This window comes from Athene cunicularia, assembly GCF_003259725.1.
Source record: "Athene cunicularia isolate RWA chromosome 3 unlocalized genomic scaffold, athCun1 chr3_part1, whole genome shotgun sequence".
In the NCBI taxonomy this organism is placed as follows: Eukaryota; Metazoa; Chordata; class Aves; order Strigiformes; family Strigidae; genus Athene; species Athene cunicularia.
Window position 1 is genome coordinate 92,401,845 of NW_020799097.1, and position 66,263 is coordinate 92,468,107.

The 66,263-nt window shown below is 39.7% G+C and overlaps 1 protein-coding gene across 1 annotated transcript; it reads right to left on the reverse strand.

Annotated features, from left to right (window-relative positions):
- Positions 1 to 30,315: 30,315 nt before the first annotated feature.
- KCNK5 (potassium two pore domain channel subfamily K member 5) lies at positions 30,316 to 39,858 on the reverse strand. Its single transcript, XM_026844610.1, has 5 exons — positions 39,794 to 39,858; positions 39,158 to 39,312; positions 37,640 to 37,806; positions 36,348 to 36,516; positions 30,316 to 35,526 (listed from the first exon to the last, which is right to left on the reverse strand). Exons 1-5 carry the CDS (start codon positions 39,856 to 39,858, stop codon positions 34,706 to 34,708), a joined length of 1,377 nt encoding a protein of 458 aa, XP_026700411.1. The 3' UTR covers positions 30,316 to 34,705.
- Positions 39,859 to 66,263: the final 26,405 nt, after the last annotated feature.

A 66,263-nucleotide genomic window follows, 5' to 3' on the forward strand; every position in this document is an offset into this window, starting at 1 on the left:
GTTTAAAAACTCTTCCCTCTGGGAATTTGCTGTGGTCAGAAGTCTTCATCACAAACTCACTGTACTACATGTGCTGTAAAAACAAGAAGTTAGTGTCTTCTCCATTTCCTTTTCAAGAACCATGGTTTATGATGTTTTAATTAATTTCCTCTTACAATATAAGAAGTAATTTGAATATGCTTTCACTGCTTTATTACCACAACTTCAAAGCCATGGTCATGGGTACAGGAGCCAGGGTGCTCATTAAATATCCTTAGGTGGGTTCATTTCTGGATGTATCATGCAGCATCCTTTTGTCTTCCTTCAGATGGTCCCTTAAGACATAGATATTTAAAATTTTAAAAGCATGAAAAGACCAGAGACTGCACTATCCTCATCATAACATCCTGGGAGCTCCAAGTAAAACAAAGGCAACTTGAGCTGTACCATGAAATAAAAGCCAATTGTTTCAAAACCAAAGTTGAGACAGCTTTGATATTTTCAAGGGATGATTTATAGCAACATTTACAGTGGTAACAAGGATGTAAGAATGCCCAGCATAGGCAAAGCTCAAGAACAGATGAGAAAGAGAATTCAGTGTTTCAGATAAGAGTGAGAAACAAAAAAAACAATTAATCCAACTGTACAATCTGGTAGCAGAATTACCAAAGGGCTAGAGAAAGCCTATCACTTTTTTATTCTCCCAAGAATCAGAAGTATTTGGCAGACACTTGAGACAGGAAACAAATAAGTTTTATTTGAGGCCTCAAACATTATTTATAAAAATTTCAAATCATAGTAATCTTCCATGAAAACCTCATACTATCATGGCTGTAAAATGTATATTTTAAGAGATGACTTTAGACTATCAGAGTTGCCTGAACCATCTACATCTCTCATATATATATGTGTGTGTGTGTAGGTATATATGTATCTATAAAGCAATTTGTTGGCCTTTAAAATATATTACTTGTAAGTCAAAACACCCTCCTGATTGCACTAAATTGTTTGGTTAAACATTGATCTCCAGGGCACTGATAAACAGTATTTTTGTGGGTTTGGGAAAGCTGCAAATATTTGTACTTTAAAAATCCCATATTGGAAAAAAACAACATTTCAGCCATCAAGAACATGGCCCGTTCTCTGAGCATGATTCACTGTAGCTAAGCCCCCAAAGAAACAGAGCCAGTGGGCGATCGCCAGTAGTAGTGTATTCTAGAAAGGTAAAGAACAAGCCCTGAAAACATAAATAGGTGCTGTTTAAAACAAGTTGTGCACAAGTACCATCCACAGACCAGCATTCAGTGTTACACCATCGTCCAGACATAGATTAAGTTTCCTCCTGGTAAACAGGAGTGCTCCCCTTAGATGTTCTCAGCCAAAGCAACCAAAACCAAATCAGAGCCTGATATCAAAAGTGGTCTGTCCTTGTCTAAATTTAATCTCTTCTGGGGACCACATCCTGAGAGCGCCCTGCCCTGTTTGCTCCCTCTAGCCATGGAGGGGGCAGCAGACCCCCACCTTCGAGGGGATGTGCAGCCAGCCGCAGGATGAAGCTTCTCCATTAACATTTGCCACTTTTGTCCCTCCCTGACAAGGGAGGGATTTTTGTCAGCAGTTTTGCAGACTGTATGAGGGCTGGCTAATCAAATGCTTCAGCATTGGAATGGCTACTTCCTTTTCGTCCAGACTCAGTGCAGCTCAGTGCAACCTCAGCAATAGCGTTTGATATACAGCAATGCAAGAACACAGCACCTGAAACTTTTTACCGTAAGCCGTATACCAAGAAACACACTACAGACATTTAGGAGCCATATAAGGAACAACCCTGGCACTGATCTGCTGTTCTCGTTTATGTTTCCCTCACCTCACTGATGCAGCATAGCTTCTGCCTGTACAGACTCCCACAGACTTTTGGGTTGCACAACCCTGTGTCTGAAAGCAGGAGTAGATGAACCCAGTAACTCAATGACCAATTCTACAGCCTGCAACAAAACAAAACAACAAAACAGAACAAGCCTCCACATCTGTGCTTAGTTCTCATCCCTGGTGCATTTTTGCCAGACACCCCTAAAGCCAGAGGGTTCATGTCAAGGGCTTCTCTGCAGTCCTCAAATGGAGTAACTCCATTGCTCCCCGGACCTCACTGGGGCTTCCCCCAGGAGCAGCTGTGGCACTAGTACTCCTACACCCCCAGATCTCCTTGTCATAGCTGTACAGATCAAAATTGAGACCAACCTGAGCTGAAGCTGGCTTTGTGCAACTCCTCCTGTTCCAACCTGCCCAGACAAACAGGTCCTGAAGAGCTTGTTCCTCTGCTCGTTTTTTATACTAGAGAAGAGTTAGTTTTGCAAAACAGACTCAACCAGGATGAATGCTGCACAACATCTGTAGGAAAGCATGGTTTATAGATTGTTACTTCCAAGGAAATATTGCTATTTTTCATTCCTCAAGGTCCAGACAGGGAGAGAGGGACTGACACAGCAAAGGGCAGCAGAAGTTCCTGCCATGTTTGTAGGGACTCTTACATCTGTTTTTTTGAAAGGGGAAAAGTCCTTGTGAGCTCTGACATCTTGTGTCCAGTCCCTCCTGGAAATGACCAAACCAGCAATGACAGCACATCTATAAAGGAGAGCCCAGGAATGTTGCTCAGTAGAGGACAATAGTGGTAATTATATCAGCCTCAAATAGAGACTTTTCAGGCTATTTTTGTTGTGACTGACACTGTGTATCACCCAGGGAAAATAAAGTTGTCCTCAGGAACACTTCATGATTAGATGAACCTCTATGATATTCTCAGGGTGATTATTGCTGAGAAGGACACCAGTGAATGAATCTGGGGCGTGAACTAAAGAATATAATAAAATAATGTTTCTGTCTATATCAGAGGAAAGGCATATTTGCAACTCTACTTACATTTTTAAACAAGCAGCCAAGGGGTCTTTATCTCCCATATGAGAGGCAAACAAGGAAGAACTTGTTTATTTAAACGACAAAATTTTATAGATGGTCTGAAGTTGGGGAAGCATTTTAACCAGCTGAAGCTTGAGCTACTTTAGGGCTGGGAAAATACTTTATCTTCCATGTTTGATCCGGGTGGCTGTATAAAAGGACAGGAAGGTCTCATTTTGCAACGCATCCAGGCAATATTGTTTGTGAGTGTCCCAGCACCATGAAACAATTTTAATCCCCCAATTTATCCTTCCCATTGACCAGTTTCCATACTCATCTATTTATAAGCCTAGTTGCCCATTTTTCTCTCCAAAGTCAGATTTGGTCTGACTATGGTAGAACTACTCTACATGTTTGTGTGCCCCTTTCTGATTCCAGCCTATCTCACCTGGCCACATGCATGCTTTATCCTGTTCTAGATCTGTCAAAGTCACAGAGTGCATGTGAGCTAACCTACGTCTTATCTTATGAAGTGTCTGCTCCTATGACCTTATGACCTGAGGTTCTTCATAAGTTTGTATTGTCTCAATGAACTATTGCCAGCAGTATCTCTGAGATTGTTTTGATTCTGGCTCCATCATATTTACACACTTTTCTTTCCAGCCTCCTTGTCTTCTCAAACTTGACAGCCATAAACACAGTCCCAGCATGCAACATCATTAATAAAGTAAATCATCAGATGAAAGAACACCTCACAAATATTATTTATTTCCATCAGGAAACGAAGCAACATGTGGCTTTCTTTTACATTACTGTCAGTGCCTAATAATGCTAAATATCTTCAGCAGCTCTAGAGAAATGTACCATGTCTTTCTTTGGATTTGTCAGTAAACATTAACAAACAAATGCAGGTCACCTGTACACAGGTGAAGTGATTTTTTTAAATCTCCATTCATGTTTTCATCTTTGTCTCTTCTTATTTTCTGTGTCCTACAATCCAAAAAAACCCTGGAGGTCTTCTCTGTCTCTGCGAAGACTTGACACACGAATGATTGAGACATGTATTTAAAATAATTCAGTTGTCTCTATCGGTTCCTTTATTTCTATCTACTGGAAATAAATGTGACTACCAACTAGCAGTCTTCTCTCCTGTGTGTTAGCTATGGAAGAGATCTGACAAATCGTATGACACTTGGACCGATATAGCTTTACCAGGTGAAAAGAAAACCTGAGAGGAAAAAGCTCCTCACAGCCTTTTATTGCAGGTTCCTTTGTGCATTTGTGTTCCCTTTGAAACGGGCAAAACCATGGCAGAGAAGGCTTTTGGCAAAGCCCTCACTGTCTCACCTTCAGGTCTCATCCATTTCAAAATAGCTAATCCTGAGGTCACATAGCTTCCCCCTGCATGCACTGGGAGACAGGGAGATGATAAGAAGAGTTAAACTGCTGGGAAACGCCTCCTGTTGAAGGAAACACATGGATAGCTGGGCATGGATGTGGTAAAACTTAAAAGAAGATTTTCAATTCTTGGAGCTACCAGAAAAGTTTGGGCCAGAAGATGATACTCTGAATTCATATAAAGGAATACAAAGACACCAAAAATGTTTCGATAAACCTACTGATACACTTTTTGGGGTCCATTATTCTTTTTGTTACCTTTACTTCTAACAGCAACTCTGGTTCCTGCCCACTCGTATTAAACCTGTGTGTGTGGTGCAGTTGTTTAAACTCTCCACAAGTGATACTTACAGCTTCCAGATTAGCCACTTCTACCTAGCCCACACAACTTACAAAACAGATTGCAACTTACCCTAAAACCTTCCCCAAAACCCCACACCTACTCATCCAGGTAAAAACTGACACCCACAGGTCTTTAAATTAGTACTCCTGCCCTGTCCACACCATGACGGTAGAACTTATGATTCAATCTGTATTCAAGTATAAATTTATTCATTAAGCCTCTTCAGAACAACTTTTAAGAAAATGTAGTGCTGATGAGAGATGCCAGATCCATTTACCCTGGACACAGAAGGCCTCTGCAGAATCTGAGGCACCACAGGGCTATCTGCTATTGTGGATTGTCCTCAGGAGGTAAAAGTATGGAGCACTGAAACATCTTACAAGTAGTTTTGTAAGATTGCAAGACTGATAGTACGGAAAGGAAAGCACAAGCTTTTTCCCACCTTATCACCATGTCTTTAAGGTGTCATAAGAATGGACTGCTTCCTATCATGCACTAAATGCCATTAAAAGTCTGGTAATATTTTTTCCCAGCTTACGTTTTTTTTTGTCTGGTTGTGTTTTGAAAATTCAGCTAGGTTCTTTTTCTAGCTCAATACAACAAAATGCACACAATCCTTTAGTAACAATTACCTGTGCCCCAGTATACAGAAGAAATGGTCCACAGAAACTGAAGAAGTAGCTTTCTCCCTGCCTCTCCCTCCTTTTACTTCCACCATACCCACACACTTACAAAAAGCATAGTTTTGACCTTTTTTTAATTATTGTTTACTGTCCTGTGGTTGGTTGGTGCCATTTCCAAAGCTGTAAGCTGACCTGGCTTATTACCAACATTCCTAATGCTGCTGCTGCATTGGGAAAAAAAATTCCCCATAAACCACCTACACACACAAAAATTCCCTTTGGAGAAGAGGCAAAGCACCCAGTTGGGAAAGGATAAAGGTCAAATCCGTAGTACATAATTGCTCAGGCAAAACCATTTGAGGTTTTGTGGTGTAAAAGTGACATGACTTTTTTATCATACAATGGTGCACTGATGCTGTCATAGCTTTAGAGATTATTCCACTTCTTGACTCAGCACTGGCAAGTGACCCAAAAACAACTTTTAAAGGAATAAGCAAGTTCAGTGATAACTTAGCAGTGGATGAAAACTATTTGAGCAATATGAGACACACAGTGTCCCAACCACAAGACTGCCACCAAATGTAATTTCTTGTCACCCCATGACTCACTTAAGAGGCAGCTTTGAAAACCATGAATCTCTTTTATTCCTCTTCTTCCCCATGAAGCTTGGATCTATTTACTGGGAACTTGGATGACAGAGGAGCTAATACTGAGTGGTTTATAGCATCAAACTGCTTAGGAAATATAAACTAATGCTACCTTCCTCTGTTCAAAGCCTTTGTGATAAAAGTTTCAACTTGAGCCTCATTAAAGCTAGAATTGCTCCATCAAGTAAAAGACTGAGCACACCAGCCCTTTCAAGCTTGCTGCATGTGGGATTTACAACGTTAGTGTCCAGTTTCCAAAATGTACTGTATTTCACATCTTGTACTTCTGCAAAGCAGGGAGGATTTTTTTCTTTCTGAAATGAAGCTGTCAGTATTTCTACAGATGACAAAGCCCCTGCAGAAATGTGGGGATGTACACAATATCAGGAAATAATATTTGGACAGTTGAATTCACAGGGGTGGACGTGCTGCTAGATGCTAAATCACCTCATCCAGAGGGACACTGGTCTTACCAAAAGCTTGTACATGGAGAGTAACTTGCATCACTGTAAGAGAACTTGTTCTGGGAGGTAATGAAATCAGATAAAACCCTCTGCAAACAAAAACAGTTGCAAACACTGGCTACGATGAGAGAACAGGGCAGGGAACACATGGACTGGGGGCTTTACGTTCTCTTTTTCAAGTCCTGCAAATTGCAGTGAAATGTGCATGAGAAGGGCAGGTAAACACCAGATGAAAGAAATGTTCTTTATGTCTGGTCCAGTCAAGAGCTGAGGCCAAAGTCAACACAAACTTTAGTCATAAAACCCCTCAGTCTGTCTCAATGGCTTCGTTTCTTTTCCTCCTTCCTCAGTAATGTTGTTGTTATGTGCAACAAAGAAAGATTTCAAGCAGTTTGCTTAAATATTAACTACTTGTGATTTGAGGAGAAAATGCTAACCACAGGCTTTGCATAAATATTCTACTGTTATATGCCAGTGAATGACACATACACCCTCATCTGAAAGGACGTCATGATTATCCCTTCTCAGTAGTATGCAGAAAGTTGCAACTACTTGGTTGGTAGGAAGAATTGGTTTATACTTTTATTAAGGGAAAAACCAGAAAATGATGGTAACGTGATACACTAAAATATATATAAATGCCAAAATGAATGAAAAAGAAAATGCAATACCTGGACCAAGAGTGTTTGAAGTCTCTGTGGGCAAAAAATGTTTGCAGACTGTATGCAGTGTACATTAAAAACAATGAAGCCTTCATGGAAAGGAGATGGATCCCATCTAAACCACCTTGGGAAAGAAAAACTAATACATTTCAAATCTTTACTGAAAGTCAGAAGGAGACATCTGAAACAATGAGAAATATTTGTGCTACTCTATGATTTCAAACTGAAGTAAGGACATTTCCTTTGGGGCGTTTATCCATTCCTATGCTTGCCAAACATGAAAGTGCATAATTGAAATGGCCTCTTTTTTATATTACCCAATTTGGAATTGCTTGAGTGTCACTTAAGGCACTGATTTAGGGTCCTTTTCTCTCTGTCCAAATCCAGCTCTGGTGATGCAGACTGTGGAGGCTGCAACAAAAATGGAGTATTCGCTCAGCCCAGGACCAGAGCAGCTGCCACCCACCTTCCTCAGCATTTACTCTTTCACCCCAGATATGGAGGCAGGACAAGAGCATGTGCAACATTTGTGTTACCAACATTTAATACTGACGAGCCATATGGAAATTAAAACAACTCACCCAGAGTTCCCGTAATTTATGCAAGAATGAGTGGGCGAGTGGGTCCACAGGGAGCCAAGACTGTAGGTAGCGCAAAACAATTTTGTTGCTCTTTCGTTGGGCTGCATCTTTTGTGGAGCATAAAGCTGCCTGAACCTGAAGTATCATATTACAGCTTAAAGACTACCACATTATAGTGGCTAATCATAGCTATATAAAAGCAATTAATGAATGATATTTAACTGCTGCATTCATCATGACTGTATTAAGATAACCACATTATTACATGGTTGGATTTTCACTTACGTCCTTGTTGTTTCAATATCGTGACTCAGCGGAGGACAATTCTTAGCTTATTTTCTGACTTCTTTGTGGTCTCTCTCATTGATGCATGTAGTGTAAGACAGGGAAAAGACAGCAGTGAACGAGCACAGACCCTGCCACTGTATGTAGACCTGAAAGCCAAATCTTTGGTCATTTTTGCATCCAGAATCGCTCACTGATGGGAACCTATGTGCTATCTATTTGACCCTGGTCTCATTCATCAGAGCTGTACTACCAGCTCTGTGAGCTATCAGGACTGAAGCCACCTAAATCTTTCTCTCCCAGCCCTTGTACAGACACCGGCAATAGCATTTCTGAAATAAGAGCAATATGAGAGCAGGATATGATGCACTCTTCCTCACACAGGATTTGACTCAGACTCCCTTACCCAACCAATCCCGTGAGCAAGCACTACTTCTCCTGAGTCAAGTCCCTAATAATAAGCCCACCTTCTGGACCATGGTGCTCATTGGATGCTGTTGCTTTTCCCTCCGTTTACACCAGCTTGTGGCGAGTGTTTGCAGTGTTCACAGGTCTGGGCTGGGAGGACGAGGGGCAGGGCGCACACAGCTCAGCACAGGCACAGGCTTTACTGTCTATAGAAGACAGTCACTTGGATGCCCCAGAAGTTGAGAACAGCAGATGTAAATCATTCCTGGATGTCTGATTTTTATTTTAAGATTTAATCATGCAATTTGGCATATGCTATTACAAGATTTCCCCAGTGGTGAGCTTCTGGAATCAGGTCAATGCACCATATAATCCCACATCTTCACAGCTATCCTCTGGATCACTGAGTCTTCTCCACAAATATGTGTTTTTGAGAATATGTGTGCGTGTGTGTGCATGAGATGACTATGAAGCTCTACAGTTCTGGGAGTCATTGCTGACCAGGGGAAACAGACCTCAGCTCTCCAGATGTTCTGAGAAGTGATGCCTGTTCTTTTTGGTGTGATTTACACTAATTTGACAAACAAGGCAATTAAAGACAGAATGGCCATTGCTCCCTCCTGTCAGATTTCATCAACCTTTCCATAGTGCTAGACAGCTACCTTGTCTTCAGTAAATTTAACGCTTCTATCACCCCTCCCCCCCAATCCTTCAGGTATTAAAGTCACTCAGAGACTCTGCCTCAGTTTTGGGGACTGAGAGATAATTTATTGCAACAATGTTCTTTGTGGGTTTTAAAAACTATAACCTTGGTTTTAGGTCATTTACTGGGAGCACATTTCAGATATGTTGTTTCTTCCAACTATGATGGCTCGACTGAATAATAGTCGTCTACTAAGTAACAGGTGCTCCAAGTGGAGCCCAGGAGGGAGAGCAGCTGCCGTAGGTGCTGGTGTTGAGCCACCATACAGCTGCACATCTCGGTGGCCTCTGTAGCCTTCAGCCTGAGAGGTAGTAGTCACAAGGTACCTAAACTAATTTCCTGACTATGTAAAAATCTCACAGCTTTATTTTCTGTGCTTCTCTCATGCCAAGACAGCATGAATGTAATAAGCAAGCATTTAAAATAGCCTTTTTTAATTATTGGGGGGGGAGGGGGTTGGAAAAAAAAAAAAGTCAGAAAATAGAAACACTGAAACTTCAGGAAAGTATCTTGAAATAGTTTAAATCTATAAGGACCTCAAGATATACAGCTTGTTTGATCCAGATAAGAACAGCTGGACATAGATGTTCCCTGGTATATATGTCAGCTGTTTTAAAAAACTCTGATATTGAAGTTTCCAAAATGGGCTATGTAGCTTACTCCTGAACTTAGAAAGCTCTTCCAGTCCTGCAGATGAGTGCTAATCTCTTCACTTTTTATTTCCTGCTTATACTGGACATGGAGAGCAATTGATCCCTATCATCTTTGCAACAGCTTTTTTATATGTTTGAAATCTGTTATCAGAAAACCTGATGTCTTTCACCCAGACTAAATACACTCCTTCAAAGTTCCTCCACCTTCCACATAGCTCTTATCCTCCTTCTTGATCATTGCAATTTGTGATCTCTGTTGTGAACTGTGGTGCCTTTGTCAAAAGATTTTTAAGGCCTATGTGACTGGGGATGCACTTTTACATTGTCTTCATTTTATACAAATTTGAGATTTTGAAATGTCGGGAGGGTCTGTTCAAAGACCAGAACTATTTCCTCTCTAACTGAAGATTTGAGCTCCTTTATAACAATATAGTTACTTGCATTACTTCAGGTTTAAATTACTTTTCTTCCTAACAAGAGAGATAGCTATTTCTGCTGATAGGCTCATGTAATACTTCTGTGCAGAAACATGTTAATTCATTGAACTTCTCTTCAATTCTCTTTGCTCAACACAACAAAAGTCATTGAAGATAATATCACAGATTAATGTTTCAATCATTTAAGGTGTCTTAAGTTGCACATAAGCCTGGGTGCTTATGTGATGTTTATTTGTGGTTGTGTTATTGAATTGTTGTCCACAGTAGGGACAATTCCTTGATTTGCATACCGCTAACTAACAGTAAACTAACACAGTAAATCGAGACTAATAGTACAGTCACGTTGCAAAGATTTGCTAATGATTATGAGTATTTTTTCATCTTGTTCTTACAGAGCATTTGGGCATCTGTCAGTTGAATATGTTGTGCAAGTGTTTGGCAACACTGTGTTAACCGTCCTCTCATGCAGTGAGAGCTATTGGCATTCTCTGCTGTAGACTTTTGTTTGTTTAATGTAGTGATCAAAAGGCACATTGTATTGCCACCAAACCCTGAGTCACCCTCCCAAAGGAACAATCACCCTTTCTTTCCATTTGGGTGGAGATAGTATATTTCTTACTAAGGGAGCGGTGATCTCAGTCCAAAATTTCTTGATAATATTTAGTAAGTTGAAGAGGGCAATTTTATATTGAGGAGGCAGAGAAAATAAGGGTTACTGTGTACATGCCAGTAAATGTTTGTCATTACACTACTAAGATCACAGAAGCAGCTTAGTGTCTCTTTTTTCCTAGTGCAGTTACAGAGGGAGAGGGAAGGAACGTCAGCATAGGTGGTGCTGTGAAATTTGCAAAAACATCTGGCAGATACTGGCTGTAGCAAAGAAATAGAAACATCTCTTGTTTTTTGTTTTGTTTGTTTGGTTTTTTTTCCAGACATGCTGCCTGTGCACTGTCTCATTTTCTAACTGAGGCATTATTCTGTGGATCCATTGGGTTTGATATTTTTTTGATTAGAAAGATGCAGTAACATCAGGATACAGCAACAGTCACTCTGATGGTGACTGCCTGCTGTGGGCAACAGCACACGGTAGTGGAAGGAAATGGTAGGAGGCGGAGTGTGATGAAGCTACCTGTCATGTGCTAGGGGACAGTATTAGAGCCTGAGGATTGGTTTATCCTGCCCTAGGGAAGGTCAAGAAGAGGACTTTGCAGCTGGATGCCACTTCCTTATGCCTCAAAATGAAAAACTGGAGGGAGGAAGGAAGGGGAGGAAGGGCAGGGTTCAGAGCCAAGTTGTGGCAAAACCAACCCCCAGGTAGTGCCCCATTTCTCTCCCACTATCTCCTATAACCCTCCCAGGTTTATAGCAGTCTGGTCAGAGGAAAGAGGGAAGAGAAGAGCAACTAAAGGAAAGCACGAGGGACCTAGGGTGGCACATTAGAAATTTGCTGGAATTGGTCAGTTGGGCTGGAACGTGGTGGGGCTCTGGAGAGTTACTCATAATACAAAGTTTCGAAATATGTACAACTCACGCTCAAAAAATGGCTTGTGTCTGAGGGTGGGGAATGTTTTCCTCAGCCCCTGCTTGCAAGAGAAATAGGAAAATGGGGGGAAATTACTGCAGTAAACTGTTTAAATAAAGATAATTGCACTGAAGTTTGCTCAGGTAGTGCTTATTCTTGCCACCCACTTCCTAGAGACTGTCCAGGGCAGGTACCTGATAGCACAGCTGGGTCCTAGTGGGGCACGGGCACAGAAGTGGGAAGGGCATGTGCCTGGAAGCTTGATTCTGGGCTTAGTAAGGCCTTTGGGGATTTTAAGTAGGCTTTCTTATGAATCAGGAGAAGTGATACTGAGTGCCTAGAGCTTTTTTAAAGACTGTCTGCAGTCAGAAAGATCATTTATTTATTTTAGCCACATGGAGACACTAGCTGGTAGGTGATAGTGCCTTTAGCATATTAGTTTTTCTTATGTGAATTTTTGCTCATTTCCAAAATGTGTAAAAGTATGAACCTCCTTATACATAGCCATACTTCTGTACTGTCTATGTCAAAAAATCATTACTTAGATCAATGGCAGTAAATTCTTCTGATGTGCATTTTAAAAATTATTGGATCTTATGGCTGGTCAAAATTTGTGCCTCCGATAAACTGGGCACCAGTGCCTGTGCTTTACCATCACTGTCCTGGAGTGACCCTCTCAAAGGCATTTCTGAGTAGCTACCTCCTGAGTGCTTCAAATAATTCAATTGCTACAATCCTTGCATGATTGTGGTGTGACTGACAATGACCGGTTACTTGGATTTCTTATAGTTGCAGGAGACAAAATGACAGAACCATGTTTGAGCCTGATGGGAGGAAAGCTTCTTGTCAACCTGTCTGACTTGAAAAAGATCTTTGTTTGCCTCAGCTATGTATCAAGTCACTCTGACCTGCTACAGTTAGATTTCCATAAATACAATCTAGAAAAGGAAATACTTGCTCTAGCAAATGCTGAGAGAAATTACAGGTCAATTCATTTATCATACTCATAAGTATAATATAACACTGGGTGCACACACTATTCTTTTGATTATTCAGAGCATTGTTCTAAATCACTTAGTGCTCAGGACATGTTCCTGCAGATGGCAAGAACCAGCAAGTTCAGGCTAAATCGGGGAGTTGTAATTTACTTTCTCTGTCAGTTATGCTGACAACTAGATGGAAGCCTAAACTGTGGTACAACAGGCTGTAGTGCTCTCATCAGTGTAAAATTAACCTCTGCATAAAGTCCAGATTAGTTGTACTCCAGAAGCCAGTGAAAAATAATCTCATCTGAAGTGGAAATGCAAACTGATGGGTGTTTTCCCTCACTTTGTCTCTGGCTCTCCCCCTTCCATTTCTTTCAGTCTTCATCGGAAAACGCTGATAAGATATGTGGTACCTGCCTTGCCTTTTCTGTAGCTGCCACTCTGGGGACACGGGGACAAGAAGGAACCTGAAATTAGCAATATATATGAGGAATTTGCCTACGTAGTAGAGTGATAATATTGCTCTTTGCTTTGAAGCTCTTTTGATCTTGCAGATTTCAATGCACTTCATGGCAGGGTGAAATTGGAGGGCTTTATTCCTTATTCAGCTGGGACAACTGAAGCACAGATATGTTCTAATTTACCTGGTGAGACACGCAGAACTTCTGAGCCAGTACTCAGTGCACCCGACACTGCAAAGAGCATTTGCTTTTTCTATTAATTAAAATAATATAGAGTGAGTAACTCAGGCCTCGAGATGCATTCAAGGAAGCAAACCTATTATTCGCAAGGGTCATGTATGCAGCAGAAAGGACTCTCTATGAGCTGGCATCTCGTTTCAAGATCCATTAGACTCTCCCAATATTTCTGCCTGTTGCACCCTCTTCCTGTAGATTTTTTGAAATGTATTCAAAAATGCCTGATGAGTGTCTTCATGGTGGATGTTCAGCAGTTCTTTAACAAGACTCAAAGCTGAACCCTTGCTTCTGAAAGTCTGTTTCAGATCTGAAATTCTGTGTAGGAGTAAGAAGCTGTCAAAGACATCTACCTCCAGGAGAGAAGAAAGATATGCTAGACTGATCCACTGGCATATCATCAACACTCAGATTACTTTTATACCATGTATTTCTATGAATCTGCTCTTCCAGAAGCAGAGGAAGCCTCTAAGTGTCACTTGAAGGTATTGGGAGTTTGGAAGAACAGCAGATTCCCTTACGCGGCTTATTCCATGATGCTGGTGTCCCCTTCTCCCCAGAGCACTTCTGAGCATTTTAATTTGTTTTGTGCATTAGGGGCAAAAAAAATGTTGAATAATAGCATAGCCAGACACATCTTTAAATACTTCTTTTGTTTGCAAAGGTTTACAGAGTGAACATTTTCATGATTTTAGAATTTTTCACTGTAGATCAAGTTTCCTTATAGTACACGTACTGGGTGAGGTTAAAAAATAAAACAAAATAAAAAACCAAAAAAAGAGTAGGTTTCACCTATTTTCCAGTGAAATTCAATTTTTGTTTCTCACACTGAGGCCTCAGAGAGTTGTAGCTCTTGTCACATGCAGCTCTTTACGACAGGAAAATGATGTTCCATAACCAAAAGTCTTCAGTACGAAGATCCTGGCAGTGCAGTCACACTGGATATTTACTTAGATCAACTATTCTTTAGTAAATTAGACCCACTTGTGACAGCAAGGTGTTTAGATTTGGGGCCATATCAAATTGAAAGAGAGAAAATTCATCTGCTGTTCAGTAAGGTTTATTTATTTACTGAACTAAGCATACATTGGAGAAAGCTGGTAAAACAATATTTCTATGCATAAGTGCAATTTGGTTTATAAGACCTCCACACTTTCAAAGTTTCACTGTGCTGCAAAACTATGTTGAAAACATGTGACAGTATTGCAGAATCATTAAAAGGAGATAGAGCTGGAATGAGGACAGCTGCTTACTTAAGCAGCTGTGAATGAATGAGGCAGTGTGGGATGGGGATGATAAACAAGTTAGTTTGTTCTTCCTAAAATCCACCAATATTTCATTTTCATCAGAAAGCAGTAACACTCATATACCTGTTAAAGTGAGCACAGCTTAGAGTGCTGTTTTCAGGTAGTAAATACTGATGCATCATCTTGTGTTCAGGTTTCCTTGCATTCACAGTGGTTGGAAACTAGCTTCTTAATAAAAGAAGGGTAATTTTTGAACGGATTTTGCACCAAGGGTGAGTGCCATATTTCAGGGTCACACAAGTCATGCAGCATGCACAGGTCTGATATGAGAAGCCTGGCTAATTCTTCTCCAGGTTTTTGGAGATCACAGCCCTCCCCCATGAGAAGGGTGAGCTCAGTGTCTGGGAGGAGAGATGGCAGTAGACCTCGGCAGAGTGTCCAGACATTGGTGTCACAAGGTACTGCATGGAAAGCGGTTTATAAGGGTGTCTTCAGAGCCTCAAGAGAGACATTTTAGATGTGCAGAAACTTTCTGGGCCTGCCTTTAGTGCTCAGCCTGTGTCCCCAGTTTCCTCTGTAGTTCCAAGTCGTGTTACACTGGTTTAGGGCTTTTCTCCAGACTTGGGGTGTTGTTAGCAACTTGCACCCACTAGAGAAAGCAGAACACTGCAATTCTTTGCTACTATAGCTCCAGTCGGTCCCCCACGCAGTGTAAACTATAACAGAAATAAAGATGCTTCTTTGCTATTACTTTGTCTGCATCAAGCTTTTTGCAGCTGTGGTTACTGTGGTTTTTCCTCCTGCATTTCTAGCTGAGAAACTAAACAATTTTTTTGCGGAGGAAATCAAGTCTTGCTTTCAATCTCTCTTCTGCATCTTGTGGGGCTGTTCTCTGGAATACACAGCGTTTGAGTTTGTTCCCCTAGAGAAGCTCGGGAAAGTTCAGCTAGACTCTGTGTTCAAACTGACCTAAAATGTGATGTCAGCTCTCATAAACTGAAATGTGTTAAAAATACAGTGTGAATCATTAAGAAGCAAGTGACTCTGGTTCCAGAATAATGCTTCCAGCTGGAAAAAATGAGAGCCAATAAACCAGGGCCTCAAATGATACTTCAGACAATGCATTTTCAGCGTACCTTGAAAAGGGAGAGGAAAGAACTAAATGCATTAGTTGATTATAGTACAAACAGGAGTTATGATATAGTTTATTGCTATTGATAAAATAGCGATAGTATCAACAGCAATAGTACCAAGAGTTTGCGCCTATGTAGTTTTCCTTCTTGAATTTCTTGGGAGTGAAAGAAGAGTCTCTAGCTGATGAGCTTTATTCTGTACAAATAACTGACTACTCCTGTGCATACTGGAGTGGGACAGAGAAACTCAAATATGCTAGTTAAGAGAAAGATAAAGGACATCAGCTTGTTTAGACTAGCAAAATAAGGACAGATTAGTGGAGTGGGGATACAATTACTGTAAGTAAACACACCAAGACATAACATTAGAAAAGGAAAAGAATACTTAAGCTAAAGGACAATGTTAGCTTACTAAAAATAGGTGAGAACTGGTCAAGAATAAATCTGTGCTGGGAATCAGGTTTCCAAACCCCAGAGGAATAAGAATTTGGAACAGCCACCTTCTAGGGTGAAAATCCCTCACACTTTTTTAAAGGAAGCTGGATATATTTGTGAAAATGCTACCTGTGATGCCCATGGAATATGCCTGATTGCACAGGAAATACTCTTTGCTCTATCATTTTTATTTTCAGCCCTTCCTTTAGGATGCAGTATGAAAAAAATTTTAGAAAGTACTCAGGTCAGATATACACCTTGGGATGCCTTCTCCATACAATTACAGGACAGTATGTGTGCACTTCTTGCACATTTGTCAGTAGGAGTTGAAACATGGCCTTACTCAAGCTCAGAGTTTTTATCAGTCAAACGAAGCCAAAACAAATTTTCAGCAAGTGAAAAAAGTTGCTTCTTTCTCCCCAGGCTGTATTTTAGTTATTTGTTTCTCTCTACACTGTATTTTGTCCCCAAAGGAAAGAAGCCAGGAATGTACTCCCTTCGTAGGAAGGATAAAAGGGAAACACTTTATCGCTTTGAAAATGACCTTGATGAGTTCCTCCAAAACAATATTGTTTTATATCTATCAATTGCAAAGACTAAATTATTAATACAGATTTACAGGAGTGTAAGCAATCTTCCCTAATATGCCTAGGCAGCAGCTAGAGAGAGGAACAAAATACCCGATTTAATGGGAGTTGGTGAATTTAAAGGACAGAAGAGTCAATGGGGAATTAGACCTGCCAAACCTTTGCTGCATCAAACTATTGACATAAACTGCCTCTTGCGTTTTTCTGTTGCCAACACAATTCCTCAGGCATCAACTCCGGTGAGATCATTAGCCTGAACAAGGTATCTGTCTCAGCAGAATTAAGTCACAGTCTCCAAACATTCAGACATCATGACTCAGGCCTTTTAGACGCACAAGATTTATCTTTAAAAGGCCTTAGATTTGTTAAGTGTGTGTGTGTCTAATCTGATAAAACTTTAAATGCTGTTTTACCAGTCTTTGCATAAAAGATCAGGACAGATTAGGATATGCCTAATCCTTAGTGTGAAATTCTGACAATGCTGCAGGCAGTGGGAGTTCTGCTAGTGACTTCAATAGACCAGATGCCTCTTTCATCTCGGGAACTCTTGCTACTGGTGAATAAAAGCCTTGTTTGTGAATTACACAGGAAAAATAGTTCTCTTCCTTTGTAATGGAAGAAATTGGTAACCAAAGGGTCAATTTAAAATAAATTGTTACTCTATACAAAAACGGGGGGGGGGGAAATTGCAGTTTCTCAGCTGTTATTAAAATTATATTAAATTACCTAAAATGTAATTTCTTGGATCCTATGGAAGCAGGGTACATTTGTAGTTTATTATGGATAAGCAAACAAGCAATCCTGGAGATGTTTCTCTGATAAATAAAATGATTTTTTTTATACGCCTATTGGAGTACCTCTCTATGTAATTCATTGGCCAGTGGGCTGATTCTCCCATGAAAGCTCTGGTAATTAATGCAAGCTCACCAAAAGGTCTTCACTGTGGTGAAGCTTGATGTTAATGTGAACATTCACATCACAAAACAGAGCTTCTCAATTGCTTCTTCAATGCTGCAGAGAAGAGAGTAGCACAGAAACAGTGCAGCGGGATCTTGAGAGAAAGCTCTCTAGGTTGAAAAGGGCTGAAGACCAGAAACTGGAGATAAGGATCAAAGTGGTATAAATAGCTGAGCACCTACAACCACTCACTAGTGGTAGCATGGGACATTTCTGAAGGTGTGCATAAGAAAAAGGAAGACTACCTTTGGGGTGACAGGATAGAGTAGCCCAGATACTCATACTTGTCTTTTTAATTCAGAGGAGCAATCACTTCTAAAGGGCACAAGGGCTGTAATGGTCTGATTTTGGTAGTAAATCAATTACACAAATTCCTTATGATCTGGAGATGGAAAACCAATGATGGAAAAGAAACAGCCTTTGAAGCTTATGACAAGGTCTCAAAGTCTTTCCAAGGTATATGGTCTTCCTGTGAGTCACTAGAGCATTAGAGCATCCAAGGGCAAAGCCATATGGGAATGATGTCTGGGATGCAAAGTTAAACATGCTGGCTCTGCAAAAAGTGTTTCAAAGACCAGTATTTGTTACTGTTAAGACTGATGCACTCTCAAAGGAGGATGGGGAATGCAGAAAAATTGCACTAGGTGCTGGTAGAATCTGGTGAAGTTCTAGTCACATCTATCTCAGACACAAATTTGGGTGGCAAGATGATGAGAACGGTTGGAGAATCCAGTGTTACTGCAAAGACGGGTGTGGATAGATCAGACAGTTTCAAGGTAAATGCTTGTACTGCAGTTAAGTCACTGTGGACATAAGCAGGACAAAGTCATCCTCCAAGGCTGAGCAGAGAAAAAAACAACATTGCCTGCTGGGGCAGGATCCAATGGCAACCTTGAGCCTCTCTGGCTCAGGGACATATACCACCACAATGGCAGCTTCTGCTGGCAAAGGCCAAAGCAGAAATCTCCTCATGAAGATCTTGCTACCTTTGAGGTGCTGAGAGATGTTCAGTCATTTTTGAGCTTTTGTGGTCAACTTGTAGTTGCAAAAAGCAGAAGCAGAGGAAAAAGGTGGAGGGGAAGTTCATCCTAAGTGTGGTGGCTGAAGGCTGATCAGAATGGGTTGCAGAAAAGCACACTAGGAGCTTCCTGAGAAAAGTTGAGGAATGCAGAGTTTGCACTGCCCTTCCTGTCATCAGGGCTAAGGAGAATAAAGCACCAATAGCACTGCTGTATGGGTTCTGGCAAGGCAAAATGTCTGATCTTGACGCATGGAATGCACATATATCCACAGTAATGTGCACATCGACAGTGTCTCCAAGAATAATCCAGGTTTTCTAATTGCTGTTTTAAGCCACAATTAAAATAAGTTGTTTTGATAATTTTGTTTTAAACATATACAACTCAAGAGTACATATGGCATCACAAGTTTTGAATTACAGTTGCCATTTGAACATTTCTTCTCTGAGAAAACAATTGCTGTTCTCTGTTTAAGCTATTTGGGCCATTTCCAGAGGCGTTCCTCACTAGTTGTTACTATTGATGTACAAACTGAGGGAAGAGAACAATTATTTTCTGAAAATTGTTACTTGTATGTAGTTTCAGATTTATTTCTGATACATTGAAATTAAAAAAAAAAAAATAAATTATAGTGACTAACAGTAGCTTATAAATAAGCATTAGCTACCTAACTATTGCAAGCTATTTTATATTAACAATCTCTCCTGTGAGTGTTTTCATAGTGTATTTTATCAGGAAATAGAATCTATGGGATTTTACAGCTGGGGCTGATATGAAAAATCCCTCCAAACCTTGCAAGACAGGAATAAGTCAGCCTAAATACTGAAACTGTGATCTAAATTTTCAGAAGTGTTGGTGTGCTGACTCCATTTATCCAGTAATCTATCTGTTGCCAGGCTAAAGTGTCCACTTATCTTCAATTGAATAAAATGCTTTTTGTTACTTTGTCCCAAATGTCTACATACTATTGAGCAGCCACTGCTTCCCACTCCAAAGCTGGCTTTCCAGTAGGTTTCAGTGTAAAGTTTCAAGCCTATACTATGTTCAAGCACTGTGTGATCCTTCAGGATTAAAAATGCCAAGATTACCTACCAGCCTGCTCTCACATCCACGGTAGCCAGTCAAGTAATTTTCTTCAGCCACTCTTGCTCCCATTCCCTGAGCTTGCAAACGAGCCAGAGTGCGTTATAGGTAAAAATGAAGGACAGAAACACAGCAATTGGCAGAGCCACTTCTCATTTTCTAGACTGGCTTGTTCATAAATAACCTGAAATCAGACACCACTTGAAAAAGGGACAGATTTTTTTCCTTGCAAACATCTGGACAGAGTGAGGGGAAGGGGTTGCCCTGCCCCGTCTCACCAGGACGTTACTGCTAGAGGAGCTGTAGGAAGCTGCTCGCTGAGCTTTCACGCGGGTTTCCTCCCCACCCCACGAGCACAGCCCCACCACCGATTGCACGTAGTTTCTGTGTACCCTTTCCTCCTGTCTGGTGGTTTTGAATTAGCTGAAGTGATGAAGCTATTGCTCGGTGTGCTTCTGTATTTCTACAGGATGCCAGTAGAGGGCAAAGACGACTTCAGGCTTGATGTGAGAAATCAGACAGGTTACCCTGCAGAGAAAAAAAATTTCCTGAGTTAGAAGAAAATGCAAACATGCATGGTAGTTTGGGGAAAAAAGAGGTGTCGCAAGGCCGCTTTCTTAGGTCCTTCTCCTGCCTTGGGAGCACAGGTTTCCATGGAACACAGCGGAGTGCCGTGAGCCACGGTGGTGAGGCCCGGGCTGCGGCGAGGGCGCGGTGGGCCCAAGGGGCCGTCAGCCTGGGGCCCAGAGGAGCCCATCTGGCCTCAGCGGGACAGAGGTGCCCCTGCCATGCCGAGCGAAGGATAGGCCCGGCTGTGCATCTCTTGTGAACAGGGGCTGCTCTGTGACACGGGTCCAACCCTCACTTCTTCATCAGCTTTCCCTCTGCCTTTCCCGAACGGCCTGTTGAACATGGCCTGTGAGGAAGGGGCTTCCATCGGTATCACGTGGGACCTCGTGGCAGCTGAATACTTCCCATTTCTTTACCAAGAAAGCTTAAATACCAAAGGTAAAAATTTTTTTGGCTCTAGTCTGGGGAAATGTAATTAGCTGTAAGACAAACAATCTTTAAAGGCTTTATAATCCAAATAGCCCAAGAAATTAAGACTCAGAAACTCAGATCTGATTTAGATCCTTTCCCTGAGCTGAATAAACCATGATTTACGTCAGTGTTTCAGATGGTCTCTAACATACCTTAGTAAAGCAATTGTTTCTCTTTTCACTGCAATTTCAAATCATATGTCCAGCTGAGTTATCAGTCATTATAATATGCTTTTCTTCTACACAAGCAAATCCTAGGTGTCTGAAAGGATTGTTTATTCCTCTGCTCCAGAAACAGAAATAAAAAAAAAAAAAAAAAAAAAAAAATCATGGATAAAATTGGAAGTGAATTGTAAATAAGCTTCTTGTTCTTTTTCCTGAGAGTGCTGTTTTTGTAAAACTTCCCGACAGTCAGAGGTTTTGCCAGTTCTCTCACCCACGAAGGGAGTGACATTCCTCTGAGATACCATTTGCTACTTTTTAGCTGTGGAAAGCATCTGTGCTACTCTGGACGGCAAAGCCTTTCACAGAATTTCTTACTTCTTTTTCCATCCGTTTGATTAAACAGTGGGGTAGACAAGCAGGGACCTGCTACACAGCAGTGAAAGGCCACCAAATTCAGAATCCAGAGGACTATAATCAAGAGATGGCTTGATTAAAGTAACTTCACATGCATGACAACTAATGTACAGTACAACCACTTCATCCAAGTCACAAAAACCCATATATGCAGTTGAAAAGCAATGGAAGGTGAATAAGGAGTGGGAGGAAAAGCTAGGCAAGGAGGACACACTGTTCAAGGAGAAGCTGCTTGAAAAGATAAAAAATCCTTACTTCTTTTCAAGAAGAACAGATGGAGTACACTGGCCTAGTCATAGCCAACTTTGCCTTAGCACTATTATATCAAAACACTCAGCATTGGAGAGGAGCCAGACAATGGACTAGAAGATCCCATACAACATTTTCCAATGGCCTTGACAATTAAGGGAGCTCAGGAAATAGAAATTATATGAAGTCTCCTTATCTTTTTATTATTTACATGGTTTCATTCTTTTTTATGTTAGTACATTTGAACCATGTTAGGACAGACAGTTAATCGTGGTAAGTGGAAGAGAAGATTTTATTTCTAAACTGTGTATTAAATATTGCATCTGATTTCAAGCAATCAGTACGCTGAGTAACCCTAATTCCATAGTACAGAAATAATGTTAGAGAGCAATGAAAATATATCAGACCTCTTAAAATGGACATAAATCACAGAAATGTAAAGTTGAAAGGGAGCTCAGGAGATTACTGAATCTGCCATTCCGTACTGGGGGCCAGTAAATGTAACAAGACGATCTCTGACAGCTGTTTGCCTCAACTGTTCTTAAATCCTCCAATAGTTTGAAGTCTATGTCCATCTAAGAGAGTTTATTGCTCTTATGGTTGAAAAACATTTTGTAGCATCAGGCTCTGTCTTGTTTATTGCAGTGTGGAGAGATTTCTTTTTTAATTCTCTCCAAGGTCTTACAAGAAACAGTTTAGCCCCCACTCAGCAAGCTCCAGCAGTCTTCTACCCATCAGAAAACTTACGTGTACTAGCTGTTTTCTTTCCTAGTCTGAATAAACTTGTTTTTTCAGCCTTTTCTAATAGTTTTCTCAAATGTCATGCTTTCTTAAAACATTCTCCTGTTGCTGTGATACAGACTACTCTCATTTTATCTACAGCTTCCTTAAAATCTCATGATCTAAACCCATACTAGAGCCCACAGTAGCCCCATTGTCTTAAAGAGTGGAATCCCATCCCTCATGAGTGCTACTTTTGCTCATACATCCCAGGATAACACACATCCTTTTGGAAGCCATCACACTTGTTTGGCGGGGGAACTTTTATACCTTCCAGATCCTTTTATGCAGTAATAATTCTCATGCTATCCTAGACCTTTTATTTGATTTTAATTAAAGTGTTTAGGATTACTTTCTTGAGATGGGAGGATGGGATTTTAACAATTTCCTGATATGGGCTCTATACTAATGCAGGCTTTTTTTTCTTTTCTTTTCTTTTTTTTTTTTTTTTTCATGAATTCTAGTTTTAGTTTCTTTCTATTTTGCTGTCCAGAGGCCTCTGCACCTAGGGCAACCAAAAATTAAGATGAGAACAGGAACGAATTATTTCTACTTGCTAATATGAACAGAAAATGATAATGAAATTAAACTTCAGAGTTGCATATTGCACATAAGAAAAATTAGGCTACCTGCAAAAAAAAAAAAAAATCTGCCAAGGGAGGGGTGAAAACACCACCAGTGGATCTCTACAAAGCTATGACTAGCTGGTTACACATTGTCAGCACACAGTTGTACAGGTTTGCTTACTGCAAAGAATTGTAACTTAGGGAGGAAAGAGGTCTGCTCACATTATTTGGCCTTCCAAAGCTATAAATAGCATTGAACAGCTGAGGGAAGGAGACCTACATAAGTTCTTGTCTGATCCTGAGGGAAACAGTATCACTGCCTCCCCTCTGAGAAGGTAGGTGAATGAAGAAGCAGCAACAAGACATAAGACACCTCATAGTTTTGAGTGAGAGGGAACAAGGTTATCTCCTCAGTAGTCCACAAGAGAAGGTTATACACTTCTCATGAAGCATATGCAGTTTTTGTTTAAGTTACGTATAATGGAGTCCTCCAGTATGAAGATGTAGGCTTAGCTTCTTTTAACCCTTGAAAACATACAGATCACCGTGCTGATTCAGTGGGAGGGAGTAAACACCTCTCTACTGTTTGCTGCTTGTGAGTAGAAGCCAATTTTTGCTTCTTCAAATTCCTTTCCTAGCAGGTAGCATAGGACAGCATGTGCTCTGCCCTCCTCCACTTGTGAACTTCTGTTAAGAGAACATGCCACATCCCAGAGTCCCAGTGTACAGGGATACTTGAGAGGGCCTTCAGCTCTAACAAGAGTGTCCTAAAGCTGCTGCATTCACCCAAACTCATGTTCTTACCCCTTCCACTTCAAATATCAGCCAGGCCTAAACATAAGCCAGAGCAAAGATTTGTTTAGTAGGACATGAGTACGTAGAAGAAGAATCTCCATCCGTAGTTAACAAGGCTTCTTATTCTCCCTCGTGTAGAGTACCTACTGTGTGCAGAGGCTCTGGAGTGAGGGTCACTCCATTATACTCCTTCCCAAAGCTCTAGGTGATGATTGTCGCCATCTAGCCCCATTTTTTTATTCCAAGGGTCGCATTTTTGTCTACAAATAAAGCTACTTTGATGGTGCTAACTATCCCTGGTACTTGAAGATGACTCCTCTACCTCAGTTCATGACTAGACAGCCAAGAGGTATGCAAGTTATGTGAATGCCACCAACAACTCTGCTTGGTGCCAGTGGTACCTGTTATTCATGGTCTGTTCTGTGTCTGTAATCAGCAAATCATCCCTGTCTAAAACGTTGCCTTTACACTCCCTGGCACCATAATACACTAGAATTTCACTACAGCACACAGTACCAGCTATATCCATGCTATGAGCTTGTGCTCTCACGCATTAATAGCTTTCTATGAACTCCTTGATGATACAGATGGCAAATCTCTCAATGGGGGCTTCTGCACAGATGTGGCGTGAGACCCCATTCCTGCTCCTGCCCTGTTCACTGGTGTTCTGGGGCCACTTACATTCAAGTGTTATGAAACACATAAATGGTTCCTGACATCCATCTATATTTTTAAAGTCACAGTTTTGGCACTTATTGGAAATAACTGTAACTGGAAAAGCAGCACATATGGATTTCTCTAGTGCTTAAAAAAAATCCCCCCGTGGGAGTTTTCTGTACCCTAAAGACTCGACATGTAGGCTGTCTAGGTTATATTGGTTGCCATCTGGCTCTCAGTCCTACTCTTTGTTTTCAGTCTCCAGGCCATTATGTCTTCAGTGAATAATCAAACATATTTTGTTCTATTCAATTTCTTTTCTTCTGTTGAATTGTTGATTATGAGCCAAAGGTTTATTTAAATAGGTGATAACTTTGCTGCTTACTTGGTGGACTGGAACATAGTTTTAGGTCACATCTACAAGACAAATATGGTCATGTCAAGCAGTTTGAACACTGAGCAACAAGCTGAAGTGTTTCTAAGAGTTTAGAAGCCTTCTGCAGAGTTCCAGACTAAAAAGAGATAAGGTTTACCCTCCCATTTAAGGGGCTGGAGCAGTAGGGACAACTGTGGTCATAAAGCAGGACTGGGGAGCGTAGGAGCTAAAGGGAAACTGGAGTGGGAAGAAGGGGAGGAGGAGTATGGAGCTGGAAAATGTGCAACTACAACTCACAATATGCACAGCTCTTTCAAAACTATTTTGAACCCCAGCCTCACTAACAAGCCTCTGCAAGTATTTAGACAGGCTTGCCTAGTTCACTTCATGACCCCATAGTGAAGCTCTACCCTTGCCCTCACCAAACCACTTCCCCATAAATCTAAATTCACAGCAGATATGAATAGCATGGCCAAAGCCATGCAAAAGCTTGAACTTTCTCACTGAAGGAAGCCATGACCACTCAGCTGGGTGCCTTGGCTGTTCAACCTCTGTCTCGTTTAGCTGAAGCAGTTCAGGCTGGCACTCTTTGAGCAGGAGAAGCCAAATCTGTCTTCTGGCTGTCAGCCTGAAATGCCAAGTGGCCGCTGTGTCCTGCCTGTGGGCAGCCGTGATATTCCTAGGGGGCCACAGGAATTGTAATGGGACTGATGCAACACAGCAGGGGAAAGAGAAAATTAAGACATATAAGCAAGGAGAAAAGTGCTGGGATCCAGAAGAGACACAAAATGGGTGGAAATGGTACCCTTCAGTGAAAAATGAGTTGGGTCATTACTGTGTAGGTCTGAGTAGAATAGTGCTTGAAACCAGTCACTGCTGTCCTCATCCTGAATTTTCTTGTCGTTGTTTTAAAGAATGGTCATTTTACAGTAAATAAACTGTGATAACCCCAAAGCCTCTTCCTCCCTCTCTGTGCCAGAGGAAGCTAAGTTTATCCCAAGCATTTCCAAAACCACATAGCACTTGAAGGCACAATAATATATGGGGTCAGAAACTTTTAAATAAAAGCCAATTAGAGCTTCAATCCATTTCCACCTTATTTTTAATTTTTACTGTACTCTCTGAAAGAAAAAGTCTGTCTCAAGCCTACACATTTTAACAGGCTGCCAGTTCTTTCCTGCAGATTTTGCAGCTTTCAGCTCTTATGGCCCCATAAGATTATATTTTTCAGCTACTGCTAAACATCATAGAATTAAAATCCCTCAGAGAAGTCAATACCACTTGGTTAGAAAACATCTTCAGAAAACTGCTTGAAATCCTTTGCCATAAAACTTAATTCCTAGTGGTTTAGAGCAAATATCCCCACAAATAACAGATTACTCAGCTACTATGGTTTTGGGTCTCTGATTTCTTCCTGTACTTGATACAAATTGTGCCTCTTCTGTTAAAAAAATTGTTCTCAATTCAACACTGCATCCCTTTAGCTTTGTTTGAGTGACATACTGGGGTTATCAGAGCTAGGGTTAAATGTCAGGCTCTCCTCAATTTAAGCAGCTGTAAAGGATGGAGAACCTGCACCATAGAAATACAGAGAGCTTGGAGGTTAGTTTAAAAAAAGGCATTCACTTTACCTTCATCTGATGCCTATTGTACATCTCAAGAGTCTAGTCTGATATTTTAGACTAATTTAAGAAGCTTCGTTTTCTGAAGAAATGCAGCACAGAAGAAAATCTTAAAACCTGGGCTGCCTTCCTTATAAGAAAGCAAGCCCTCTTTGCAAGTCTTTTTCACTTTTGAGTTAAACCACTGATTTTCTATCATGTTAAAAACTGACAGCCACAAAACCAGCCAAAGAGGGCAGTATCCTCCTCAGATGTCCAAGAGATACTGCTTACTCCTGCTCTTGTATTCATTTCCCATTGTAATCAGCAATTAAAAAGCAGACCAATTAGCTTACTAGTTTTCCTTCCTTTCCAGCCATGCCAGAGAGAGAGTTGGCAAAAGTCCCAGGCTGAAAGAAATAGAAAAAAAATCAAAAGAAGTTGTCTGTGTCTGAAGTCTTGATTTGTTCTTTTACTTTTTGATAACTGCCAACATACAAAAGATAAGCAGCAAATATGAAGGCTGCCAGAGGACAACACAGCTTTATGAATAAACACTTATCCTCTAGCTTCAGAAGCTCGTGACTTCTACTTCAGCATGATCATGGATTTATTTCACGTTCACAGGCACATATTTTGCAGTTCTGCCCATCAACCAGGAATATGTAGGAACGAGTGCTCTTCTGCACCCGCTTTATTTTAATCAGTATGGGTAGGGCCCAACCCACAAATAAGCACGCAAGGATTTTTGTCCCTAATGAGCAGCCTTAGAAATTATACTTCCTTATACACCCTGAAACTAAACTAGATAAACAAAAATGATCTACAAGTGCCCAAAGCTGTAAGTCCACAGAACAGTGCAAAGCTGTTGATAGGCCTTGCACAGGAGTTTTGCTTCAGTATGAAACTGTGGTTCATTCATACAGTGTATTCATTCTCCTTGCAATTAAAAGGCATATCATGGTGCCACATGCTACTTCTATATTCAAATAAGATTAAAAGTGTGCCAAAGTACTTGATTTTTTCCTGAATCAATAATGCATAGATCTAATTTGAAAACAAGTACTTTTGTTTGGCATATTTAGGAAAGTATCCAAAAGAATTTTATTAAAGGTTATCATGACAAATTTCAAATAAAGTCTATGTGAAAAATGTTTTACTTCAGATATTTTCTGTTTTAACCTCATTCATTTCAGAATTCATCTTTTCAGTTTTTTTGCTCTGCATTCTCTGTCATTCACAGCCCCACCCTAGTAAGGAGAAGAGGGGGCAGGGTATATTTTCAGCAACTGCCTACATGTAATAAACAACATAACCATCAAAATATGAAGAGTGAGTTGTCACCATCTCTCTTCTACTCCTTCTTGTGAGCAGCAAGGAGCGACAATAGGGAGGCAACCTCTGGCACTCCAAAAAAAAAATTTCTAAAAATAGAAAACTGAAACTCATTTGTTCACAGTTGTTTCAGTTCCACTTGTAAAATCCAAAGTGAGTATTAAAATATTTCCATCAGAATATTTTTCATATGTCAATTTTATTTTTTTTTCTTTTTTAACCAGAAGTTCTGGCTACAGGCTGTAGTTGGAAACTTTGCCATCAGAGGAAGCCCTCCTAACTAGAGCATGTTACCTGTCTTTCAGGGAGCTTCTGTGCAGGACAATCCCCTGGCATCCCAGTCTACCTCAACTCTCCCTTTCCAGCCCCTCTAATGTGAAATAGCAAATTTCCTCAGTCAGCAAGCTGCATCTTTGTGGGTGTTTCGTTTTGGACCTCTGTGCTCCACTATGTTGCAGTACCACTCCCTGTGTGGCTCTGTAGTCCAAGATGACCACTGCATGAATTTGTTTTCATCCCAAGACACAAACCACCTTCTCAGACACCCATCTGTGTTTCCACAAATTATCACACCCCCAAAAGACCCACCCATTATGAGTGGTTTTCTTGGGAGCTGGGATACAAATCAAGGCAGTAGTACACCCCTTTTCCCCTGAGACTTTGCCCACGTGCTGAGTCAGCAGGAGTTTCATTAGCTACATTGCAGAAGGTATCCGCCAACATGAAAGTGAAAAGCAGTCCTTAGGCAAGCACTTTTCAAGTATCTCGGGCTGCACAAGACCTGTCGGAGAACACATTTGAGTGGAGAGTGAAGGGCCTGCCAGGGAAAGGCAATGCCATGGGTTTGCTCTCTGCAAGATGCGTGGCCTCTGGCAGGGCTAGGTTTGCTCCCACCCATCCATGGCTCCCCCTTGTTCCTCAGGCACAGAGCTGAAATACAGCCACAGCCCACAATCACAGCTGTGAAGCCAGGCTCTGCATGCAGGTCAGGGGAATCCTCCAAGGGCTTTCTGGAACAAAAAGAAGTCAAAAACTAATGGGTGCTGTGCTTAGCCCAACCTTTTATTCCTAGATATTACAGTATTAGTTATCTTACCACGGGGATAAAGAGACTAAAAAAACCCACCCACCCCTCGCTGAAAGGCACAAGTCCTGAATTTAAAAAATACCCTTCCTGCTCAAACTATCAGGCAACAGTCCTCCCCCACCTCCCTGCAGATCCTTGTGTAAGAGTTGAAAGAGATAGTTTATGGGTTCTTCAGGACTTAAATCCAGCTATAGGAAACGCTCCTGAAGGGAGTGAAGTAGCATTTTCCTATGTAAAAAAAGTCCCGAACAACAATTCTCTACCTGTTATGTCACTGTCTTGATCTCCCAGAATTAAGTTTGAATTCCCAGTTTCCATGAACTGCAGGTTGCTGGTGTCATGTTGCACCATGCATTGTAAAGACTTATGATAAGTGTTCAGAGAAAAGATCTGGTTTTTTAACTGTCAGCTGGTTTGCGATTTTATCTATTAAGCTATTGTGTTCAGAGGAACCCGAAGCCAGGCATGGACCGTAAGAACAGGCACTTAACAGATACAGGTTTATCCTGTTTTCCTACTTCTTGCTACCCTACCCCCTATAAATTACTAACACACTACTAAAATACCAAGGGCAAAAGGTGAACAGTAGTCTGTGGGCTCTGACCTACTAGAACAGAAACGTTAATGGATGCTTACCAGACTCAATGTTATGCCCTGCCCCCAGCTCCATGAGGGGACCCTACCTCCCTCTTTGGTTGTTTTTGGCATCAGTCACCCATCAGGCACCTCTACCTCCTCCACTACTCCTGTTGTGGGGCTGGAGGAGAATGTAGAGAAAGGCTACCCTTACTAAAATCATGATCACATCCACACTTCACTTCTGCGTATGTGCATCTCCCCACTTTCCTAGCTCATGCCTTGGCAGTTTCACTCAGTTGCCTACAAGCTAAGGTTCAGCCTCTCTGCCCTCAGGCTGAGGTTGTTCCAATTTCTGCACATGGCTCCATCCCTGTCATGGGTATCACCAAGTCACATTTTGCTACCCCATTAAGGGAACGGCTAGAGTTTAAGGACTGCAAATACTTCCAGCCTGCAAAACAATGAGCACTGCTGCTAGAAATCCTGTGAAAATACATAAACAGCTACTCAGATAATTTAACATCTCTGGCATAAGATTGAGATAGCAGTCATGAATGTGCATTTTATTTTATTATAGTACTGATCAATTCTAGCATTTCCTGAGTCAGTATACCTTCTTCAAAAACAGCCCCCTGAAAAGCACAGACCATAGAATAAACTTTGTTTATCTTTCAATAGCTGTCCAAAATCCTGATTGAAAAATACTTTGCTATGCTATATCTAATGGAAAGCCAGATGCCACTGAACTGAAGTCATCAATACTCCATACAAGTACAGGCATCTGCTTGCATAAAACAATTTGCTTCATCAGCTCCTTACCTTCGAGCTCTTTGGACCAGGACCAGTCTCATCTGTGAGGTGCATTACGAGTGTAGGGAGTTGTAAAAAGAGCTCTCATTTCTTGATTGCCATTCCTCTCATGACAGAGAGAATAAATTGTAAAATTTTTATTGCAAAATATTAAAATAAATTACATTTTACAAAGACTTAGCAAATATTTACATACAGTGTGATTCCAGTGATAATCAGCAACAAAGAACAGACAGACAGGCATATTATGGAGTGATAAGAGTCAGAACTGTACAAACTTCAAAAGCCATATGAAAGACAAGCTAATGTTTTAAAAGGTAAATCCATCACAAATGGAATGAATCCCACGAGGCACAAAAATTACAAGTCTACAATAGAGTTGGGGTTTTTTTTGTTTAGGTCAACAGACTTGTGTATTGCTTTTTGCTCTCCTCATCAGCAATGCTTGTCTGTCTCTATACATACTCTCCCAGATCAACTGGAGGAAAAAAAAAATCTCAACATATACAACTGTGTAACCATGGATCTGTTATCAGTCTATGATTTCTGCATGTTTTGTGACATCCATTGCCAGCAATGGATTCACAAATCATTAGTACAGAAGAATTTAACACACCAGTTTTTGTATTTCCTCAGTGATTTCGTACCAGTGTATCAGATGTGTTAGACTGGCTGCTGTGAGATACGTATCTGAAAACGATGCCCTTCTGGTAAAAAGACAAAATCAAGAAGTGTCACAATGATGTCACGAAGGATGGGGTCTCATAGCCTATAGCATTTAAAAAGGCTTTTGTAGGAACAGACTTTTGTTGTCACATTTCAGGATTTTTAGGTGTTTTTTGTTTTTTTTTTAAAGTACTGGCACATCTTGGCAAAATTAGGAAATTTATATCGTGAAAGTGGACCCCTGTTTCACATGATGTGATTGTAAATACAATCTACTTGTAGGCAATAGCTAGAGAGAAGAGTTTCCACTTCTATTCTGTCCCTTACTTACATGTGATTTTAAGCTTTTTTTTTTTTTTTTTTCTTCTCTTCTTTCCTCTCTTTCCAGGAAGAGATCTGTCTCACCTATAAAACCAAGTCCATAGCATTAAGAGACCTGTTAACATTATTGGTTAGCCAAATGAAATCTTAAATGGCATCCAAAAAAAAATGTTTCCAGATTGACCAGATAATTGAAGTAACTACAAGACCTTACCAAGTAGCACTGGGGAATTCACTCAGAGGCACTTTTGGGGGATGAATATCTTAAAATCCAGCCTGGACACCCCTCTAACTCACTACATGTAAATCTGAAGGCAGAAAGATATTAATTTAGATCCCCCACGTTCTGAGAAAAGCAGCTGCCTAGAAGACAGGCAGGCAAAAAGCTGTCTTGCTTAGCACTTCGGCAGTTCTGAGATGGCACCGTAATTTTAAAAACCCTGGGAAACGGTTCAACTTTTTGGAGGGAGCCAGTATGAAAGCTATGTGCCAACTAAACCCCTCCAAAACACTGAAAACAAATAGGTCTTAACGAGACCAATTGTGCTGGCCCCTGTGTAAAGAGGAATTTTTTCCCAGTGTTAGGATTACATTAAGGCACATGGTGGGATGTCTTGAGAACAGTTTTGTGAGGTGTGATCATGCTTCCCAAAAAAGCGGGAATATTGTACTTTGTTTTAATAAATTTAAACTATTACTTTAAATCCCATGATAGTTATTATGCAGACTTAGAGTCTATGCTGACTACACTGGGAAAAGCCAGAGAGCCACATCTAACTTGATAATATGAAACAGATCCCATCCATTCTCAGCTCTGGCGTACAAGTGCACTTCACCGCAGAGAACGGAGAGTCTGGGTTCCAGTGTGCAACATCCCCTCCCAATCAAAGCAGCCCAGCCAAGTGTCTGGGTTACATTATTTCTGTATTAAAGAGAAATTTTTTCTGCTTTTAAATGAAGATTGGACTATGCTTTTCCATTTCATACACTTCCAGCAAGCCTTTTCTCTCCTCACTGTCCTGTAGCTTTCTGTCACTAAAACTTTGATCTTTGTATCAACAATGGAAGACAAGCTGGAGGACAACAAAAGCTATATGGAGTGCTTTCTCATTTTCTTTAAAGTTAATATGCATTTTTTTAAACAAAAGAAAAAAAAGGCTAGACTTGCTACACAAACATCCTGTATATCATGCACATAGTCTTACCTACCATTTCTTACAGTTACAATGTATAGCTGTCAACCACAAGCCTTCAAATATACAGAAATACTTGAAGGGCTTGGAGTAATTTTAAAATGATGGGGGTGGGGGTCTCTATTAGAAGTAAATCAAAATCTTCTTGACAGAGTGTCTCCCTCTTTCCTGTCAGATGCAAGTCAAGTTCATCCAGCCACCCCTGCTCCAAATTGCAGTAATAGAATAAAATTTGATTTCAAATTAGAATCACTCTTCAGCAATATTATCATAAAACACAGATTAACTACCAAATCCAAAGATGATGATTCCACATTTTTGCTGGTATAATAGAGTGGGCCTTGGGTTCACCTTGTATTTGAAAAAATTTCATATACATGAAAAATTCTGAAAAAAGGACTAGTAAAAACAGTCCCTTGTTTCACAGTAGATGACTTCAAACCTTCCCATCAACAGGCTATCCAGCCAGAGCGCCAGTTTCCCATATGTCCTCCTTCTGTGGAAGAAGCCAGCAACTGAAGCTGCAGCCAATATTTGCAGTTATTAGAATTAGCTATTACTTCAAGATTAGCATTGTAAAATTCCATAAGCTCTTCTTACAGAGCTAGTGAGTCTGTCAGCATCAGACCAAAAATGAAAATGAGACAACTCTTAACTGTTCACTGAACTTTGGAAACATACTGGAATGACTTAAATACCATAAAACAAAACAGATCAACAGAACTTGACATGTTAAAGTTCAAAGGTCTCTGCTATTTTCTGTTCCAAGTATACTGGATACAACAGAAGTCGGTACCTTTTGCCAACATGTAATCAAGAGCCTCATTTGAAAGAGTTGTCAGGGTTAACGCATAGATATGGAAAAAGAAGTTAAAATAAAACAATGGTGTAATTTTCTTTGTAGCCAAAACAATTTGGGCATAAATGTTATAAAGAGACATACTTCCTTCTCAATGAGAAGCCCATCTCCAAGCCTAAAAGATAATACTTTCAGGAGCTTAGAGCCAATGTTCCTTTTTAAATGTGTGTTATGGCTTTAAGTCACTTGATCGCATATCAGTTTGCCCAAGATTTCTTGAAATTGCTGCCCAGCCTTCTTGAAAGTGGGATAGAATAACCATTGTATATGCACATAGGTCAAACTAAAACAAAACAAATACGCAAAGTGTATCCAACTGTTTAAAAAAAATCATCTCTCATTCAAGTCTAGTCTGAAGTACCACGGCAGGGAGGAACACCAAACAACAATACTGACTAACACGCTGCACAGATCAGCAGCAGTGCTACAGGTCCCTTCTGACAGGCATTAGGGTATTTGGAGAGTATCTGTGCCTCCCAAGGTGATATTTTTCCTCAGGAGAACAGTGTCAATAAAGCTTCACCTGTACATAGATACTGTAATAAGGTTCATTCAAGTATTTCCTCTAGGAAATGGATAGTGGAAGGACACTTTCAACATTAAAAAAGTTCATTGCATCCCGCTTGTGCTCATACGTGCTTTGATCAATAGGTCTTCTAGTCACTTTAACAGTTCTGGGGCTGACGTGCAGTTTAGCAGCCCAGTTGATGAGCTTCATCGCAGATGATTCTTCCTTCTTAGAGGGCTCCTTCGCAATCCATTCCTTTGGAATTTTTAATATTTATGAAATTACAATTCACTATAATTTGACAAGCACTGACATATTCTAGACAGATGTTTCAGAAGCTTCCTCCTCAGTCTGCCAGCGCACCTCAGCTCCGATCTGTATGTCCTGGTATTCCACCTAAAATTTCTCATTAAGTACAACTAATGGTTGCACTTTTTTTTTTTGTGTGTGTGTGTGTGTGGTAACAACTTAAAAATGGCCAACTAAAAAAAAAGCAAAGCAAGCCCCTTGCTTTCATTTGTGATCAAAGCAGGATTCAAATCCAGGTTTTCAGAGGTGAAAGGCTAATGGAGTAACCGAACACATTTGATGCCCGAAATAGTCTCTTTGCAACAGTATCGTTACACTCCCAAACTAATTCCTCAATGAAATGCATAAACGCAGAGCAGGTCCAGTGTATTAACTAGTCTTTTCTTTTATACTTTGTTCAAGAACCATAAAATCCCAAGAAGGATTGGAGCAGGACTCCAAATTCAACTGTTATTTTACAAGTTTTTCAGATAAGCAAAGCTGATGGGCTCAGAAACCAACTTAGGGTGGGAAAAGGACACTGGAGTTTATTAGTTTGGGACTTGCTTTTGTTTTCAAGGAGAGAGGAGAAGCTGCAAAAACATGCTTTTCTCCTTGCTCTGTTAGTTTGTTTAATATGCACTGACCGCTTTCAGAAAACCATTGTCAAACATGCTTCACGTTGCAGCCTTCACATTGCTTACTGTATTATATTCATTCATCAGTTGTTCATAAGGCACAGAAAGTTCTAGCTCGTTATTGGTAAAGGTAGATTCATCAGAGGATGGGAATTTTACCAGTTTTTTTGCAGTTTCAGATTCCTCTGCAAGATTATCATCCATGGAGGATTTTGATGTTTCCTCATCATCTGAGATATCTTCCTCTTCATCATCATCTTCATTTACAAAAGTTATATTGGCGTTCTCAAATATTAAGGGTCGATAGTCTCTGGAATCCCACACTTCACCTTCTTCTTCACTAATCCTGTCTAGCTGGTTTACGAACATTGTTCCTTCTAAAGGGCTGTCTCCAATACGTTTATCGTGCAGGGGTCTCAGTACATGGCCATTTTGAATGTCCAGGGAAGTCTCATCATACTCAAATGACTCTGTCTTTGTGTAAGTCACCTGGGCATCTATACTGGCATTCTGCATATTTTGTTTGGCATTTTCTACTTTAATCATTTTGTCATTGTTTGTCTTCAGGGCCTTCTTCCCAATTTGCTTAATAAGATCATTGTAGGTCTCTTCCTTCTTTGAAAGGAAGCTGAAAATGTTGACATCCTTTGAGGCACCCATTTGAAGGGGTTTTTTAGACCGAGGATGGGTGTCAAATGACTCTTTTCTTTTTTTCCTCCGTTTCTTGATTGCTTTGTGGACTTCCACAAACATACTGACCTTCCAGTTAACAAAGAGTGAAAGCCAAGCTAGTCCCAGATAGATCCATAACTCCACAAAATATCTGTAAAGGGCATGATAGTTTGCATCTGGATTTACACCTACAAAGAATTAAAAAAAAATATTACTGAAAGAGGACTTGCAGCTAATAAACCTTTGAAGTTATGACCCTGAGAACTACTCCCACACTAACAGAGCCTTGCAGTTTGAATGATGAAGTGGGGATCTGAAACCCTTCTGAAAGAAAAAGTTGTTCTCAAGTCTTCCACTTCCTGGTGACATGTACTCTGACCGCTGGACTACAATATGAAGTGGCAGCATATTTATCCTCTCCTTGTAAGCTATAAAACTGAACTCTTTTTGGTTCAGAAATTATAAGTCTTCTCCCTGCCACTGAGGTATGGATATAGGTACCTTCCTTGAGAAAAGGATTTAGAATTACACTTACAAGGACCATCTCCAAAGCCCTGAACTAGACAGTGGGTTTTAGAGAAAGACAAGATTTAAGAGGGAAACACCAGTATGCTCAGCATTTCCTGTTGACTAGTTCTAGACAGCTGCACAGAGATCACTGCCCAGAACTTATGCACCCTGCTTAGTATACTGGATCCTATTCAAAGGTGCTTAACCATCAGCATAGATAGAATAGCTCCTTGACTGAAACAGGGACTGGGGGCACCTGAAAGAGTTACGAACTCCCGAACCTGGCTCCAGACTTAGCCCAAAAAAGGCCTGAGGTATCTGAAGCAAGATCGAAGAACCAGACCCAGTCCACTGGATCAGTACCCAGCTTTAATTGAATCAAAATGATCAGCAAAATGTTTTGAAAAAGCTTAGAAAACACCTTTTCAAATGAGAGTTTGAAAATAGAATTGCCACGCTATGCATGTAATGAAATAATACACAAAATACAATTACTGACCAGCAACAAAATCTCCAAATCCTATGGTGGTGATAGTGATGAATGAGAAATAGAGGCCTTCAATGTAATTCCATCCTTCAGTCACCATAAAGACAAAGGGAGGAATAACCAGATGGACCAAGACACCCCAAACAATGAAAATAGCTGTGCATGTAATTTGTGCTTTCCTCTGTAAAGACAAAAAGGGGGGAAAAAAAAAAAGTCAGGGAAAGATCTCCAAATTTTCTTTTCCAATCCATGGCATCAAGCATCATCTGACAGTATCACACATTTCAGAGTTTTGTGCCAAGTTCATCAGCCATAACTCAAAGTCACTGACTGAAGTAAACGCACAATCTTTTTTTTTTTTTTTTCTCCTTTATGTAGAACTCACTATTCTTGCAGCTACTCGCTCAAACAGGATTATTCCCTCATACTTTTCTTTCACACTCTTGAAGAGTTTAAGGAGTTCCTGATATTTTACAAATAGGCATGGGATACAGTCATCACACTCCAGTCTAGAAAGCAGTCAGTAACTCTTAATTTTCCCTTCATTCAAGTACAGAGGATCAGAAGTGTTTCAGATGCTTCTCTCCTCTTTATCCCTTCTACCCTTTGTCACTCATGCAACCTCTGCACACGCACATGCATTTCACCATCATTTTCTGTACTTTCTTCTCAGGTGCTGAACCAAGTAAGTTCTTGCTGTTTCTGAAACCAGAACATAAAACAGTCCCACTGTCCTCCAGGCATTACGGCCCTACATTGCCTCCCGTCTCTGTGCAGTGTTGACAGAACTGTGGTGACAGAACTGAACTTGGAGGCGGAAGGGAAAAACAAACCAGCCACCAAAACCCAACAAAAATCCACAAACAAAAAAACCACAAGTCAGTAACTCAGAACAAAACATTATTTTCCAGTTGGTTCACTGCACAGCAGGAGACGCTCATGCTGGCACAGAAGCAGGTGGGAAGAAAGCAGTAGAGCTTATTTCTGTTCCAGAGGAGCTTGCACTGCATGTCTGAAATGGAGACTCACCTACAGGTTTCTAATGTAAAGAGATACATGTTTCCATAGAAGCTGCAAAATCTATATTTAGCATCAAAGGTTTCTACAAGATCTCATTCACTTGAAGTTCTTGCAGAACTAACATACCAGACCCAGTCCCCCTTTCAGTTATTTCTATGCAACACCATTTGGGAAAATACATATATGTGCAAGTGTTTATTTACTACCAAGATTAACAGGTAAGTGTAAGCTTAATTCATTCATCAAAAATACACAGCATGAGGGTAAACAAGCGAGGGCATTACCAGGCTTACTCCTCTTTTCGTCAGAAATTGGCCCAGCCTCTTGGCACGTCCTCCAAAGAACTTTCCCAGAGCACTGATCCATGTCAAGCAGAGAGGAACTCCGAAGAGCCCATAAAATATGCAGAAGAGACGCCCAGAGGGTGTCTTTGGAGAAACATTTCCATAACCTAAAAGAGATAAATATGTGCGTGGTCTGTTCTTGCTGCAGAAAATTCAAGGCAATTCTACCTATGCACAAAACAGCATTGTGTGGGCTTCTGCTGTATCAGATGCTCCTTACTTCACCAGAGCTTTAGACTGCTCCAGCTGCTGATCTTCTGAATCTGGGTGCCTTCCAATTCTATTCTAGCAAATATGTATTCCATTAATGCAAGCTGAGAAGATTACTGCATTTTAAGTGTTTCCTAGATTTTGTGCATCTTTTTCTTGATGAGATAAATATAAAGCTCATCTCTAAACTTCTAATATGATATCCCAACTTTAACCAGCACTGTTAAAAACCTCCTGAAGTGAGCTTCCATGTAAAGATCCACCATACACATTTAACTTGTAACCTGGTACATTTGCAGGGTAAGGGTTTGTGAGTTAACTGTGAGTTGTGACATAGCAAGGTATTTCAACTGAATTTATTTCTTTGCTTATCACAGAATCCAACTGGGCATTACAGACTGAGGCTCTAAAATCAGCAGCCTATTTTCTGAACTTTTGCCAGAGTGTTCTTAGTTAGGTATGTTCCTGACATAAGTTATATATTACAAGCTGGGTATTGAGAGTTTCAATTAATAAAGAAAACCACAGTACTGCATATAGTTTAATAGTAAGACTTCCATTTCTGTATACCTCCAGACTTCTGTTTTTTTTGCATTGTAGGCGTAGCAAGGACATAGCAATACCATGTAGCAAAGATTATTCTGTAAAAGCAGAAGGCAGATGATGTTGAGCTCTGAAAAATCTGTATATCAAACAAGGAAGTCTTTCAATACAGAGGGTTTTACAAGCACAAATCAGTAATGATATTTAGAAGACAACATTTGTTCTACTTTGCTGTCTTTACGAGACAGATAAAAAGTCTAGGTTGTTCTGCAAGCCAAAACCACCAATAATTCAGTAGCTTAAGACAATGCACGAGTAACGGGAAAGCTATACAAAAACCTCATATGCACATGCTGTGAAGTCTTAGTTTAATGGAATGCTCTGTAATGCTTTTGTTTTGGGATTTTATGATTTGGAAGTTTAAGTGCCTGAATTAATGGAACTGGAATGACACCAGTCATCCCCAACAGCACCTTAAATCTGTTACTTGTCAGAAAGTCACACATTTCTTTTCCATACACCCACAGAGAGAGTGCCAAAACCCTGTTTGTTTTTTTTCTATGAACCTGCAGGTGAACATGTACTCTAGGCAACTCCAGCCATGGGGACTTTTTTCAGCGGGTAGCTCGACACGTAAGTGGAAGAGTAGAAACACTGAGCATACAGAAAACTATGGTTAGGAAAGTTGACATAATAAATACTTACCGATTGTAGTGATCACTGTAGCAGCAAAGATCACAGCGTTAGGCCAGTTCCAGTTGTTGAAGGTATTGTTACCAGTGATGGCAACTCCCTGTCCAGCAGCATTTGACACAACCTGTAAGAAAAATTTACAGTCATTCTTGGAAAATCCTGGCAGCCTGAAAAAGAAATGTGACTGTCCCTCTCAGGCTTTCCCCCTTTGTTCATACTTTCAAAATAACCACTCAAGGTTTTTTTTGTGAAGGCTAGCCTAGTATATTCACTAACAATAACTTTATGAAACATTAAAAACTTGCTTCACCTAAGTAGTGCAGGTGCTCTGACATTTAAATAGGGGTTTTTAATTAGATAAGCTTTTACTTGATTTACCAGTTTAACCCAAATGGATCTCTTCCAGAGACCAAACACACTCCTCCAGACTGAACTAGCATTTAACTTCCAGTTCAGTTCTTGAATTTGGTTTAATATTAGGGACATCTTCAGACTACTACCCATTTCAAAACACTGTTACATGCCTCAGCTTGACTTGGGTATGCACAGGACGTCATAGAATCCTTGGCAAAGCTAGTGCAATTAATGTTAATTCACCTGCTATCCCTGGCAAAGTCAAACCATCTACAAGCCAACCTAAAACTGTACTTTTCAGCAAAGACAGGCAAATTAACACTTTTCCAGAGTACTTCAGGCAGCAGGACACCAGTCATTGTCTTTGAATCAGGCCCTTTCTTATCCCATCTTTGAATCTAGTAAGCCATGATGAATGCTAAGCACTTGTTTACAGTGTTTTAGGTAAGTAAGTGTAGTTACTAGCATTTCCACAGATTCAGCAAGTCAGTTTTTTAACATCTGTTCAGGTCTTCAGGAATTATTAACCATCTTCATTCACCTTCTGTAGGAACAGACTTGCAAGACCCAGCCTCCCCTGCCCTTCCAAAACTAGACTGCAGAAAACACATTGATAAAAAACCTAATGACTGTTTAGTGCAGAAAGTCAAAGTTTCAGATCAAAATCATGCATCTTGACAATTCTGACATGTATTCCTGCCTCCCTGAAGAGAAAAATGATTTATCATATTCTCTCCTAGAAATCCCCAGTTATTTAAATCTTTGCTCTGTCACATCATGCTGCAGTAAGCCTTCTTGGGTTACTCTGCTTTTTTCCCTTCAGTGTAAACCAAGGTTATCTGAACAAAACTCTGAGGCTACATCCATATACAGGAGAGGTGAAGGTACCTCCAAAAGTTGATTCATAACATTATCCCACTTCCTGTGTTTCTCCCTCAGTAAGTGTTGAGCACAAAAATTATCTTGAGCCAGATACCTAAAATTGGAGGTACTTTTTTTTTTTTTTTTTTTTTTTTTTTTTTTTTATGACAAGTGAAGTTTGTCTTAAACTGGTAAGTACTTATAGGCGTACCTACAACCAACGCTTCTTTCCCTCGTCACCCCTTCCTTCCTTCCTACTTGATTAAGATCTGATCTTGGACCCAGCAGAGACTCAACACAAAGTTCAATCGCTACTGAAAACATACACAAGTTAACACAGGTTTTAATTATTCTTGAGACTTATTACATATCATCGCCCTCCTACTGTAATAAAAATGCCCTCAAAGTGAATGTATTGTGCATATACGATGCAAACAATTTAATTAAAAAGGCACTTTCAACACACAAGCTTTTACAGAAGATAAAAGGAGAAGCACTGAAATTGGATGAAGGTACAGAACTAGATTTTTCTCCTAGTAAACTCAATGTGTGTGCAAAACTGCATGCAGTGTCTTTCTTTACATAGCCTACAGGCTCTGGATAGGAAAGGATAGAGAAAGTTCTCACCAAGGCAGTAATTTGTCGTAAGAAATTAGTGTTGACATGAGCCCCAAAACAGGCAGGTTGAGAACAGGCAAGTAAACACACAATGCCAGTCCTTTCCAAAAAAAAATATTTGAGGCAGATGATGCGTTGTAGCCGAGTAGAGACCAATCAGAGTACCTGCATTCATTTCTGCTATGGTCTGCAGATGAACTTCCTAAAAGTCCCAAATGACACCTGAAGTACCTGATAGACACAGTCTGTGTCTATTACCCTGAAAAGACGCCTTGGCTTCTTCGACTAAGCAACAACACTGCACTAAATGTGTTATTTCAAACACCAGTTCTCCAGTCATTTTCCATGCTCTAAGCACACTTGGATTTTTTTTTTTAATTGTTATTTCCTCACAGACCAACTGATCTCATAAGAGACACGCTGAAGTATCCATTTCCATTGTCACTGGACCATTATCTCATTGTATTACTCCACCTTCAGTCTGAGCTAATGAGCTGTTTCCCAGTATGTACAGTTTTTTCACCACCAGCATTTGGGGTCTGGAGGTGTGAAGGGGACCCAGACCCAAGGGGAAGAAGCTGCTGAATTGAGCAGCACACAGCTGCCCTTCACACTCAGTTAACATTTTGGTGGAGAGATGGGCAACTCTCAGAGTTGTATAAACTTTTTATATACAGAATCACAGATATTCTCCAGCCAAAGCTGCCACCCTCTTCCTCTCCCTATTTGCACACAGCTATCTGCTACTAGCACACAATTACTATCTACAGTCTAGTCTTTTAAGTTACTTTGTGCCTGTAATAAGCCTGAATACACTATATGCATTCCAGCTGCAGGAATAAAGATGGTCACAAAACATGCTTAGATAGCTTTAGTGCAGTGGGAAATACATAGCTGCTTTCCAAGCAGCATAACTTTTGCCCATACTGAAATAATTATATATTTTGGCTTCAACAAACTGTGCAAGTGGACACTACAACTGAACAACAGATATGTGGTTTTCTGCTTGATAAGTCTGTTAGGCAATGACAGAGATGCCTTCATTTTCATATGCTAGGTTACAGAATGCCCCAGGTTGCCTGAGCTAGATTTCTTAAACTACAGAAAATTTGCTCTAGGAAGTCTTTGGATGAGGAAACAGGGGACAAAGAAGGAGAGGAAGAAGAAACAGGGTAGATAGTGCAAACGTTCTTAATATCTTGAAAGATGTCATTTAGAAAATACCTTTTCAAGTATGCCCAAATTCAAGAGCTGAAAATAGTTAACTCACTTGCAATTTGCATGTCGCCTTAGACCCCACCTCGTGCCAGTTTGCACTGATAAAGGCACGACTTTTACTTTCAAACTATTTTTGCCTCACAGGAATCAAAACCCCTTCTCCCTCACTCCCCACCACTTCAATTTTGCATTTTGGCAGAGGAAAAAGGAAAAGAAGATCCAGAGTCCCTGGAGCTATTGCTAAAAGTAAACAGATTTGCAATTGCAGAGGCAGATTTAAGACACACATAAAACTAATATATCTTCTGATGACATTAACACAAGTAGAAACCTGGATGCCATTTGAACATAATCAAGAAGACAATTTGCTCCATTTGCAGGTACTTCCCCATAGACAAACTCCAGCACTGCTCCAATACAGCCTTGTGTTTCCTAGGCTTGGTGACATTTTTATGAACCCTCTAATGGCCGGGTTCACTCAAGATTTACCAGATATCACAAGAACTGGTTGGTAAATGTCCGCATCTTGGGCAATGTAAAGGAGTTTCTCTGAGATGCTTTGGGCACATGCCACTTGCATCCCTCCCACATGAGTAAGAGTAGGGCTGAAAAGTTCTCAAAACAAACCTGAAAAAAGCAAGGAGAAGCCTTGACCCACATACGTATTATGGATATGTTCCTCCCTCTATTTGTTCTACTCCATTTTCTGCTGGGGGCAAGCACAGAACAGCAGCAAAGCTTTCCCAAACTGAGAAGCTACATACTAATGCATTTCTTCAAATTGTTTTTTTCTACTGGCCTGTCAAGGTTTGCTAGGGCCAGTCTCTATGGTGGCTTAAAAGTTTGCAGTAGTCAGCAGACTCATCTTAGCTGTGCTTGTCTTTGTATTAGCAGGAGGGATGTTTGAAATTTGATCAATACCACTGCAGGGTAAAATGGTTCACAACAGAATGACATTTAGTCCCTGTAGATATAATGCAAGAACACAAAACTAAGAATAAGCACATTGAAGACTGCCCCCGAGAAAGCTTTATCATAATTAGGTATGTGGAAGATGCCATTTTCTTAGCCTTCAGAAGGAAAAATGGGACAGAACTATCATCCTCTGCCTCTGTAAGCAAGAGCAAGTGCACAAGGCTTTGTTTTCTTTCTACAAAAAGCAGAAAATATTCTTATACATCCTCTATTCAGGTATTTATACACACTGAAGAGATCCCCCTGAGCCTTTTCTTTCTTCTCCAGGCTGAAGAGTCCCAGGTCTTTCAGCTCTTCTTCATAGGAGGACTGGAGCACCCTCCAATCCCTTGATCACCTTAGTGATTTCTTTGCTGGACTCCCCAGCATGTCCCATGTCTCTCTTGTATTAGGGAGCCAGAACTGGACGGAGTACCCCAGGTGTGGCCTTGCCAGTACTGAGTAGAGGTGAAGGATCACCTCCCTTGACCTGCTGGCAATGCTTTGCCTAGTGCAGCGCAGGAGATACCTTTAGCCACCTTTGCTGAAGAGGCACATTGTTGGCTCACGTTCAACTTGATGTCCACCAGAACTCCAGGTTCTTTTCCGCAAAGCTGCTTTCCAGCTGGGTGGCCCCCAGCATGTACTGATACATGGATCCACATGCAGTTAGTGGTTTTATTCTGAGTGTTACGGACTGAAGAAAACTGTGATACAGGTTTTGCATACCAAGTAGGAATAATTTCATATTTGGCATGAAATCCTAGACATTTTAATAAGAAGATTAGCTGAGTCTGATAACAATGAGCAATAGGAAGGAAAAGGACTTCTGGGGTACTTATGGTCAGATAGACAGATAGGCCAGACTAACGACACAAGAAAATAAACAAGCTATATAAACTAAAGCAACAGATCCTTCCCCACAGGCACCTTATTACACAGAAGTACAGCCAGATGCCTCCCATATTATTTCAAAGCATTCCCAGGAGATCTGTCACATAAGCCTAATGGTAGTTTTAAGCTTCTCCCAGTGGTATGAACAATTATCTTCAGCAAACATTAAGTGTTTCTCTGTAAGAAAGAAGATGTAATTGAACTATTAAGCCTGAAATCAGAACCAAGGGCTTTCACTCTGCTCTTAAGAGTATTTCCATGTACATAAAGGACAATCACAGCTGGCTGCTGCATCCAAAAGAAGAGTCCATTAAAGCAATAACTGATGCATCCTTTCAGGACTCCTAGGCTTTGTCCCCACTTCTGACTCTGAAGGAACATGGAGTAATTTTCCTTCTTTAAGTTCTTTTATCAAAATGTAAAGATTTAATGCACAGAAAAACACTGAGAATTACAAATCTACTAAGCACTTTAGAGACCTTCCTACAAGGAATAAAGATTCAACAGCAACCCCTCTTCACATTGACATCCAAATCTTTAATACAAAGAAACCAGAAAACTGTGCAGTAGTTATCTAATCATGGATACATACATTACCGATAATTTAGCCAATCATAATAAAATTGTCCAGGGCTAAAAGGTTTAAATTTCTAGTATCAGACAAAACTCTATACTGCTGTTCATCTTTAAGCAGATTTTAATTTTAGACAAATCCAGCAGTAGCAGAGCAAAACAAATAGGTGAAGTGGTACAAGAATCTGTATGGATATTATTCATAGCTTTTAAAATCAAGGAAAGGCTTAAAGTCACTCCTAAGTTACTTTAAAAATAAACAAAAAAACCCCCATGCCATGAAAATTGCATACTTTTCTACTTGTCCCCCATGGTTTTTGCAGTTACCTAGGTTTTCTGGCTCCAGCTATAAAGTTACAGTAGCAGTCAGCTGTTTACAATAATCAGATTTTTAAATGCAAAACATATTTAATAGTCAACGTTTATCTTTCTAATAAAAAAAAGAAAAAGGAGTCACATGTTAAGACTCCCAGGTCAGACATACATTGCAAAGTTCTGCTGACCTAGATAATACTGTCTCAGGATTACATGTAAAGAGAGAAAAAGAAACCCTCTCAGCCAGTACCCCTTTTGAAGGAAAAAAGTCTGTGGGTAGTCACAGCTAGATTGACAGAACAACCTTCTCAGACTCATCATGCAGATAGGCAACACAGTGGCCATGGCCAGAAATTCTGCCCTGTTGGCAAATTGGACTTTGACATCTGCTTGCATATTAAAAGCAGCAGTAGCTATTTCACATGCATAGTCTGAATTTGTAAGTACTTTATAGCTAGACCAAAAGTAGTAGATTCACAGGCAAACTAGGAATATATTAATCCTGGCTGACAGCTATTATAGCTCATTTATTGAGTAAGTTTGTATGTCTAGTTGTTAAACAACAAATATTTATATAATAACAAATGCCATAATCAATTGTTTTGAGTTATAGTAGTTGGAGAAAAAGAATGAGGGAGGGAAACATGCTTTAAAGCCAACAGCTTTCCTCTCACACCTCTGATGTGTACTGACTGAATGGAGGATATTGCCCATCAGAAAAAATATTTTCCTCACTAGAGTATCTTGGCAGCTTGGGGTTTGGGTAAGGAAAGGGAAAGAGAAGCCAACTATGCAACTAATGATTTTACCAGTGAGTAAAAAACTTTTTTCCCCCACTTACTTTTCACATCTAGATATATGAGGTAATGATTTATTAAAATGTAATACTAAAACATGTAATGATTTATTAAAATTTTCTGTTTGAGTTCTGCAAAACCTTAATATTAACCTATATATTCTTGAGGCTAAATCGAGGCTAAAATATTTCACCTCTCTTCCTAGCATTCACTTCCGAAAGACAGCTACACTACTGCTAAGAATATCTTGCTATGCCACAGTGCTCACTTTGGTAGCCAGAGACATGACGTGGCAGAGCTAGAGAAAAATGAGAGAATACACGTAAGGTTAAATTATTTCATCAAGGCAGCAGAAACAGCAGCTATTCCAATGTCATCTTTAGGAAGGCTGATATACATGTGCCTGTGCACAGAGAAATCAAAAGCTCACTGCTTCTTGGGAGAGAAAAAATTAAATCCTTTGAGGATTAGAATACAGAAAAAAAAAAAAAATAATCACAGCCTGGAATACAAAACAGCAGCACCCTCTTTGGACACACATATTTCTGCCAACCATTTGGCACCTGGCACATTCTGCACTTAATCACCCCAAGGCAAGAGTTCTTAGGGAATGATGGTAGTAAGTATCCACCCTTCCAGAGCAGCTCAAATCACGAGAAAAGCATAGACTTGTGGTTCTTGCCATTCTTTTTTTCCACTCCCATCTCTAGTGTAATGACAGGCTTATCCCGATTATTACCTGGACTCTGAATTCCCAGATAACTGAAACATGCTGGCATATGACCATGGCCAGCACACAGGGCCAAGCGAACAAGCTTTTCAGGCTGCCTTAGCCACTTGACAGTCTCTGCAGGACTATACTAACCAGCAGGACTTCAGATAGATGACCTTTAATTTCCCTCTCAGCATTATCTGTGTTCGCAATATGAATTTCATGTCTGTCAGGACAAGAACCATGCCAGATGTAAAAAGAAGTCTTTTAGCTGAGTCCTGGATTTCCTACTTCTGTGAGGAATGGTTTGCGACCTTTTTTGTGGAAAGAAAAATAAGACAAGTGAACCATATTGTCTCGGTCTAACAGGCAACACCCTTGTGTCTTGCTAACCTGTCAAAGTTTTACTGTCCTTTACTGACCTATGCAGAGAGTAAAGTTGGAAGGTGGTTGGGGCAAGAGGTGCAGGATGTGAGTCAGCAGCACCTGCATTAGAGGAGGATGGTGGGATTTAGTAAATTCCACATTATTAAAGAGGACATCAGTTGACTACACAAGTCTGATTCCAGATCAGCTGAGCATATAGGAATGAATCCACAGTTAATTTAACTGCTGTGCACAGCATTTCTTCCCAGCTGGCCTATACTAAGAGTTGCTAGGTTCTGCAAGACTCTCACTAATCCTAGAACTTGTACAGTCTATTTTAACAAATGTAAAATCCAAGGTAGAAACAGCTTGTTTCTAGTAGCACAGTGGGGTTATGGCCAGTAGCCACCTACCACAAGGCCAAAGTTGAAATTGAGGCAAAAATTAGGAAGTAGTCATTCAGAGAATGTTATCTTTTACTTCTAAAGAAATAAAAACTCCACAAGCCTCATGCTTGGTGTTGACAGATGCAAATAATAAACCTAACCAAAAGCATACATGAATATTACCCAAAAGGCCAGAGAGATCAATACAGGTATACAAGACTCCTTTCCCCTTTTATCTATAAAATTCAACTAGAACAAAAATAAAATCAAACCCTGGAAAGTAAGTGTTAGTCCCAGTGTTTACATTCCTACATAGATCAACTACAAATAGCAGGGGACAATTTTTCCCCTTGCTGTCATACACTGCATTTATAAAATGGTTGATTAAGTGTTATTGCAAGTAAAAACATATTTTGCATTTTTCAATCAACCGTTTAGTCTTAAAATACAGTTCCTATCAAAGGGCAAACTTTTGAAAATTCCCACTTGGGGAAAAAAAAAATCCTGGCAAAATATGGCTTTACATACTTCAGGGGAGTGTTTTCTTTCCAGCAATAGAAAGATTTGATCCAGAATGAGATGGTACCTTCACACTCCTACCAATACAGCAGAAAGAATGTTATCTTGTCAGTTTTACACAGTCTTCAAAAAAGCAGAACTTCTTTACGTTCTCCTCATCTCTTCTTTACAACTGCTTCAACATACCAGTGTGTGGTTTTTTGTTTTGTTTTGGGGTTTTTGAGTGTTTTTTGGTTTTAACAAGGCAATTATAAGTGTTATTTAAATTTGCTAAAAGTGACTTCAAATGATCCACCAGTATCTTGGCATACAAAACAGAAAGGTACGTATACAGGTCAAATTCACTGTGGATACCACATTTTATCCAAAAGATTATAAAACAAGACTGAACTTGCTCTGCAGAGAAAGTTTAGCTAATCTTGTTGATTCTTCATTTACCAAGGCAACTTTTCGGTGTTTCATTCTATTCGTGCAGCAACAGTGCTTCTCAATGTATAAATGAATTATAGAACCAAGACACTCTCTTGCTTTCCCTTCATTATGCTTAACTTCAGTCTGTCAGCAACTTGGACCTCCATCTAAGCATACCTTTTCTTACCTAATAGAGCCTCCAGCACATGCCACTTCATACAGAGCTGTCCCTACATCTAAGCCTGATATTTAAAGAATGCACGTAAATACATGCCTGCTTTTCACTTTGCATAGTTTTGTTATATAACAGGACAGCAAACCAGACGTCGTTGTGTCTGTTAATTTAACATAGAGCACACCCAGAGGGCTTTTTACATGCGTCTTGGTCTTGATTTCTTAATTAGGCTGTTTTGTCACAATTGTTACTGTTTGAGTTTTTTTCAAAGTATTGGGGAAAGTTCTCTTCCTAGACTTCAATGTGCCTGGCACTTTTAAAAACTTTTTTTTTAAAGCAAACTTGCTAGTTTTATTAGATGGAGAAAGCACTGAGTGGGGTGCATTGTCCTGTACTGGACTTTGAAACCAGATTCCAGTGGAAGTAATTAAGTACATGCTATGAAGCAAACCATGGATTAGAGCTGCGGATTCTTTTAAATTTACTGATTGGCCAGAAAAGCAGAACAGGCTGTCTAGTAAGAACACCTGAAGATCACAGCACTAAACACAGGCATACAAGATACTACCAAACACAGAGAAACACAGAAGTCCCCTTCAGCAGAGGGAAAATTACTAAATAACTGCATCACTCTGCTGTAAAGAAAACCTGTGCATGTTCTTTGAAGAAAATGACTAAGCTTGAAGGAGAACTAGAAAGCATTCACATCTTAACGCTACACGCATGTTTTTACACTGGAAAATATTTTCTATTTAGTGTAGTTCTGAGGTTTATTTAGGTGCTCAGAACTGAGGAAGAACACAAATATCCCAAAGCAAACTGGAACTGGCCAGTGAGCTCTGAGATATCTCTGAGAAACAGACACTTTGATGGATAAGCCAATTAATTCCTATTTGCACTGGATGTTGTATCCGGTTAGCTGTTCTTTTTAAACTTCACACTACCCAGTCCCAAATAACCTGTACGTACAGAGAGGATTTAAACAAGAGCATCCTTACTATGGGTTAGTGTACTTCTGCATACAGACTGCAGGACTTTCAAAAATATTGTGAGCAAAGTTTTTCAAAAGCACTTGTGTTTGGATGCAATGCCATCATAAATAAAACTGAAGACATAATATTGTCACAGGTCTCTACCTTTACTAGGCTCGTGGCCTAAAAATCCATTCTGCCCTTGCAGATCAGACCTTCTTTCTAACTGTTCTGATAAAATGGGAGTTTTTCCCCACCTTCTCCCAAGCACTGATCACAGCACCATCTTCCCCACTCTGTCATCATTATTTTAACACATTACCAAGTATGCATGTTAAACAATGTAGGAAGTTCTTCAGCAGACTGAGCCTCAAAAGGAACAGAATGAAAAATAAGTCTGGCCACTTCAGTTGTTTTCTTCTGTGTTTTGTTTTGTGGTGCAAGTGCAATGTGTATGAGGGGAACAACATTAAAAAGACAAATTTGTATAACAGGGACCAGGCATCAAGCTTTCTCAATCCATAACTGCTGACGAAGACAGCCCAGTGAACAGAGGAAATAATTTGTTTAACCTGTAAAGGGTATTCTCGCTGAAGACAGGCACAACAAGCACCTCTTCTTGCCACTGTGTTCTCTTACTCTGTATGCTTCTTACCCTCCTTCCTTTTGCCAACTAGAAAATGCACATTTGTCACAGACAGGAATACTTGTTATTTCATTCTTTTAAGTGCTAATTTGCTTTCTTGTTTTTTGATTACAATTTAACCAGGCTAAATGATCCTTTAGAAAGGCAATCTGTTAATTAACCCATATTGGGCAGAACAAATCATGCTCTTCAAGCACAATCTCAATTTATTAACTAGAAATAGCTCTAATCAGAGACAAGAAAGGGGGAAAAGACTTTTTTTATACACAAGGTTAGAATATACATGTTCTACCCTGGTTTGAGCTTGTTATCTGAAGGCCATGCAATAAATCATGAATTTAAAGGAGATGTAAAGAATCATCTTTGTACTTGCCTGAACCTGAAAGACTCATAAAAATTTAATTGTGGCTAATATTTATGAGTCTGGAGGCCTCAGGACACAGTCCAGTGGAAACAATTTGTGAGTCTACAGTCAAATTAATTCCACATTATTATTTGGAAATAAAGAAGGTAAATAATTGTTCCAGCTATTCCCTGCTTGGAAAGATGATCAAAATTAAACAAAGCATGAGTAGGATGAAACAGGATACAAAAGAAGTGAGGATAAATATCTTGGGTACTTCTACACTGCCACATATTGAGTATTAGTCTCTCCTCCTTCCCCCTGCCCCCAATTAAAACCAGACATTTGTGTGCTGACCATTTTAGTAGTTCATATAGATGTAAATCTTATAACTGCAATGATTTTTACTCTAGCTAGAGCAAGTCCTTACGGTTGCTTCTACGTGGAGAAACAGTATTATTGTAATGTACTGCAAGATTACCTGCTCGGTCTGCACTGGCAACTAGCACCATCACCTCTTCATTCCCACCAAGGTGAACACAAGGCTTCACAAAATTTATTGATATTTTTGAGTTTTGCATGGGAAGTTACAACTCAGTAATAAACCTAATTAAGAGAGCCTTCCTGAGGATATGATGCTTCCCAAGATGCAAGTGCACTTTTTTTAGGTTTTTTGTTGTTGGTTTTTCGATTGGTTTTCTTTGTTTGGGAGGCATGTGTGGGTTTTTTGTCCATTGGCATGGAGAACAAAGGATGAGAGTTTTCAAGTTAATGGAAAATATCCTGGAAAATAATCACCATTGACATGAAGAGAGAATTATCTCCTGTGGGACAAACAAATGGGCGGGGAACACACATAACACTTAACTCTCCTAACTTCTTCTTCCCACCTTCTGCAGTGTCTGAAAATTACTAGAAAAACAGTCTTCCAGGAAAGGGTGTTGATTTAACAAAGAAAATGCCTGTCTGTATTAGAGAACCACTGGAAAACCAACTGACTTAGCTGAATTATATCCTTCCACAAGAGAGAGCAGACTAGCAAAATACAGCTTAAAATTTATCTCCTTCAATTAGCCTGAAGTAAGAGGAGACATTCCAGAACTTCTGTATCTTGAAAATGGACCTTATTGCCCTTGAAAGAAATATAGGTTTTGTCATCAATTTTATTTAAAGAAGATAAGGTCTTATACAGGTAGGCCATGAGTTGTGATAAGCCCCAGCAGGGCTGAAAGCTTAAAAAAAAAAAAAAAAAAATAAAAAAAAAAAAAAAAAAAGCAAATGACACAGCAGTCAGCTGGCACACTGTATCTTTTAGTAATTTACTGACATAATTTCAGTCATTAGCAACGATGGCACCAGACCTTTCAATCATATTACTTGTGTACTTAGGCACCCTGTAAATCTAGTGATATTATAGACTTTGACATGCCTTCAACTTATAAACACCTTTTTCAAACATTTATTGCTCAGCTGATTTGAGAGGCCTGTAAACAGTCCTGAACAATCATACACTAAATCATTACTACTTTAGTTTCAAGGGTAACATACCTGACTAAAGAACCATGTTTCAAAAATTGGGCATTTTTAAAGTCAGCTTTAAGATGTCCTGGTCACCCACTGCAATTTATTCTGCCTCTCCTTTCCCATTCTGACATAAAGGTGCTATCATAACCTACAGCAGTAAACACAAACGGAATACATTTTTTTATTATACCTCATCAGTCCAGTCATACAGTTTAGGCATTTCAACAACAGAAGCACATCAATAAAAACAAAAGGGGAAGAACTTCAAGGAACAGCTAGAATGTTTGAAATCCCTGTCCTGATGTCTTGCTGTCATTCTTTAAAGCAGCGGTGAAACTTATCTGGCATGGTTTCTACAATTCTGATCATTCACCTTCAAGAAATGGGAACAGAGGCAGACAAGGGCTAGAAGAATGAGGATACTATTATGGGTTATTTGTACTGCAAAAATAAAGGCTGAGAGGGGATAACATTGCTTTATTTCGTACTATATCAGAAACTACAACGCAAGACCACAAACAAAAGTCATTTAAACCCAAACCAAGTGTTGGTATAAAAGCAAAACAATAGAACCTGAGCATGAGTGAAATTAAGCTGTAAATTAGAACAGGTTCTAAACCTATGCAATAGGTTTTAAACAAAGCATTCATCATGGTAGTGTAGATGAACCTCCCTATCTAAACCAAGATCCAACTTAACAGTGATTGGTTTGGTTAAAAGTAAATATTTCTACAATGTGGTGTTACAGGTAAGATTTTGAATCTGAAACCTTTATTACAATTATAATGCATTGGGGAGCATATTATTGTCCTATATTAAAATCCTCTTAGTAAGAAAGGAGTGCTTCAGGCAGAAGTTGTGAGAAAGAATAAACAATTTCACCATTTGCTGTGGCACCATTCAATGGTGTTGTGGTTTGATGCAGGGTAGGCGAGAGATAAATGCTAGAGTAAAGCAAATTACTTGGAAGGAAACTCCTGATAAATAGAACACCAGAACTTTTACAGCACCAGCTTGATTTTTATTTTTTCCTGGTAGACTTCTAACAAGAGTTTAAAAACGTCTTTCAATAAGGCTTGAGCATCATAACAAACAGGTCATTTCCTTTATTGAGTACAATAGCAGTTCTACAGAGTGGACACATTGCCGTACTGATTTTGTGAAGCCTCATCTTACGGTCACATTTAAGAGAAGTACGAGTCAGGATTAGTTATTTTCTATAATAATTTGCACTCCTTACTTGTACAAAGTGCTGTTCAACTGAAGGTTTACAAGACGGCTCTTACAGCTACAGACATAAGCTGTCCTCTTCAGATTAAGCAAATTTGCATGAAAATATTCCAAGTGATAATAGAAACAGAACACTAACCAAGGATTCCAGCAGAACCACTACACAACTGGGGGGAGGGCAGGAAGGAGTGGAGAAGGATAGGTCTTCGGGGTTTTTTGTAAAAAGCAAAGAGTTACATTTATCCTTGAAGCATTGTCATAAACCTCTATTTTACAAAATAGTATTTGAAAAATAGGCAGTTCGAAACATTTTAAGTCAAAAGACACATAAGCATTTTCTAAAAGGTCCTCACATTGTGTGTACATGTGTGTTTGTGGAAACCGGTTGTACTCTGCCCAGCCAGGATTTGGATAATATTGATTTCATGTTCTGCAACAAGTTCTGTGTTTTGCCTTTTTCTCCATCTTCTTGGAAACTTTCCCAAAGTAAATCTACTGAAAGGAACACCCCAAGTCTTCTCACACAGTAAATTCAAGAACAAGGTCACAGAAGAATTTTCAGCCCAAACAAGGTTGTATCTAAACAAATGCCCCTTCTTCCTTACCAAGGCAAGTTTAAGCCAAGCCAGCATTGCTCACATGACTTGACAGAAAAACTGTGAGTAGACAGGTCTTTGGAAATATTTATTGCTGCTTCTCTACCTTGTGTATAATAATGAATTCTCTCATGGTTACATTGGCAGTTTTCATTCTTAGAGATGAAATCAAGCATGCAATCAAGCCCCTAAGAGAAAGCATAGAAGAATTTAAAGCCACTGTTTGATCAGAAATCAAGCAGTTGTAAGCTGCTACATGGTGAATTTTGAGTTTTTTTGGCAAATGGAACCATTACAGTTGAATGATCAAGTTCCCCCTCACTACAATCCTTGCTGTCCTGCTGCTAAACATCTCTGCTGTTACAACTAGCTAACAGCAAACTTTATTAGTGACCTCCCAGCCCAGCTGTGTAAAAAAGACGACTAGACGTAAACTACTGTAATGAGAGAATTAATTAATTCTGCATAAAATCCCAAGTTTTGGAGTAATTTCTATTTTAAGATGACATGTGAAGTCAAGTGAGACTTAGGTAGTAAGAGCACATAAAAAAACAACCCACATTTGAACAAATGGAGCTGTACTTCCATTCTGCAGTACAAATAGGTGTTACTATTTCCTCTGGAAAAAAGTTCTTATGTGTAGGGATATTAACCTCTTGGAGGTATGTCAATATTTTTACAGCATGCACTGTTTAAGACTTGCTTGTGTATGATGTATAGCATGGACAGCTAATTTTCCTATAAGTCGTAATTCATAGGACAATGTGATGGATATTAATGGAAAGAGATCAGCAAGGTTATTTCCTTTTTGTGGCTTTCTGCAGAGTTAAATAATAAGTGAAACTCATAATTCAGCAAATTAGTTAACTGGAACTATATTGTCATTGCAGAATTGAACACTGAAGCTTACCTATTTGTGATACTTGCAGATCCTATTGCTTGAATGAACTAATGCTGCTTAGTTTTATTACTCCTTTCCACTTAGGTGCAATGGATGTAAACACCAACAGTTTTGAAAACGCAGCTGGCTGCTTTGACAGATCAGGCCTACAGAATTTAACAGTTGATAGGGATTTTTTCCACTATTAATTTCAGAACTAGATTGCAGTTTAACAAACTAGTTAATAAACTATTTTGATGAAAAGCATATTCACTGCTTTACCAGCATTCCCTTGCTCTTGTGATTAATGCAATTATAGAACTGTTTCCTTTTCACTTTCCCAAAGTTCCACACAGACATGTTTTGAAGACAAATTAACTAAAGGTTACTGCTGCATGAGAACTGCAGCTGTTCTGCAGATGCCGAGTGTCCCAACTTTTCTTTGGCCTCCAATTACTCTCATTCAGACATAAAACGTATCAGACTATAGCTTTCATTAATACAGCTTAACTTGGAGGGCTTCTATGCCAATATGCTTATAACACACATTTCCTTGGTTGGAAAAAAACCCCAAAATTATTTCAACAACTTTTACATTGCATCAGCTGAAATTAAGAATTTGGAATAATCTATAATAGCAGATTAGGCTTCCTTCCTATCTGAATACATACATGGTGACTAATGGAGCCAACTCCCCTTTAAAAGGGCTTTGGAAAATGCTGTTGTATCTATTTTAGAGATAAGAAAGTGGAAGCAGAAGAGTCAAGAGTTTAATCATGCCCTCACACCAGTTGGTGACCTATGTTAAGCAGGGTTAGAACCAGACGGTGTTTACATGAGACTATTGCAACAGACTTGGTACCAATTGCATAAGCAGATGCTAACCCATGCAGCAGTCTGAGTTTCCAAAATATATTTTCAGTTTATCTGCAGTTGATTTGAGTAGATTTAAATTAAACCAAAACAACCCTAGTGTCAATAAAAACAGTTCACTGATTTAATTTACTAGATGGGGAAAGGCTGGACCATATCAAAGCCTCAAGACCTGAAGCAGCAACACAGCAATCTAGTTCATCTTTGCAGATTTCCACCCATCCACAATACGGTATAAAGTGGAATATTTGGACAGAAAAGCCTTGATACTACACAGAAGTAAAAGGGGAAGCCCAGTTTAAAATTAAGCTTCCACCCCAACCCCCATGCTTTCAGTGTATAAGAATAGGTCATTAGGACAAGTCAAAACAAAGGTGATGCAAGCTTGACAGATTTGCTTAGAGAGGCCTAAATAAGCTTTTCAACTCAGTGAATGAATTACAGCATAAAGGAGCATTGCATTAAAGAAGCACATTATGCTCTCTCCCATTTATAGTCATACACAAAAACATGCTTCAGGTTAAGAAATTTACAGAGTCACTCACTTTGATAGAACACCCTAAAAACTGTTTGGAGCTTGTTTCTTAGTAGCTAGGACCAGAACGTTACCGGCTTTTGGTTTCACAAGCATTGTGGTATTTCATCCCCAAATTTCAACACATTAAAGGTCTTGCTTCTCTGAAGACAAAGTAGAAGCTGCTGCCCAAGTGTGCTAGTAACATCACATATCTCATTTCCTATTTAACAGCCTATCTTAAGGCTAAACAAGAAAAAAAAAAAACAAAAAAACCACAACACACAGGTCCTGGTAAAACAACTGTTACTTGTCTGACAGTTCAGTGAGCTTACACATGCTAGAATAAAAATCTTATTTGTCCCAACAGCATCAAATCAATGAAACAAAACAATGATCAGACTTGGGTGGAGCAGAGTACTAAGTGTAACATTTTAAATCAGGTAGACTACAGAATAGGAGAAGAGTCACACTGGTGGCTATTAACTCTTTGGGGTGGAACCTTTACTAACTCACCTTGTTAAGCCAAACAAAAGTTTCCAGGGTCAAGCAAAAACTTTACATAACCTCAGCCACGCTAGTCTCTCTCCCTGTATCAGTCCATCAGACAGCAGGAGGCGGCGGCAGGGCAAGGTAGGCTTCCAATGTCAACATGGGCAGGATGCTTTGTATGAATAGCAAGGTGATGGGTTTATGTTAAGAGGAGTAACAAGGGGGAAAAACGCGCCACAGAAACACTATTTGCTTTGTGATTTCTGTTACTGTGTATTTAGCTTTATCCAGAGCTTAACCTGAAACAAAAGTTTGTTATGTTACTTACTATAAATCCCTTCAACACTAGCTTAGCTCAAGACTGATCTTTGAGGATTGGGGAAGGACAAGAGGCTGCTCTGGACAAGTGTTTTCAAATACAGATACATAGATCTGCCAGCACAGTTATGACAGGATAGAAGGAAGTGCAGTCAGTAACTAAGATAAGCATGCTGGGAAACAGTCTGTTCTGGACACTCTCAGACCTGTAATGGCATAACTTGCCTAGTCTATCTTGTTTCTGCTGCTGGGTGAATGAATTAGACTGGTAATATCATCAGTTTGCTGTTAAGAGCTGCTATGCATTAGAAAGTTTCTTGACTGCAGTTGTGTCAGCATACACACAAGTCCTATTTTTGCAGGAATAGTGTAACATTAAAAACCATATACACAACATGTGCACTGGAAGACAATTTTCTGCTATTTTATTATGTGCAGCACGATATTACTAAGTACACAGAAGGGACTTTCTTCCCCAAGAGTGCTTCCAATCAATAACTTTTACCCAAAAAACCAGAGCAGATACTGCTTCATTAATACTTCAATAATCTTTTCAGTTCCATATCACATTTAGTTCCTGGGCAAAAACCTATAGTAAGTCAGTCATTGCATATATCCCGTAGAAAGTGTTTTGAATAACACTTGAATAAAAAAGCAAGTTTAGTCAACTGAAAAATCTTTCAACTTTAAGACTACCAAACTGTGCACACTTCCAGATTCATAAAGTATCCCATATATTTGCAGGTCACTCTTAAACATCTAACAGGAGACAAGTTCATGGCAAAGAGTAACTTACAGTATTGGCATGTAGCAGATCATTAACAGACTCTGTACCCTGTCACTTCTCAGCTGTCCAACCATCCCTGAGGAGGTATGAAAGCCAAACCACTTTTCGATATTCTTGCTACTTTATTAAAGGGAAAAGGAATCAGCCAGCACTGTAGTTGCTGCCACGTTCTTTTCCTTCCTAGCCTGTATTTCCTGCAATTAATACCTCTAACTGTTCCGCAGGCATCTATTACCTTCTCAGAAGCTGAGACAGAGGAAGCACTTGCACACTGCTAAGTAAAGAACCCTCAAGGTTAAAAACTGCTCAGCATACAAGACTCAGAGCGTCATCAAAACCACAGAAAAGCTGCAGTTACCTCAAATAAGTGAGACTGTTTTCCTAAGAAAGATGCACAGAATTCAGCTGAAAGCACCTAGTAAATGCCTAGTGTGAAACTAATTTATTGCAATGTTTCTCCACTAGAAAAGAACATCAAGCAGACAGCTGCAAGGACATCTGTCCAAAAAACCAACTGTCTAATTGTAGCAGAGCCGAGCAAGAATTCTTAAAAACACATGCAAATAAAGCGAAGGCACTCTTGGAGTGTGAATTACATTTTACTTCTCTTCTATGTAAGATAAAGATGTCTATGCTCATTTCATTAATCAAGTTGACAGGTTTAGGACCTTGCAGAGACTATACAGCAACTTCATGAAAGAATAGTTATCCTACAGTCACAATCTACCTAAGATACTACCTTGAAAATCTGGTATTATTGTAACAAGTCACGAAGAGACACAATAAAGTTAGCTACTGGTTTTGCTGGTACAACAGAAACAGCTTTGAAGTTTTTAGTTCTTCCTCTCCCTTCTCTTACCTTCCACTCCAAAAGTGATAAATAAAATTTAGGTTGGAAACACACAAGTATTATTTTAAAAGGGCAAACTGATAGCGACACGGGCGACAAGCTTTCAGTGTCCACTGATACCAATAAGAAAGAGTGATTTTCTAAGCACAAAATCCAGTGTCCTTCAAAACGTCTTATGCCAATAAGGCAAGCGTTGATTACAGAACTGCCTTCTCATTCTGCAGTCACATACACACCTTAAACAGGCCTGAAGGTTGAAATTCTAACTTAATTGTCAAGTTATCAGTTCAACTATTTAACTTGATTTTAACATATTTGCATTATGGTCTGTGAAGCTGGTTAGCAGCAACTGTAACAGCTGAACATGTAGTGGGGTGAGGGTTCCAGCCAGCCTGCTGCAAGAGAAACCAAGGGTTGGTACCACCTGTGAGTTTGATTACAGCCCTTCTCTTTATACAGCTGCTTGGATCCAAACACCTCCCCGGTTTCTTTGGTGCCTGAAGATGACTCATCAGCCTCACTTCCCTCATAGGCCAGACAAACATACTTACAGCTCCTGTTTCTCTATAGCAAGGGACCACACATGATTCTTGAGCAACTTTCCTCCAAAGCTTATTTTACTCCCTTGGAGTAGGTTGGTAGTAGAAAAGAGAAGCAGCAATATGAGCACTTGGAGGTCACACACAAAAGTCATCACTGATGAATTTCATATTTTAACTAAGCCACCAAAAATACTGTATCATATCTGACTATGCTTTCCGCCTCAGGACCTCCCAACCTTTGCAGAATTATTTTCCAGCTCCATGAGCTACCACTCATTAGCTGCCATTATCTGACAATCTCATGACTGACTTTGGAGTCCAAATCAATGTTAAATAACTGACTTTGTTGTTAAGAGGGATCAGAGTTCAGAGACTTGTGATAGGTCCAACTGGGACTTTTTTGCACCTGTTGCAACCTCAGAGATACATGGGTCTGGATTTTATTTCTCAGCAGTTGGAACATACTTACACAATATTTGTAAGATGCCAGCACAGAACAAAGTCAATTTAGTATTTGCCAGTTTGCTCAATCACAATTCATGTCTACCTTTTCATTAAGGTAGAGATACAGTCCTACAGATGGGGGGATCTGTAACAATTGATCCCACAACAGGGGTTAGAAAACCAGGTCCATCACAAGAAACACTACAGATACTCATATTGTTAGAAAAGGAACTTGATTTCAGATTCAGCAGAGGTTATGATATACAACCTATTACTAGTTTCATACTCCTTTTTCATCATTCATGGTTTTTTCTCTTAAGAAAAGTGTTTGAGTTTAAAACATTTCAGAAGCTACTTTGCACTTAACAGTGCCTTTGATCCACTAGAGTTCACACAACACAATGCCAAAAAAAAAGAAATTATAACTTCCTTACTGATTTGACTGTATAGAGCTGCTAGGGCAAGACATGCCTAGAAGGGAACTCTCCTGCCTACAATTAAAATGTTAAGTACATAACTAACACAGTAATATCCAAGAAATCTAATATAAAGACATAATAAAATAAGATGGATGGACACAGAAAACAAACTGCCAGTCTGAAGTTCCTTGCTACAGAACCTGGTGCTCTAGAGAAGAGATCTAGTAACACTAGAACCAGCAGTGCTGCTGACGAACGTGAATCAGAACAAAGACAGGAAATAAAGGAAGACAAAGTTACATCTTCAAGCCTAAGCCATCCCTTCAATAAAACAGAGCTGAAAAAATGCAGAGTGCATACTGCATGCCATATTTTAGGGTCTTAATCTGCCTCTAAGTGTGGTTCTCCTGAAGATGTCTGTAGCACCACAGAGAGCTTCAGGTGTGACCACAGTGGTATTTTAATTTAGTGAAGAGTGCAACTCTTCCAGTTGTCCCGTTACCATCTTTTTTTTCATATTACAGAGCAGACTCAGAGCTTATGAGCAGAACTCATTTTGGACTAAAGTAAAACCTAAAGGCATAACTCCACGAAGAAATTTAGCTACTTGCTCATAGGCATTCAATCCATAGGATCATACAGAGTCAGCACAGAGTAAAATCCCTGCAAATACAGGCACTGTGATCAGCAGGTCCACAGCACCAAATCGAAAAACTGTTCTCACTTTCTCCTCTGCTAATCAGCCTATTGCCTGCCTATTGCAATCCAGCTTGTTTCTGGTTTTATGTTACTCTGTTGACATCTACTTAAAGTACCAGCATGAAATGTGATTGCTCTGAAGGTCAACAGCATCCAGAGAAAAACAAAACAACTATTTTTGTTTAATTAGTATTAATAGCAAAACCAATAATTTTTTGTAAAAAAAAATAAATCTATACAGAGTCATCATTACACTGTACCCTCACTGGCTACAGAAGCTATCTTGTAATAACCATATATACAGTATAAAGCAAAGCAGGGATTCCCCAATCTTTTAGGGCAACAAGCTGTTGATAGCCTGAAAAATCCTCTTGCATGCCACAATCTTGAGAGCAGAGCTTGCCAGAACACACACCTAGCAGCAGAAGGTAACATGTTAGGTAATACAAACGTTCTGCCCTAAAGTAACAGAAAGGCAACATGTTACAAGCACTCAAGGATTTAGTCCATACCAGGAAAATGGAAAAGCCCATAACAGAAAAATTATAAACTTCTGATCGATTGCTATTGCTTCATCAGCAGAGTTGCAGTGTATGCACTATCAGCTTTGTTTAACTATGTTCCAAGAACGTTTAAACAATTTAATGGTTAAACAGGGAAAAAGAAAGAAAACACAACAGAAAAGCATGACTGCTCACATTTGATTTTGCATGTAGAAACACACAGAGAAAAGCTGTGAAATAACATAGTACTGTCTGTCCTCAATTTTCTTCTCCTAATGCTGCATCGGCTATATCCATAACTCAGTCTGAGATGCCAGAGAACTGTAGACAGTGGTCCTACATTCTTATCTCAGTTCATCCCTGATAAATTTAGAGGGTGTGTAATTAAAGATAGACATTTGAAAAAATTTACCTATTTCTTAGGCATAAACCTTAATTTGCACTGTCAAGTCTTTACACCAGAGGTATTGGATGTAGCTGTTAACAACTTCGCAGCTAAAGATTTTCCACTGGCAGTTACTTGTCCTTGTCTGATAGCTGCTAAGCTTTACTTTGTTCAACCCACTCAGAAGTCTTAGTCTTGAAAGGGACAGCTCATCTGGCATTTCAGTCTCCTATTCGTTCCCCCCACCCTCAATACCTTAAGATTGAAGGGATCAGGAAGTTAAAGACCTAACAAACAAACGCTAGTAGTCTAGAATGCACCTCCTGAAGAACACAGGGGAAGGGAAAGACTATGAAAAATATGCTTCTGCTAACTTTACATTGGAAAACAAATCACTCTACAAAGTGTAAGCAAAAGCCATAATCTCTTCATTACATTGTGAACTAATGAAAAGCATTTCAAACCTAGCTCAAGTTTTTAAGAAAAGTATAGTTTGCAGACTCTCTCAAGAGTATTTCACATAGATTTAAACCTTTAGGTAGAAGCTTGGAAGTAAAACACTGTGGGAAACTGCTCAGAATCGGAGAGTATCTTTAAAGTTTCACAATAAGACTGACAAACTCCAAGAATAAACAAATCTAGAAGCAAACTTCAGCATCCTCAAACACAAACCAAAATTCCCTAAACGCACCTGTCCTTATTTGTGAGTGGAGACGACATCCTGGCTTTAAAAAATAGAGGGGAGAAATTACTATTAAGTCACTTGACTTATTTCCTTTAGCATAAACCTCCTGTGTGCCATGTATATCCCAGCAGAAGCTCTCCTTAAAAGTCTTATAAACGTTTGTTCACAGCACTGGGCTTTAAGTCTAAACATTTAGGTTTCTGAAGTTATCTCTCAGGCCTGTTTAGTGTCTTGTATGCTTTTCAAATAAAGGCCTCAATTATTTGTTCTCATACATAGTATGTTTGCCTGCTTCTCCTAAGCGGAGCCAGCAGTTTCTCTTTTCATTTTATTGCTCTGTTTTGAAAGTGACAATTTCCACACCATCTTTAATTTCTTCCCTTTCTTTTCACCAACCTTGCTGTTAATCAATGGGAAACATTTAATTTTTTTTTTATGACACTGGTGGGCCAGTAAAGTAAATTTCCCAGTAAATAAGACGTGGCCCAGTGTTGGCAAACCTTTGCTCATGTGAATACTGACATGAGGGTCAAGAGGGTTCCTCCTTGCATGAATAGCTCCTTTATCATTAAGCTGATGTTTCACAATCAGGATGGAGCAATAAAGAGTAAAAGTAAGGAACTGGAGAAGAAGGAAATGACAGAATTGCCTTACATTTGCTTCAGTCTCCAAAACTCATTCCTACAGCAGGGTAGGCAAAGGTGTCACCAACTGTGGATCTCTGCCTTCTCCCCCTTCATAAAGAGTCTCAGGACTTTGGGCCACAGCAGCAAGCGGCAAGGACAAACCATAAGACTTTTATCAACAGACTTTTACACTTACTTTTAAAATTCTACAATGCCTATAAATATGGCACAGTTACATCACTATTAAAAATGTTTATTTTTGCATAGTTAATATTAGTTTTTGCATAGTGTTATGAGACATTTCTATTCCAAGGTAACTGTACATAGTGAGAAGAAATTACACAGTTCATTCTGTCAATACATGGTTGTGGCTGAGTGTTTTTGAAGGCCTACATAAATTGTCATGTGAAGCATCTCAGCCCCATTTTCATTTGGGCAATCAGCTTTACCCAGAAGAGCCCAAGTAGGCAGCAACCAGCCTATACACTGTCCAGAGTGAGTCAACCTTTAAAATCAGGGTCTAGTTAGCATTACTCCAAGGACGGTTTAAGTACTTCCTTTATCTCTTATGGTTATGATAAGTAATATGGTACTCAAAATAATGAAAAGCAAATGGATTCTTCACATGAGACTTCTAAAAGCTGTTTTTATTCAGGTTCATTTTTAGGCACTCTCAGGACTGGGGAAAAAAGGCTTTCTTTTCAGCTTATCCTACAATACTCAGCTTGTGAGTTTCTAAAAGTGTGTTAAACACATTTCAATAAACATTTATTACACTGTAATGCATTGTGAAATTTTTATTACAGAATATAAACTTTTGACTGTATTTAATCTAATGCAGCCCACTTAACAATCACTTAAACTGTTGGTACAGAGATACTAGTCCGGATGTGAACTGAGAAGCCGTGCTGATAACCTACTTGTCTTTTTAAGTACTTAAGATCACACTACAAATCTAACTTTGTAGTCATTCCACACAAGAGTTTCCATTGCACTTACAGCTAATATGAGGCTCAGATGTACACACGAGCTAACCTGCGTGGGGAACAAGGGCAGCAGAGAGATGGTCTCTGAATAAGTCAGTCCTTGTCACCTTTCAGGCTGCTTCTGGAAACAAAATTGGTATTGTTAGTTCAACTTGAACATTTCTTGGCATCCTTGTATTTTACTATCAATCATTTAAAATTCTATAATTGGTGATATTTGTTGAAGAACTTTATTCAGTGTCTTTTAAAAGGAGATATTAAAAAGAATATCAGTAAAGTAATAACAAAGCTCAATGTGGCTCTGTAGAGTCACATGAGTGTCAGTGGGGAAGGCAAGCGGAGTGAGAGAAAAGGCTCTAAGATCAAGACTGAAGGCCATTTAAAAAGAGGCAAGAACACATAAAGGAGTCAAATCATGCAAAATCCCAAGAACAAGCTCAGGGAGTCCATGGAATAGGCTAGAGGAAGAGGCTCAGAGGTACAAAACAGAGGTAGGGGTTGGGGGTGGTGTGGTATGTGGAAACGCACGTTTTCAAATCAACAATATTCTGGTTGTATTCTAAGACAATGAATTTGGAGGTTTAATATGAAAACAGGATGATCAGGATTTGCCAAAAGAGAACAGATGTTAGTAATGTTTTAAAGATTGAGCAGAACTCAACAGAAGCAGCTTGGATAGTGGTTGAGGACAGACAACTACAAGGACTATTTCTAATATACTTTATAGCTTACTCGGGTGAAATTCTGATGTCCTTACACAATTTCCCCCACACCAGCTAGCTTCAGCTAGGCTAGATTTCACCCTGCCATCCTCCTCTGTAAGAATCGCCACTCCCCTCCTTCCCATCACTTTCTATATAAAAGTTGAGTAAGAACAGGAACAAAACTACAAGCCTGTAAGAAAGCAGGTGGTGAAGGTTCCAGTTACCAGTAAGAGTGAAACAAAAGCAAGGTAAGACTTGTATTTAAGCTAACCTGAGCTTAAAACAACGACAGAATATCTATGAGGGATCGTCAAACCAGCAAGACTGGACATGGAAAGTAAAGTATGATTGGAAGTAGTACAGAGGCAAAACTGAAATCACATGAATATGAGAATATCACCAGGAGCTAACAGGCACTGAAGAGGGAAGGCCCAACATTGTGCTCTGGAGAGATACTCAAATCAAATATTCCAATCTGGCCATAGTTTGCTTTATACTACTATTTTTTTTTTTTCTCCTTAATGCTTCTGCACTCATCCCCATTCTAGTGTGGTCTATCACACAGTCCCTTCTAATGAAATGCCTAATGTTTTTTTTTTTGTCATTTTGTATTTATGACAAAAAAAAAAATCTTTCTGCTACTTCAGGATTGTGATAAGGATCATAGAGAAAAAAAAACAAAAACCAACCCACCCAACAACAAAACAAACCCTAATGATTCCATCATACCAAATTGAATTTTGTCCTAAATTGAGTCACTCTACATTCAGCGTTATGTCTGCAGCAAGTTAAGCATGCCAGACTCAATGCACAGCCCAATCCAAATTAGGGTTTTTTTTCTTGAGGTTGTTAAAACAGGTTTGAGATATAACCTAGAGTAAGATTTCAGTAAGATTCCAGAACAGCAAAAGCATACTCAAAAAACATAGTATGTCTTTTATTTTCCAACATCCCTTTATAGTTTCAAGTCTCCATCCACCCATTCCACTGTATACCACAAACCCCATATTTAATATGGTACTAAGACGGTAACAGTAAGGACACTACCACCAGAAAGCTCTGCTATCTGAAGCAGACTGAAAGCAGCCACCAACTGAAGAAACAGAACTGAAACCACAAACTTTTAGATCAGGAACCATATCCTCTTCTAAGCCTGCACGTTATCAATTAAATCAATAAAACTAACGAGCCATTACCCAGTCTTCTATATTTTAGTGTCTTCGTAGACGTCTAGCGATTTTTTTTTTTAAAAAGAAATCCATAACACAATGACCAGAAGATCTAGTCAATATAAACATTTCTGAAATAAACTCCTAAATGACTCATTCTCACCACTGGAGCCCCACATATCTGGGCAGCCTATTTTTCATGGTTCACAACTGCTTGCCACCACTTTTTAATGTGCACCACATCCATAAAAAGGCACTAACCAAGTTTATACTACGCTATGATTTAATACATGCTATTGATTAATAATTAGTTTGGAAAAGGCGTTCTGCCAGATGAGCGAGATAGGATGATTATCAATTCCTTATGGCTTGGAAAGAAGTCATTCTCCTTAAGTACAAAAAACAACGCAAGAGTTGCGAGCATCCCTCCGTGCGAGGCAGTCAGCTGTCCCCCCATCACCCTGACCGACCTCCCGGACCCGCACTCGGACCACCAGACACGTTTTCCTCACAACGAAAGCATTCAGGCATTCAGTCCGGGGAGAAAAAAAGAGGGAAAGGAAATCAGACCAAACAGAAGAGGAGCAAGACGGCTTGGCTTCACCTTCCCTTCCTCAACACACAACATCCATTGAGGCAGGAGAAACCACCCCGGGTGCTAAAACAAGAGCTGCATTCACGGCCGCTGCAGACGGGCTTGCGGGAGCACACCCTGTGCGTGAACTCCTCCAGCCCCCGCCAGCTAAAACCGAAATCAACCCCGAACAACTTTACCACCT

What these genes read in the sequence shown, in the direction of transcription:
- KCNK5 (XM_026844610.1), bottom strand. Translation starts at nt 39,858, where the DNA reads ATGACTGGTGTCCTGCTGCCTGAAGTACTCTGGAAAAGTGTTAATTTG. An exon ending in TACAGTGATCACTACAATCG is followed by an intron (nt 37,807 to 39,157) that starts GTAAGTATTTAT and finishes TATCTCTTTTAG; the next exon opens with GTTATGGAAATGTTTCTCCA. An exon ending in CGAAAAGAGGAGTAAGCCTG is followed by an intron (nt 36,517 to 37,639) that starts GTAATGCCCTCG and finishes TTGTCTTTACAG; the next exon opens with AGGAAAGCACAAATTACATG.